Below are 72,089 nucleotides of genomic sequence, written 5' to 3' on the forward strand. Positions count from 1 at the left end.
AGCCACACAGAACTGCCACGAGCCACCTGAGTGCTCAGCAGAGTCCACAGAGGATGCTCAGTACAGCTGTCACACACTTCACTTGTGTTTCTCTGATGAATCCTCTGCCTCTCTTTGAGAACTCATATGAGAGTTACCTTCAGCCACCACAACTTACAATTCCATTATTCTGTACTATTCTCTGATGCTCATATTGCTTTCACTTTCTTTCAGTCTTGTCCACACGTCACCAATTTGATTTCACCTCTGATAAATATTTGCCTTCCTTCTTGACTATGTAATTACACTTTCTCAGAGTCCTCCTCAAAACTTCTTTCTCCTCTCACCCCATCATGGGGTCAACAGCAGCCAATTCAGAACCCTCGACATTTTGGGTGTTCAGACAATTAAAACGAAATCAAATGACTGAAATACACAAATCCAGGATAAAGTGAGGGCACAGTAGCCTTAAATGTTAGGAAGGTGCACATCCCTCTGCAGGAGCCTGTTGGCTACTGAAAACCAAATACAGGAACCATCACCTGAAAAACCAAGTGACCTAACATTCTGCAAAAGGGGAATTTAATATATAGAATTTTAGTGTTCTGGCTATAAGACAGTAAATGATCATTTGAGTTTCTGCCCTTTGAAGCCTATCTGTGTGTTTCCTCCACAATGCTTGTATTTACATCTGGTTGCTCTCTCCAGTCCAAATGGGAACCCAATAAACATTCTCCTCTCTTCTCACATAAGTCTGGGCTGCTTTTCCCCATGATCTGTTGTTAAATATGTCAAATGTTGTAGATTACAAGCCAGGTGAACTCATCATACAGACATTCTTTTCACAGAGGAGTTGCCTGTAGTCTCAATTTCTAAGGCTGTTTTTTGTTTTGTAAACTCACTTCCCATCTCGGATATGAAGGCATTTAGGCACTTACTTTCCTGGCTTTACTTACTGGAGTCCTAAGATGTGCTTTGACACAAAGGAAGTAAAATTGACTGGGTCTAACTTCATGGTTTCCAGATATCACTAGGGTGTGCTGTAGATCATGAAATTTCAGTAAAGCACAGTTAACAGGGAAAAATCTAGCTGCTATACTAAATATTTTAAATTAATTACAAACACGGAAACAACACTGACTCAAATTCCTTTTAAAACAACATACACACTCAGGAGACATAATATAACGTTTTTAAATTGTAAAACATTTTTGTACACGGACTTGGTCAGCACAGTGTGATACACAACAGAAAATTAACTAGAGCCAGGCAGATAATCACACACCTAAACTGTACATAGATAACTAAAATTCAGGCATGCAGTCTGGTGGGAATTGAAAAATTGGGTCTAGAACCAATATCCATAACAAACCAGATAACAAGATAATAAGGAATCCTTTGTGGAAAACTTCCTTTGGAAAAAAAAAATTATGAGACTATATAAGCCACTGAAACACACAGAGGTGAGGCCTGGGGGTGCAGAGTCAGGGGATGAATTGTAATTACCTACAAAAATTGATTTATATAAGCAATGTTGCTGAAATTTCTAGCGAGGAGAACAGTGGGACTGGGCCAAATTCATCCCAGGAGACTGGCACCTCTCAGGTATCAGCTCTTAGTACAAGGGTGCCCAGACAGTAGCCTGAGGAGGAAGGAAAGTGCCAGCTCCCATCCTTGGGCTTCCATCCACTTCCAGCCCCTGCAGGAACTGGGAATACACTTGATACAACCTACACCCAACCAGCTGCTCAGCACCTGTGAGAAAGCACCTTCCTCCTCTTGCATCTGTAACCTCCAGCCTAGGGAAGAAACACACACCCTGGCAGCCCATCCTTCAGGCCCATCGGCTCCCAGGATGGTCATGGAATGATGGTGGGATCATGGACCCAGCACATTAAGGGCGCTGAATCACAAGGGGTTTTTAAGCACAGCTAACTTTAAGCACATACTTACACTGACAGCCGCAGACTCAAATGCAAATTTAAAAAGAAGCACCTATTGAAACATGAACAAAAGCTTAACTGGGGCCCCAACTGTCAAGACATATCCAGAATGCCACAGTTAGTGGTAACAGCAAACAGGATTATCAAGTGATGCTTCGGCAATCTCTGTGAACTCAGTTTGGTTGTCTTACACCATGAACCACATATTCATTATTATAACAATTTGTATTACTATTTGTAGCATCCAGGGAACCCCAATCAGGGCTCTATTGTGTGACAGACTGTACAAGCACACAAAAATAGGATGGCTTTTATAATGAGTACATCACAAGCCCCACTACCATAATTAACATTGATTAGCATCGATGCAAACCGCATGGGAAGACAAAGATTGAGCCAGTTTGGAAGCTGAGGTACTCTCTCACCCTTTAAGGTGGCTCCTCTGGTTCCCAACTGCAGAACAGAGGGGAGGCTGTTTCACTGGGGAAGACTGCAGCCTCCAGTGCTCCCAGCTCCCAGGAGCACATTCTAGGACCCAGGATTCAAAGAGGCATCTTTGTCACTTACTAATCCAGTTTCTACCACAGGCAACTACATGGCAACCACCACCATCAATTCTGATCAAAAAGGACAGTTGGCAGCCTCTGATATACTCAGTGTATTAGAAAAGACCCCAGAAAGCCAGATCCACTTGAAACAAAATCTCAAAAGAGTGATCTTAGTGGACATGGGATGTGGAGCTGCATGTAATAAACTTCCTCCCTCCTATAAACAGCCCTTGCTAGGTCTGTAACTCATATGCATCTTCTCATCCCAAGAATACAGGATATTGAATATGTTGTGTTAATGAAATTACCTTCACTAACCAGACTGAGATTTCAGACCCAAAACCTTCCTAGGAACCCTCCTCTCCTCCAAAATGTTTCCAAACTTTTTCTATTGCATAACCTGACAAAATAGAGACACCTGGAAATTTACTGCCAGATTCAGCACCATAGAAAATATATCCACAAAAAATACCTTCACGATAGAAATTCTGTTTAGTTCCCCATGTCATAACCTAACTTGCAGTCTGCTGTCTCTTCAGACTTGCTGCTTGTTTCAAGAATTCTCACATGCTTTAAACTGAACATGTATGTAAATATTTGCAGGATTGAACTGTAGCCACAATTTCAAATGCAATCAGGATACATTTGTCTGCTCAACTGTAGTTGGGGTCCAGTGTTTTGCTATTTTTTTGCTGTTCTGCTAAAGTTTCTTAATTTTTTTTTTCCTAAGATACTTCCTACAATTTCACTCACAGGGAAATGAAACATAATTCTATAAAGCCTAAAAATAAACTTGGATCTGCTAAAAAATTCATCATTTCACTCCCAGGCTTCCACCAGCTGGGCTTGTCTGCTTTAGGTTTGACACCCCTGAGAGCTACAAGAATGACTTACAAAGATGAGCAAGTTTACATGAGAATGATGAAAAGATCCATTTTTTTTTTTTTTAATCTTTACCTTGCCAAAATACTGTCCTGGGCACTTATTACTTGAAGACCTTTATTTTAGGCAATTTCTCACTCTCCTTTAATATGGTACTTCTGTTATTTGCAAATTTGGAGAGGTAATATCCAAATACATATGCTGCTTTACATGTACTTCTTTCAGGTTTGCTCATTACATTCGTTAAACTATTTAATTCTCAAGGATCTACTGGAGATACAGTGAAGACCCCCTGAACACCAGTTAAGAATAAACCAGTAATGAGAATAAATTACACACGCATATCAATTGCTACAAGTCCTGTAAGGAGTGAGACCTTTCTACATCAACATCTGCTGCAGAATTAAAACTGATACATTAATAAAGCTCTCCCCATCCAAACCAAACAATGGTTGCCCAATCAGTTAAAAGAATAAACCTTTTAAATAAATAAATTTGCGCTTCACCAATTTATGTCACTGTGGTACTTAAGGCGAAACCTTTTAAAGGAATAGATTTACTGTGCATACAGATCTCCACTGGGTATGTGTAATTATGCAAAGGAAAGGCATTACTTTTAAAGTGGATGAATGGCTGATACTTTTTGATTTACTGCTAGAAACAGAAAAATGGTAATGGCATGAAATAAGCATTTGCAAAACCGTTCTGGCAGACGGAAAATGTTTGATTTACCTAGGGCATCCATCAGGTTCTATATTTTAGATCAAAGTAGATAAATGGAAAGGCAAATGGATATTTGGAAAAAAAAATCTACTGCTTTTCTGTCAGCCCTGCAAGTAAGTTAAATGTTTGGATGAGGAAAAAGCCCAGGGCTCTTCGGATGGAAGGAAGTAATGATTCATCACTGCTCTGGCAACTACAGCTTTCTGTATTTACCTGAAAAGGTGACATGGAAGTCATTGTCACTGTCTCATTCTGGGCTTGGTTCTTAGAGGTGGTTTGAAGGCAGCTGGCAGAGTTCAGCCTTTCCACCTGACACTGGAAACAGACAATGAGTATCCTGGGTCATGTTTTCCTCTCAAGTTCTAATTGTTCACTTTCTTTTTCTCTCCTCTTCTGTTTGAATTTACATTAGTGAGGAAAATCTGTTCCAGTTAAGAAACACACCCCCAAAATTGAAACCCAGTGCCTTCTCAGATCCTGCTGAAGTCTGTGCCATAGGAAAGCACACTGAAGGTGGGGTAAGGCTCATGCACAATTACCTGTGACAAGTCAGAAGATAAAAAAAAAAATCAGCTTCTTCCTATGGCAGAATTCTTCCTAGAGGTTCCCAGTGAAAAGCATGATGTCTGATTGTGCCACGATCCTGTTCTGAACTCCTGCTATACCACAAGGAATCACCAGGAGCTGTGCAGTGTATGCATTGTGTCCAACCCTTAAAGCATCACCAGCCCGGTGGTACATGTGTTGCACAGATGGTCTGAAACATGCAGAGTTAATCCAAAATGTTTGGGACACATCCAATTTGTTGTGCTTGTGCAAATCCACAGGAGGGCACATGCACAGGAGCCCCAGCCACATGGGATGCACTGTGAGTGTGCACACCACGTGCAGTGGCCATTTCCAGTTAGTGTCAGATTTGCTGTTCATGCACAGTAGAAAGGATTTGCTCATGTGCTGAGAAAAGGCTGGGAATACTAGACATCTGGAAATCTTGACAAACATACATAATCCTTGAACATAACCCTCTTGACAAAATGTCTGGTGTGGGAAGGACACATCTGGAGAAATTAAACATATGTCCCTCTGCCTGCTCCATCAGGAAATAATGGAGAATAGGGTGAAACCTCTCCAGCTCTCTCCACAGTATTTGGAACACAAACAGCAAATCCATCAGCTACTTTTGCATCAGTTTATTCTTTGGAAGGGTCCCCCAGCTCTTAAAAAGGCCAAAGACTAATCAAGACTCGCATATTTTGCCTAGACAGGTAAAAAGCCAGCAGGACTTGTAATTACACAATAACAGGGAGCTGCCCTCTAGGATGCTCATTTCATACAATTATCATAACAAAATAAGCAGACTTCTGGTCCCTGGTGACTTACATGGCCTATTTTTTTTATCTCAGTAGCTTATCCTTGACCACTGAAATACTGGAACAGGTTACCCAGAGAGGTTGTGGAAACACCATCCTTGAAGATATTCATAACCTGTCTGGACAAGATCCCGAGCAACTTGTTCTCATCTGAAAGTTGTGCACTTTGTCTGCAGAAAAAGCCATTGAAAGCTTCCATGCAAGGAACAAAATAAGCATTAAAATACTGAGCTGGAAATAAGGCCAGACCATATTTCTCCTCTTGTAATAAATCAGCACTATATGTATTATTAAATCCAATCCCTTGATGTGTCCAGTTTCAGTGATAAAAACTTAGTGAGCAGGGCAAAAGTTATTGGGTGGAGATCAATATTCTTGCTTGTTGTCCTTGATTGGCAATAATGTGACGCTTTCTCCTTGACTGTAAGAGGCGCTTTTGTGATTTGGGAGCGTAAAGAAATTCTGTACTTGACAGATTTATATAGTAGGAATACGCTAATGTCCTTTGACCCGCTTAAGAATAAATACGACCTACCAAATTGTCATTTTTATGGGTATTTACAACTGAGGCACTTTGTAAACCTTAGAACTAATATTTCCCAAAGGAAATCTGTGCTCTCGAATCTTGATAAATTATTGAAAAAATACAAGCCACTACCAGCCCTACAAATTTCCTCTTCTATTTCTCCTATTTTTAGTTACACAAGAGTTGTCAAGGCAGATTGGACCACTGAATTATTTCACCAGGTATGTTGCTGCAGCCGTGGTTAGTCAGAGGAATCCTGTAATATTTTTGGCCATTCGATCAAGGCAGTGTAAAAAACAAACCTATTTCCTGAAACTTGAAGGTTTTTTGGTGCATGACTGAAATACTAGTTGTATAATTCTTTAAATTCTCAAATTACTGTTAGAACAGTATTACAGACTCTAATTTCCACAGCTCAAATGCCACCAGCTGCATTTGCTGTCATGAATGTCTCAGCTGATAAACAGGAGTAAGAATAAGCAAGGAATAGAATAAGTCATCCCGGTTCACCCAAACTCCAGTGCTGTCTCATGGGTGTTGGGCAGATATTCCATAAATTTAATAACTTGTTGCTGACCAACTACATCCTTAGTTTGCAGGGTGTAAACTTAATAAAAGTTAAGTAAATTACTTAACTCTGCAGGTCAAGTGACCCAGAAGCCTTCACTTGCTTGGTGTATCTCAGCTCCATTTCACCCCACCTATCCACCCACTTGCCTCACAAATTTGTCCCACCACCTTTATGCTGTCTCTGCCCACAAATGCTTTCAGAAAGGACAAACTAACTCCCCACAGAAGAGAGATGGAAACTAATGAGATGAAGACCTCTGCCCTTCATAAGCCTCCTCTGGAAGATGACAGCACATGACTATACCTCTATTGCTTGGTCTTAAGGAAACAGAAGTTTTTGACACAAAACTGGTTATTAACATTGTCATCCATGACAGAACAGTTGAAAGCTATTTCCTTTTATCCTTATTTTGTCATCTGAAAGTTGACAAAAAGTCAACACTACTCCGGGCAGCGTCTAAGACACGAGACTTACAGAAGCTTATTGTTTCACCTCTTGGTTACATCCCTGTACAACAGTACAGAAGTTCTCAAAGCTTTTCAATACATCAGATTTTGACTAAAGCATCATGACGTGGCACTCAGCTCTACTTTTACTCCATTTCTAAGGGCAGCTGCTTTTCTATTTTTCTTTGCGCATCTGTGGACAACAAAATCTTTTCTCTCTCACAAGAATGTCTTCATTAAGTCAGTTTCTGCCTTCAGCTTATTCTTAGTCTTCTGCATACTATAATCTATGTATATGCACAAGAAAGGCTTGAGAAGCAGACTGAATAAGCAGGAAGTTGGAATAAACAATGAGGCAGGAACTGCAGGAAACTTAAGCATCTTTTCTTGCCTTTACTGCGCTGCCTTCCTTTTCATCCTTGTTTACTGCTGAATTTGGGATTCCTCCCACATTTGTATGAAATATGATTTCAGTGTCCTCTGTTCTGTGACCTCTTTCTGACAGCAGCATGACATGGCACATCTAATAGAGTGACTGTGGCACAACATCAAACAATTCGGAGTTTACTATCTTGAACACTTGTTTTCATATCAGATTTGGCAAATTTAGATACGTAAAATTTCTTGCACACTTAACTTACACTTTTACACTTTATGTTGTTCACTAAGTAATAAAAAGGTCCTAAATGCCCACTGATTCATCAGCTCCTACTCCCTTACACTGGATATTCCATTTCCCTTTGCACAGGTAGTAGGACAGAAGCAAAAATTGCATTTTAATAAACAAAACACTCAATAACCCAGTAATCCATGCACCTAGCAGCATCTCTGTCCCATTCATTTCAAGAAGAGTGACGTCCTTTGAAAAAAGAAACTATGAAATACTAACATTTGCTAACACTGAAATTAATTTGTGAAACAGTGAAAATTTGAAACACTGAAATTAATTTGTGAAAAATTTGACAGTGGCAGGAAGGAGAGGAGTTAAACATAGATAAGGAATAGTAATTTTAGCCCAAATCAGCAAATCCCTTCTTGACACCTTGAAAAATACCTGATATAAGATGAACAAATTTTTTAATCAAGATAATTACCCTCACATGTCTTTTCCTACCCTTAAGTGCTTAACAAGGAACACCTTAGCTCTACTACTTCTAAAGATCCAAACTGTAAGCAGAGAAACAGATTATGTTGTGAATTGCAACCCTTCTGCCTCATGAGAAAGGCTTCCCTGTTTGCATTGCAGAAAGACTTTTTTCTCCTGAAAATTATCTGTGCATTTAAAGATTAGGGTGAAAAAGCATCTACTACTCTTGAGATTTCACTAGAAACCATCTGGCCTTACTTTTAGTTCAGCTGCACTAGGAGTGCACCAAAAAGGTGGTCAATTCTACTACACACCATGGCATTTCAGCCCAGAACAAGAATATCTCAGCCAAATTCTCCATCCTTTCTGAAAAATACATCCTTTAGGTCACAGAGACAAGCACTGTCAATGCACAACAAAAAAGCCACGGCCAGTTCTGCTCCTAAACTCAACTTCCAAGTTCCTCAGCACAGCAAACACTGTCAGGGCGAAGGCACAGGTAGTGAGTGATCTTTAAAGGTTTATTTTTAAAGATATATACATCTAAATCTGCTCTTGATCCATGGAGCTAAGAATTCCAAGCCTAGATTTTTCTACAGGTCTCACCTCCCATACTGCCATAATTATCCTGCAAAACATCAGCTTTCACTCAGGAAAAAGTGTCTCCCAAGCACACAACAGCAGTGATGATCTTGGAAACACAACCCAGGTGCAAACTCACAAAGTCTTAGCTGAAGAGGCTGCAAAAGCAACCTGAAAACTACAGCAAACATCCCCATCCACTTCTCTCAGGAGAGCCCTGCAATGCAGCAACTTGTCATGGACTTCAAGATTTTGCTAAAGCCAAATATTTTGGTTTCCTTTGCCCTTCCTGCTCTGCCAGGACTTGCCCTCAAGTTCTTTACATTCCTCAGTCTCCCCATAGTGAGGAGTGCATTGGAATAGGTGCAGCAAACAAGAATTGGACTCTGAGTTGTCATTAGGGAGTCTGCAGAGTCAAAATAATGGGATGAAAGAACACCTTAGAAGCTGGGTAAGTTGCCAAAACAGCACTTAAGAAAATCTCTGAAAATAATCCATAAATCACACAAGTTTATATATTTTCAGCACCAAAACAGGTAAAAATCCATTTGTCATATTAAGTACAGATAAAAACATTCAAGTTTTATGGATAGAATGAGAGTTTATGAAGATTTATACATTGATTTAGACCACAAAGTCTATTATTACCAGTGAGTTTTATTTACCTATAATTTCATTAAAGAGACCCCATTGTACTAGGCATCTTTCCTGTTCTAAAGGTGATACTGAATCTTCATGCAAAGTCATTTTGCTACACAAATGGACACTTATCTTCTCTCTGTTGGGATTATAAGTTAACAGCAGGAACCACACCTGAAGTTTGGGTGGACAACTACTGTTATATTTTCACAATCTATTGCTGTTTTCCTTTCTGCTCAGCACAGGACAGAAGTAAGAACAGAAACCATGCAAGAGCAAACTGAGAGAAAGAAGAGATCCAACAAGAAATGGAGGCTACTGACATTTTAAAAGGGCAAATTGAAAGCAATCAACACCCAACAGAACTCAATGTAAGATGAGGTGATAGCTTAGGCTATACTTAGGGTAGTGTAATGAGGCTAACAAGTGCTGTGTGTTTTAATGTAAATTAACACAAGATAATCTCTTCACATATTTAAGTGATGCACTTCAAGTTAATTAATACATATTTAATAGAAGTCTTCTTGAACAGTTGTTATTTACTTCTGGAGTTTCTACACATTAGCACTGCCTGCTTTGTTCTGCTCTGAAGTTGTTCATGCTCCAAAGTACTTTAACAACTTGGGCTGTATAAAAATTGAACAGTCTTCCCAAAAGAGACACCCTTTCTGATAACTTAATATTTTCAAGTTAAATATTCAAACACTTTCTGAACAAAAGGTCAAATTCTACTTACAGCATCTGTGTGAAGCAGGCAAGCAGATGCTTTATGCTGCTAGACAAATACTTTTGGCACAAAGAATGATATAGAGCTGGCGATCAGTCACATTTTCAGGCTTTAAAATCAGCTTTCCTTTACTTCTGTTCCCTAAATTCTGCACTTGCCATTCATATGTAACAATACAGACTCAAACTAAGGCCTCTTTCCACAAGTATTACACAGTGGTGTGTTAAATGAAATCCTGACAGTGAAAGTGCTGTCTACAGCACTGGTTGCATGTTATGAGTATTACACCAACTCATTGGGGCCCCTGCCTTAAACAACTGCTGCACATGACATTACTGCCTTTACACCTTGCATACAGCACTGAGGAAGTTCTCACCCCCTTATTCAGGTGAAAATCCATTTGAGTTTCAAGCACTTCCAAGTTTTTTAGGAATAAGTAGAAACCGGTTCAAAAAACATGCTGGTAACACATTTTCCCCACTCACAGTGATGAGTGTGACTTTTGACAACAGTCACCAGTTTCTTTGAAAACAACTATCATCACTGAACAACTATCAGTACACTGAACAAGCAGTGTATCAGTTGTTTTCAGCTGACTACTTGAAGATTTTTACTCTTCTCACGGATGGCAAGTGCTCATTGCTTGCATGTCAGCCTTTCCAGCTTACAGGTTTACTGAAAATAACTTTCAAAATTGGCAACAATTGTATTAGTACATACCTGCTGGGACAACCTTCATTAAATCTTCTGTGCAATGATGTATGGAAACCTATACAAATTGTGAAAGGCCTAAAAACAGTCCTAAATGCACAAAGATCAAACACATTTACTCACTTAAGCACACTGATATTACTGGTATCTAAATTGATTTTTTAATTTGATGTGGTGTTTTTTACAAGAGGGCATAAAATGGCACTCATTACTCAGGCTAAGGATTTAAAGACTAAACCAAATCAATGTTTTACCTGGTAAATAAGCTGTGGCTGAATGAATGTGTGCAAGACAGATTCAGAAGGCATCTTCATGATCCTTAAATAATTTTGCACCAGTAGCCTGGAGTTAAGAGTTGCAGATGCAAGGAATGAGGAAGATGACCTAAATTCTCCACCCACCACTCCCATGAGTGGGGCAGGTACAAGACTGGGTCAGGTGTCAGCTAGAATGAGATTCCTGACCCCCATAAGGTCACAGGAGTGCTCCTGCTGGCTCTAGAGGGACCAGATTAAAATGCCTGTCAACAAAACAGCATCAGCCACAATAACCAGGCACCTGAAAGGATTTCTAGGCATTGAAACTGTCAGTGTATTTAGGAGGAAAAGGGAGAAAAGCCATGGTTGTCACAAGGTCTAAAGAATCTCTTTTCCAGCAGGTCAAGACACAAAAGACATTTCATTGCTTTTGATAGGAGTCGTGTGGGAGACTGACTGGCCCAGAAAACAGAAACCTGAGAAGACAATCTCGAACTTTGGTGCTCTAGAATCACCATTATGTAAACAAAACTAAATTTCTTGAAAATCTTCTTGCCTTTGGAAGGAGGGGATGTATCTCTTGTTCAGAGTAGCATGGGCTCTCCGCCAGCTGACACAAAAACCTGTTTGTATACTTGCTTTGATATTTACAATATAACTTCCATCAGCATCAGCAGAAACTTGATGCATAGACAAAGGAAAGAGAGAATTCCCAGAGGACAAACTTCGCTCCCTGTCCCAAGGAATGAAAACACTTGCCCACATTTTATACAGCCATGACATAACAGGTATTCTTTGGGTTCTTTGACTCTTCCTTAGAGCTGAAAGATCAAATTCATGAGGAATCTCTTACAACATACCCAGTGACAGTGAGACTAATATTTTTCCTCTACATTTTACAGGAAAAATTAAAATCTGTGCTTGCCTGTCAGCTTTGGTAGAAAGGTTTCTATCATACTTATATCTCACGTATTGGAAGGAAGCTGGCAGTTTTTAACATCACTAATACTAGTCTGGAAAGGCACAAAGCTGGAGGCACTTGCTGAAAAATAATAAACTTTTATTAAAATTTCCAATTTTTCCAAAAACATTTTGACTAAATTCCAACTCCACTTAAAATATAATTAAATATTTACATTTATTCTCTAATAAGTATTGTAAGTAAATCAATATCCCAATTATCTTAAACTTCTGTGTTTCATACAATTACTTCACTTTTGTAATAAACGCACAATTTTAATGAAAAAATAATGATCTTGAACTTTAAAAGAGCCCTTCATTTGAAGAGATGAAAGTGCTGTACATCCATTCATTCATTATGTCTTACAGCCCCTGTGTGATGCAGGTACTATTATCGTTTTACAGATGGGGAAAACTGAAAGGCTAATTAACTTGTCCAATTTACAATACTTTTAGCTGTAAACTTAGTGCATCCTATTGTACTTAAAGGCAAAACAGAACTCAGCTCTCCTGTGATGAATATTTACTGTAAATTCTTAAACTCCACAGGCATTTCAGTTATAGGAGAGGACATATCACACAAGCCTTCAGGATTGGGTTTGCATTGGTGATGGCTTTGAGCACCACAGAAATGTGCTGCCTAGAAACAAACATCAGAGCACCAGTTCACTGCAAAGTGTCACCACGTTTCCCAGCTAGTTATGTTGATTATGTGCATTTTTATTTGATGTTATTCACCATTCAGCCACACATTTGTGCTTTAATTCTGTACAATGTACCGTACTGCATTTATACACACACACAAGCAAATACTGTTTACTGACAAGCTCATTCCCTCAGTGGACTTATGTGCTCCATAAATTTCTTTACTCGGTCAGGATCAACAGCATTTGCCCAATAACCTTCTTTCTTGAAATACGAACCAATTATTAGAGCATCTGCATCCAAGTAATTCCCCACATTCTCCAGAGTCACTCCAGACCCAATCAGCACAGGAATCTTCACAGCATGCTTAACCTCTGAAGAGAAGAAAACCAAAATTAGGGTTAAACCCTGTCTTCGAAACTCTGTCGATAAAGACTTTAATTTGCCTAGTTTTTCAACAAAAAAAAGGGATCAGCAAATTCATGATCACAGCATTTATTACTTTGCTACAGAATGAAACAAGTTCTCTGGAAAAAACACCTTTAGCTCTAAACAGGTGTTAAGAAAAAAAAAAATCTCACTTTTTACATTATGTTCTACGAAACACTTCATATATTTGCCTGTATGAAAAACAGCTGTGATCATACAGACACCAGTGACAGCTCCAACCAGTGTTCCAGAAATCAAAAGCCAGAAAGACAAGTGGTCTTTATCACTACTAGGAATGTCATGGAACAAAAAAGCCACTTATTTTTCCTTTATGCAGTGTTATTTAATTATCTGACCTTTTACCTAGCTCCAAAAGGAGAAACAGGAAAAAAAGAGGCTCAAAATATTATAGATTCACTTCATCTGTCAGGCAGAGGGGTGGATCTCAGCCCATGGTCCTGGTGAGCACGTTCACTGTGAAATGTGTGTGTTCTCACAGACCTGACTGAGCAGAAACTGCTCCATGGCTCAGTTACCAGAGTTCACATCTTTTGGAATAAAACCAAAAAGGGATGGTTGTTTTGAGCATGGAAAGGTTCCCCACAGATAAATGAAATGTTGTTACAGTATTTGCTGCAGAACTTGGGTCAGTACTAGCTTGAGGGGAGGGAAGCCCAGTTTAAGCATCCTTCTCATCCTCTCATTTCAAACTGACCATCCTAAGAGTCACTCATAGGGCTGGATGCTTCATGCCTTAGAGAAACGCTGTGAGGCATTATTTCTGACCGTTAAAAACATATAAATTGGCTTAATTGGTGATTATCTGATGGAAGGTGGTTATAGCTTGAGGTGACTAGAGGAAAGTACATATGCAATAAATAAAAGTCTGCTTCAAAACACTGCTTAAATGAAGTTTCATCAGAAGCCTAACTTATTAATTATGTTTCAGGAAAGACTAATTATTTATCACCTTCCTACTTCACTGAAGAAAGAGGATCAATTAAAATGCTCTTGAATCTCTTTTTAGGTAATATGCCCTACCATTTTTCCATCTAGGAACAATAACCCCTTCTTAAAAACATTTTTACACAAAAATGAAACCATTCCACACAGCCCTTCCTGAAAATGTAAAACAGATCAGATGGATCATGCTAATATGATTGAAACTTTAGTTATTTCTATGCATATTTGATATTCTTAGTCATTCTGCTTACAGCAACAAAACAATTCATTTTTAGTTATTTATAGCATGATTACTGATATCCCGTTCTAGAAAAATCAGATTTTTCTTTTGTATAATATCTTTATGCTCTTAGAAATATCCTATCTGCTTTATACTGACACCAATGCAAAATTAAGGTGCTACAACTGACCACAGATTTGTGCAGCAGTACTTCAGCCTATCCCCAGAGGAACTGGGCTTCAAGTCAATATTTGTTTTCGTGACAAGTGCGTAGGGCACATTAGCAGGTAGTGGATTCATAATTATTTCACATCAGCAGGAAAAACGAAGAGCCAAATAATTAAACAGAGCATGTTCACGTGGGTCTGAGGCAAAGACTCAGCCCCACTAGGCAAAGGGGAAAACCCAGTGAAACCTGAGACTGATCTGAAACTCTGAAACACCCCAAAGCTTTCCAAAGTAGCAAGGTATCCAACTGCTGCTGTGATCCACACGTGACACATGGAGTCCACACACATCTCCTGTGCTGGAGATTTATTCAGACTGACAACGTGAAGAACGGCAAAGGGAGCGCTCAGTGTGCAGCGAGACTGTGCTACCTCATTAGGAATGCTACAGATGCTACTTTTAAGTCCTTTCCAAGCACATCAAGCCTAAAGTTGATTAGTAGAAGGTGATTTGTCTATTGGCTGTGTTAATACAAACTCTAACCTGTAAAAGAAAATAAAGCAACAGCAGTGAGATGTGCCTTCGTATGGCAATGTTCAGTCACTGTCAAAATGTCTCTAAACACAGAGCTTTGCTTTAAATCTCTCAGCTTTCTTGGCGTTCTTTTTCTGTTGTTGTTTTTTTTTTTTTTGACACAGTGAGAAAAAGGAGACAATTTTGTGATGTTACAGTAACAAGACTGAAGTTTACACAACTCGCACGTTTCTCTGTTTCAATGGGCTGTAACTAGAGGGCACTGTGCTCTTTCTTGTGGCAGCACAGCTGCAGATAGGTCTTTAATAAAATCCAATGAAATAGTGCTTGGATGCAAAGCACAATGAAAGCATTTGAACTACGGTATGCACAAGTTTCATGAAATAAAGGCCAAATGCTTCTAGCTTGAAAACAATGACGAAGAGTGGCGTAAAAATAAGCACCACGGTGCCAATAACTTGCTCGACTACTCTTCTTTAACAGCTTTTTCATTGCAGTGATCACTGTACCATACACAACACTATGTTTATGGTAATGCTCCACTGTAACACATTTTTGGTTTTTAATTCAAAGGACTTGTTCTCTGCCATTAAATCTAGGGCTTAGAAAAAGTACTGATCACTCACGTCTCCTGTTTATCTCTGAGGGCACCACAAAGGCAGCAGCCTCTATTTTGACCATCAAAAGGTGAGAGGGTGAATCAGTCTTGATGCCCCTTTTATGAACAATAATTAAGGAGGTGACAGTCATAGCCAGCTGTTGGATTTCATTATGTACCTGTCTTCCACTGGTTACTCAGCTGAGGCACTTTGCTTTGTGCAAAGAGATAACTGAGCAGTCATTACACAAAGCTTTGGTCACTTAAAATACAGACTGAATGCAAAGCAGGTATTGCAGCAGTTATATCCAAAGGAAAAAAATCTGGTAGATTCACACACTCCAACCAAAGAACATTCCACAAGGCAGCAAACTGCAACAAACTTCTACAACCTCTTAAATGAAAAGATGGTTTGTTAATGAATTACAATTGAAAACGCTCAGCTATAATTCTTGCTCCTTAACAACATGAAGTCTGGTTTACAGACCTCATACTCCATGGACCACTGGTGCCCTGGAGCAAAGCCTGCCAGCCTCTGCAAGGAGAGGTGCTGGAAACTGCCAGCGAGAAAGCAGCGGCACAAAGTATGAGCAGAGTTCTCTGGCTTGACAGGGAAACACTCACTTCCCACAGCCCATCACAAGTCAGTCAACTCCACACAAAGACAAAACCACTTCTGTATTACTGCACAACAAAGCTGAAAAAAAAAAGACATGACAAAAATCTCATCTGTCTCTCGGTTCTGCTTTCAAGAGATGCTTTGCAGTGTGATGAAAGGTGCCCAATTGTGTATCACTGTAACACAGCACTTCCAGGGCTGCATAAATTCGTGAAATGCAAAATTTCACTCACATCAACACCAACTTTGTAGCGTGTAGATCTGATCCCTTTTAAGAATCTCCTGACATAGATATGCCTAATTTGTCATTTCCTTATACTGTGGAATATTGATTTTTAAGTTATTCTCTTAACTGTTTTAAGAAAACATCCTTCTCATGAGAGGGCCTGCTAACATCCAAAAGGCTGTGATCTAAATAAAATAAACCCACGATCTGCAGACTCTTGCTTTCATAACACAAATCCAAACACAAAATTAATGTGTACTTCATTACAGCTGCCAACTCTGATTCATTTTGTTCTTTGGATCCAGAAGGAGAACAAGACAGAGACTGACATGTTTGTTCACATGAAAGAAAAGCAGAAGCCATGGTACTGTCTGGTTGAAAGTTCTGTGACAAAAAACCTCTGGGCCTACAGGTCAGGTTTTGCTCTGTGATGCAGGAAATCAGTGGAGGTTGCACATACACATGTGAAAGCAGAATTTAACCTAGGATTTTGCCCAAAGACTTATCAAATCCTTTTTAAAAATTATTTAATCTGCATTAATACATTAACTGCAGGCAGGTCTGGAGTTCTAGATTAAGGAAATTTTGCAGTCTCTAAAGGATGCTTAGCTTTCATCATCACCTGTTCAATGTATCAACATTCATTTTAAATGCTCTTAAGCATGTATGATAGATATTAAACCCTGAAAACACTGAATGATTTCATGCTTGAGGTCCAGGTTATCTATGGCAAATAAAGTAAGTTTTTCATGCTGATCTGTTAACAAAAATTGAATACAATACACGGCACTGGAACTTCAAAAGTTTCTGTGTTAAAGCATGTCAGAAAGAGTAAAACCTTAAAAATAGACATTCTATTTTATGTAGTGAGACATTCAAATTCAAGCCATTAATCTAAATTAAAATTAGTGATGAAAATTAAATGTCCCCATGATGGAACTTTAATTCTAGCATGGGAGCGATACAGTTTCATAAAGACAGCCCAAACTTATGCCAATATAAAAATATGAAGAATCATAGCACTTCTGCAAAGGTCAGAACTCATAGGTCAAATGAGTCTCCCTTGATAAGAAGTCCACACCACTTAAAAATTATTTTGATGTTAATATCCTCTATCTACCAATGAACTTGTCTTCTTTCTGAAAATCTTCCAAGCAGTACTTTCCCTGGTATTACTGTTTGGAATGCTGCCTTATCAAAATGCCCCTTTCCTTGCAGGACTTTCATTTTCACTGTGAAAGGTTAAAATGCTCACCTCTTCAATGGAAAGATTCATAGTTAGTTAGATTCCTAACAAAGCTATAAAGTAGCTTTTTCTTCTATTAAGACCTTTTAGGAATTAAATAGCGATTTTTATTTTGTTCATTTAAGCTTCAGCATCACACAAAAGCTTGAAATAACTGTCATTTTTGTCCTGCCAAACCACTGTTTAGAAAGATACCACAGCCAATCTGAATTGAACAGCAGCTCAAACTGTGTAAAACCAAACCCCATGGTGAAGAGTTTCTTCTCGTTCCCCTTTTTCAACTCCCCTCTTAAGGAACGTGCAGGTTTCCCCTTAGGTGAATATCTGGATTTCTACATGAATTCAGAGTTCAGTGCCTGCTGGGCAGGCTTTGTGTGCCATCCCTCACCTCGCAGCTCCCGGGGATCCGCAGGCAGGGCCGTGGCTGTGCCGGTCAGCACCACCCCATCGGCCAGGAAGAGCTGGGCAGCCTCGGCCGTCTGGGCCACGCCAACATCGGCCGTCAGGGCGTGGGCACTGCAAGAGCAGGACCTGGTTACTGTCAGCACACTCCTGTTACACACACCCTGCAGCATGGACTGTGATCCCAACAGAACAACCAAAGGCAGGCTTTGCGAGCGAGGGCAAGTGTCCTGGTTTAAACTGGGAAGAAACATCACAATCCAAGCAAGAGTTAAAAAAACCAACCTCAACAACCATTTCCATCAGGGAAGCAGAACTGATGGGCCTGTTGCTCCGGGTCTCCTGCCTCTAAAGAGTGATTGCTGAGTGTGAGCCACCAAGTGTCAATTGAGACGGCTGCTTACACTTCGAGCACCTGTGTTTCAGAAATGTTGAGCACACAGAGCTCTCTGACTTCAAGTGGGAGCTGTGGTTGTTCATTCATAAATCAGATCCTGCTGCCTAGAACAGAATCAACAGCCTCCACGTCATTGCACAAGTCCAACTAACTGAAAGTATAGTTATTACCTATGATATAATCACAGGAATCATCTTACACAGCAATTACAAGCATCAATTACCTGCAACCCAGCTGTTCAACAGCAGGCTTTGATGTATGGGTGACACACTTTGAAACCTATAGCAATAGCAGCTATTAATTTAAACCGTCCTAAACTTGGAAAGAATTCCAGCCATTGCTGGTTCAACATCTGACTGTTGTTTCTGTATTTCCATCTAAATAGAAAACAACAGCTATGGCCAACATGTTGCACTGCTGAGTGGTGAAGGCACCAACCTCCTCATGGATCAGTCTGTATGGACAACACTTGGGAGAGGGCATGGTCTGGCCATATTCAAAGGTAGCACATGTGCCAGTGTATGGAAAAGGAAGTAATTCCCTTTCTGCAGCTGGAGAAAGGCAGGCCTAAGTACCTAACACATACAGTGCCACTGAAAAAGGGCTGAAGAGTAGTTGGCATCCTAAAACTCACACATGGAAAGTGGCTGCAACACAGCAAACAGACTACAAAAATAGTCTGTCCTCATTTAAAGAACAGGAGCATAGCAGCTCTCAGTGGCAGGTGTATTTTTCTACATTAAAAACCTCAACCAACAACATTTTCTTCTGAGCTTATGAATCTGCCAGAAACAGGAACCTCTTCCTTCCTTAAAAAGCACACCCTTTGAACAGTGGGAAGTATAATCCAAATATCAATTCACCAGTTGTCAAGACTAAAAAAAAAAAAAGTGATATGATGAAATCAATTTCTTTTACAGAAAAGTCTAATGAAATGTATTTTATTTATATATATCAAAAATCATTAGAAAGAAAACACCCCAAAAGTACCTGAAAAGCTTAATTTGACCACACTGCTTGTTTACTTTCTATTTTGAAATTTATTACTTGCTTATTATATATTTAAGATCTTCCAGACTTGGCTATTCTCATGATTACTCACATAATACACACAAACATTTTAATTAGGTTATTTAGCATGTATAATACATAGCACTTGAGCAGTTCTTCTGGGAAAAAAACACAAAGAGTGACATCTAAATTGCTGAAAGTACCATGTGACAGGTAAGATAAAGTAGCAGTAGAAAAGAAACTGGATTCGTTTGTCATAAGTTCCTTCTGTTTGATAACCACAGAACATAACCTGTACATAGACAGCACTGATTTAAGTAGAAGAAATCAGTATTATTGGCAGGAAAGAAAAGAAAGATTTTTAAAATGCCAAAATATTATGATTTGGATGCTTTTATATGGCACCTGCTTACATGACTAGAAAATAACCTTAGATACATAACCTCCAGAAACAAAATTTCTTTACACATAATAGGCATATACACAAGTGTATAAAATCTCACTCAATACCAGATGCAAGACTTTTACAGTCTGCATTTTTAAATCCTAGAGGTTAAACAACTATGAACTTCACAGATAGACCAACCAGCAACTTACAGGTAAAAAATTTATTTTTAAATGTATCCCTTAACAGCACTGCAAGACCTTGCTTAAATAATAAACTCCCTATATCATTAATGGCCCTGACACTAAATTTGCACTAATAATCAGAAAACGGGGAAAAATATCACAATTATATTCATATTTATGAAAAATATTGCTTATATTTACCTATGTTTCTTTTTAATATCGGCAAAAATCTGAATGTTCTCTGCTCCAACTTGTTTTCTGTATCGTAGCAGGTCACCTGCACAGGCATTTATAATCCCTTCATCAGCCACATGAGAAAACACAAACCCTTCAGCCCGGATAAAATCAAGACCTGAAAACAATCAGAAGCAGTATTTTAAAGACTGGAAAACAGAAATACTAAATCCTCCACCTTACTGCCCTTCTTATTTGATCCCAGCACAAGCTCCTCCATATGTCCTAGGACTAACCAATGTCGCTTTTCCACAAATTTAAGTTTTACGTGCTTTATTTTCACCCATATTCTGACCTCTTTCCATCTTACTACTTTTAGCTCCGATCTCTCCAATAGAGCCTACCAATTTTCTGTCTATCCCCATGGTTCCCTTCTTTCTCAGCCCCTCAGTTTGTTCCTGTGTGGCTCAGAAAAGGCAGCTGCACACCCTGCCCTGCCTCTTGCCCTGACGTGGGCACACGCTGACAGAGGAGCAGGTAGGTCAAAACACGGCTCCTTTGTCCTTTTCTCTCCAAAAAGGGTCATTAACTTGCATCTCTTCCCTCTTTCAAGAAACTCTTTCATTGTATTACGTCTTTCCCAACATTTACCCCCCTGTTAAATGTGCCTCAAGTTGGCCATCAGGTGAAAAACCATCAAGGACACGGACACAGAGGAATAGCACTGTCATCTTTCTTTACAAAATCAGGCATGGAAACACAGCCTGAAACACAACCCATCTGACTCCATCTCGGTGTAGCATGTTTTCTACACAGCACCACATCAATAAATTACTTGTAGAGCTGTGCCAAAGGTACGAAAAAAGGTAAGGTTTGGGAAGAGCAAAACGTTTTCCACTGTACTCCAAACTTACCCTGATCACCAATTCCACCATGTCTCAGCAGCACAGCTTCCACCATATTCATTAATGTTTTGCACTAGGAAGGTTTTGTGGGGTAGATATTTAAGAGGAAGATTACAAATAATAATTATTTCACCCAGGCCATTCATTGACTATCAGGGACCCCTCCCACAGCCTTGAAATATCCATGTTGTAATACTGAAGCCTTGGACCACAATGTAATAAGCCTGCAGTTGTAAGGCACAAGATTGAATCCTGATTCCCTTATTCCACTTCCCTCTTCTCCCAAGTCTTTCATAGCACTGAAGTTTATTTCACCTGTCACTTAACATCTGCACAGAAGCTCTGCACTCATCTTGTGCAGTTTTGCTGTTATTCCAGTTTGCTTTAGAGGGCTCTTCCAAGCCCTTCTGAAGCTCTGCTGCTGCTCCAGCTTTGGAATCAGCTGCACGTTTAATTAGAGCTGACATCATACCAAGGAAAGCAATGCATGTGGAAGCAGCTATCGAGAATGCAGTCCCACCCACCAGAGAACTGCTTAGGCAACAGAGGCATCACCCTAGCATATTTCACATACAAACAGAAATGATCTCGAAAATGTATTTACCAAATGACAAGGTGCCTGTTTATTTTAAAATTTCAGTTTCACTCCCAAAGCCCTGAAGTTGCAGAAACAGAAGCTTATGCCTGATAGAGAAGAGCCTGTATTGCTTAGCAACACAGACTCCAGCTAACAAGAAACATCACAGATGGATGCCAAATGAAATGCAAGCTGTCCTGTGCCTTGAGATTAGTGGCTGAAAAGCGTGGAATAGTCTCAGGATCCAAAGTCAAGAGTGTGCCACAAGTACAGCTACAGGTGTTTGTAGACACTGGGTAATAAACACACTGCAAACAGCCTTATTGAGACTTCTGCATCTGGGAACAAAACCTACAGATTCTACTACAACACCCAAGCTTACAGAACAATTCAGAGTTAAGTAAGAAAAAATATTTCTCTAATCATAAGACTATTGAAGGGTCTAGAGACATGTTACACTTTCACAGCAATCAATGTTTAACTCAAGACAGGAGCTATTCACTAAGTAATTTCATTTATTAAGGTCACTGCTTACATGTTTGTTGACACTTGGTTTGTGTTTCCTTAATGTAGTAATTTAAGACTTTTTGCTGAACATTAGTATGGTACTTAGTTTAACAAGGCTGCACTCTTGATCTGGGTTTTTAGAGGCCATGAAAATACAAATTTTAACCAAGTGTAATAGGTGCAGGCACCATATCATTATCCTTCTGTTTTATGAAGCCATAATCAGATTCCACTAATGAATTCATTTTTACGCTCATAAAGTTGTGAGAATGATACTACTGCTTACTTTCACATTTGGCAAGCTGAAAAGTAATAGCTGCTGAATAGTTACTAGGCAGTCCCATTTCTGACTTATATGGAACAAAACATTTTGTAGTCTCACTGGAAAACAAGAGCAGGAAGTTTCCAATGAAACCTAATAAACAGAATTTTAAGATTATGTTAAGAACATGGAATCAAGTAACCAGCCACAGCAAAGCCTGCTCAAAGAACTTGAGCTTATGTCTTCCTCAAAAGTGAATCCCCCACTATTCTCCTACCATTGCCCCACACCTTTGCTGAAGCACCCAGCACAAACACAATTTTGCTGGCATTCCATTCTTTAATGCCTAATTGAATAAATAAATGTTTCCTAAAGAATCAAATTAAATGAAAAAAAAGAAAATCCCTACCTCCTCAGATGCCTCATCCCCTGATTTATTACTGTTATTTTCAGATCTATCTGCCAAGCTGCTGGGAAAATTCAGTAATTTCATCTGTTACTATTTGGCTACCCACAACACATTTATTAGCACAACCACATGTTGCTGAAGTTGAGCTTCTAGTCACACTGTAAACCTGCTGATTTTCTCCTGCCCTTTACAAAATAAAATCATTACCTTCTCCTAGAGACCATTTATAAATTCCCTGTGTGGTTCTCTTCAGGGTGGTTATTTCTACCAAAGACAGGAATTTCCACAGGGAAAATGAAATGACTGCATAGTAGTCATAGTACAAGATGCTAAATTTTTTAGCTAAAACACCTTTAGCAAGTTATTTTTGTAGTGAAAGCACCCAGGACTTGCTTTATTAATATCCACTTATTAAAATTGTATTGATACTAAAGTCACTACTAGGTTCCTACAGAAAAACTACTCAGAGATTTGCTGCCTACAAAGTAGCACTCACTTTACTATGATTTTGCTTAAAGTGATTTTTTCTTTTTTTTTTGCTTTCCTGTTCAGTGAACTTGAGACAATCATTTTTAGAGAAGTGCAATGAAATGCATTAAACACAGGCCCTTCCTGGCTGGTGTTCTCCAGTTACAGAGCAAATAGTGCAGAACAGTAGTAGAGCTGAGCAAAACTCAAGCCCTCCAGGAATTCTCTCCCTCATTAATAATTGCTGAGAAGAGAAGTGCATTGTTCCTGCACTATATCCCTTATTTAATGATGATTTTTGCTCCTCAAAGGATGCATAACTCGTTAACAATCTGACCATTGCTTTTAAAAATAAGGTGTGTACTATTTTTGCAAACACATATGTCCCTCAAGTATCCTACATGAATGCAATCTCCAAAACAAACTGGATTCTGTTAGCGTTTTTATTTTAGGTTTTCATACAGGTTCTGCTGCAGCAGTAAAAATCAGGTTTTGTCAGTTTGTCAAGTGGCTTTGAAAATGGCAACTTCCGATTTCAGAGCACACAAAACAAATCTGAGACCAAAACACATCTACTAACAAGAATGTAAACCTTTCAGAATATATTCGGCATAATTAAAACTGTCACTGCAGGTAGGTTACCCTATATTATTTTACCTGAAGTGTGGTTTTCAGTTAACACCAGCATCTTCTGCCTGGCTCTATAAAATTTTTACATTCAAAAATGTGCATCCTTACTGCAATCACATAAGCAATTTGGGCAAAAAACATGCATTAACCCTCAATTTATGAATTTAGGAAGTACAAGCTTTCCACATTAAGCCAACCCCCATCTTTACATCACGGAATGTTACATATGAAAACCTAAAATTACTTCAGTAAGCAGTAGGAGCAGAAAGGTTAGCAAGTCTAGGATTCATGCAATAAAGACAGATTAATTTATATTTAATTCCCCCAAACGCAATTTAAGTAGTTTGGTTATCTGTACATTCATTATTTGTTATTATATAAAAAGCTTAATTCCATCCATTCATTAAAGGAGACAATGAAAACTTAGTTTTAATGGATAACAGTAGTAGCAACAACATATTAGATGATGAAACAGGATGCTTAACCACAGTGGGTTAAACTGATCCTCAAATACAATTTGAGTGAAGTAAATAGAGTTACACCAAAGGTAGCTTTTAGACACGAGTAGGTTTAAACCAATCACTACATTTAGACAGGTTTCACCTAGAAAGCTGCTGCAGCGGCCTTGGGATTTTCAGCTGCCTCCAACTGAAGCGGTGTACAAGTATCATCTATTACAATCAAGCAGGCATCTTCCTCAAAAATCTAATTTCTGCCTTTTCAGGGTACAGTGAGCTTTTCATGTCTCATTTTTCATGGTATCTATGTTAGCACAATGCGCAATTTGCGGAGAGTAAATGCCATGGCAAACAGCAGTAATAACTGATGAGTCATTTCTATTTACCTGCAGCCAGAGCCACTGCCATTGCCTGCTGGTTTGCAGCACTCAGGACCTGGACACCCAGTGGGAGAAGGGGGCAGCTCTGTCTCACTGCAGCACCAACCACTGTCATTGCAGCCGTGACCTCTGGCCCAGGACACACCGTGTACGGGAGGTCGTGCATGTTTTCCACTATCAAGCCATCCTGGGGAGATTGTTATACAAAAGTACGATCACACCGTGCAAAAAGGGACTTCAAACACGTGGCTAGTTTACCCTCACCCTGTTTTGCATGAAGAGACACGCGAGTTTAAGGGTTTCCCTTCAAAGGCAGGACTATCCGCAGTAAATTGTGTTGATGCGTTTGATGCACACGACCACTCACAGAAGTGCTTTCATCGACAGCACGGTATTCACAGGGAAATCATGAGGAGAAATAAATGGGGTTTTAATTATGCATTCATCAATTTGGTTTCCTTTGATCCATCCTAAAATGTGAACTACGGGCAAATGAGTTGAATCTTATACTTCATTAAAAATAGTGTAAAGTCAAATTTCAGTTATCCAAGGGGAATACAGGATATTGAGTATATTTGGATAACGGAGGATTTGGAGATAATCAGGGCAATTTTCAATTCAATTAATGTCAGAAAATAAGTGTTATTTTGGATAAATAAAGGAATTTTTTGTTTATTGTGTGTATTTGTAGTGCATCTAATACCGTAGTATTAACTATTGATATTTCTCCCATTCCATATTCAGAATTACTGGAAAAAAGATATTGCTATTTATTATCTATTAGACCTCTCCTTCCACATGGACATACTCTCAGCAAACACTGGAGTGATGATAAAATACTCTGCTAATACAATTTATGCAATTTATTGAAAATCTTTGTACATTACCTGCTACCATGCACTTTTCCAATCATTGTATTCCAGAAAGTTTGCAACAACAAGTCACATATAATTTTGTCAAGGACTAATAACAAAAGTAAAAATATAGTCTTGAAACATATTCCAGGACTGATATTTTGCACTTGCAGTGAGAATATTAAAAGAAACTAGATATTTGTCATGAGCTTCATTCTAAAAATTCAAAATTTTAAATGACAAACTAACTGCACACATAGAAAATAAATTCTGCTCTCTGGAATCTTATTACACATCTTAATCCTTTAAAATGAGAGTTTTACATTTCAAAGATACTGTAACTGAAACAGAATAGAAAAAAAAAACATTTGAGGGGCGGGGAGGGAATACAACTAGAGATTAAACATAGTATCTTGGTTAATAATAACACAGAATGAGGAAGAGGAAACAAAATAAAAATATTTCCTTTTTGGTAAACTTTCATATGTAATGCTTCTCTAATCTTTGTTGTAGTGTAGAAGCCCTTTTGGCAGGTAAGACAGTATATAAAATACAGTCAGCATTTAATGGCTGAATTACAGGCTGAGCCACAGACATCATAAATGAACACCTAACACAGAGGATGAGGAGAACTGAGAATGGACATAATCTGATGAAACAACATGGTCAGCCCAAGCACATGACACACATATGTTCAGTGCACCAGGGCACAGCTGCCTTTACCAAATTACTTACAGCTGAATATTTAAACACACAAAACACATGCTACCTAAAAAACAAAGGGACACAACCTATTAATGGGCAAGGTGACCTGCTATGATGAGCACTTCACATTAGACCTATGCACTATTTGGTGCTTCATCAACATATTTAATTACATAATTCCAGTCCAAAAAAACCCCTGAATTAGGAAAAGCAGATATGACAACCAACCAAAATATCTGTCCTTGACTTTTTCCTATGTCCAATTCAATATGTAACACCCACACTTCTGTACCTGTGATGGGAGGTAGCCATGTGACAGAGATGACAACCTGCCCTAAGAAAACCCACAAAAATTGGAAGAAAATTGGAAGAAAAAAAAAAAAGGACCAATTTTTATTCAGTTTGTCTAGGCTGAAGTCAGGGCTGTTCCAACCAAACTGAACTGACCAAATGGTCGTACCTCAGGAACAACTACAGAATCCTTTGTGTACTAACAGAAAGAGAAATCCCATGGTCTTTTGCCCTCTCTACATATAAATAATCAGGTCAGGCTGAGCAAGAATAGAAAGTTGGTCAGTAGTTGAATGTGGCAAAAGGCTTAATGCAGAACTATAATATTTTAACAAAACAAATTCAAAAAATGCAATGAACCATCAAACACAGGTAATTCCTTGAGACCACAAAATCTGGAAGCCTTCGGCTTAAGAATGATCTACTTGGCAGACTTCACCAAAATCTGGTTATCTGGGAAACTCCAAGCTTATCATGAGGGCCAGGAGCTAGGATCTGCCAAACAGAAGCCTCAGGCTTTCAGGCAGCCAAGAATCCACCTCAACAGGACATATAAGAAGAAAGGTGACTGGGAATGGGACTTCAAATGTTCAGCTCCCAAAGAGCCACATAGCAGCCAAAAAAGCAAGAGAATGGGCTGGCAGAATTCCATAGCAATTCCACAGTGAAACTGAGCTTTCTGGGAGTTGCTACTGCTTTGATAGTTCAGGATTTGCACAAAGCAAATTATTCCATTAGATACGTTAACAAATTAATTCATTTAATAAATTATAAAAAACCTAGCCATAGCACTATGCATAACAAGTATCTGATTGAATTCCAGCTCAAAATGCAGGCATATGGGAGGATTCCAAAATTTCTCTCTTCTGCCTCAAACTTACTATCTTCACTTTTCAGCAACTGTCTCTTCCTATGGCTTGAAGGTCTACTATTACAGTGAATATTTTTGGTAGTACTTTAGTAATGTATTATTCTTTTAGTACCATCCAATAGACTACATTCTTTTGCATAGTCTGTTTTGTTTAATAAAAAAAAGAACAACATATGTTCTGCAATACAGAAAGCTGAATTACAGAGGCATTAAGTCAAAGCTTTCTTTTACATTTTATATAAAAATATAACACCACAGATTTCTGTGTTTACTGAATTGATATGTATATAAGACAGACTTCTGTACTATCAGACAGTTAATTAAAATGGGGAGAAAAAAACAGTTATGCTAAATTAAAGTTCTTGGAACTTAAGCTTATAGTTTAGAAGTCTGTGGAAACAGCTACTGCATTATAACCTCCAAAGTAGAATTTATTTAGATAGTATGAGACAAAACTCTAGCAAATACCTTTTGTGCTCCTTTTCCATTCAATATTAAGATAACTTAAGTGTTGCTTATATGTAATAACATTATTATAAGTAATTCTCAAACAATATGTTTTCTTTTTAGGTTGAATTACTTCTGAAGTGCTACATATGTGTGAAGAGCCCTTTGCATCACAGTCAGCGACTGAAAAATAGGTCATCTAAATAGCTCTCTGATTATATAGAGAAATAATTTCCTTAGCTTTATTCCACTTACAGAAACAACCTCTTAAAACACTTCAGCCCCACAGGCACCACAGAAGAAAAGCCTCAAAAATAGCCACAACATTATAAACCACAACAGATGCAATAGTTGTACAAGTTTTAACTCAGCATAGACTTAACATAACTTTTCCCCAGGGAAACTTTAACCCCAGTGTTTCCCCCCAAAATAAGGGTTTTACCTGCAAACGTGCACACCAACACACACCTTCACAAGCTCAGCAGTCCTACTCCATCCCTACTCCGTCCTGCAGGAAGGAGAGGGGGAGTTTGCACCACACCTCTTATTCTACAGGCTCAGGTGTGTAATAAGGCTGTTACAACTTTTCCCCCACCACACACACGTGCCCCTTATAAAGGCAATCAAGTGCCTTTGCAGAGCATTTAATTGCTGTATCTAAGCACAGCTTCCCAACAATTCCTTTAAAAACTCACCTCCAGAGCAGATCACTGCCTTAACAGAGGTAACTATCTTATGTTCTCCTACACATACCATAGGAGGCAGCTGTGAGGAGGTTTGTCTGCTGTTTTATTTTACTGTAATATAGTTAAGATTTGAAATGTTCACCTCTGTAATCCAAGTGATAACTACCTATATTCTTCCATACAGGAATACTAGTTTATTCTGTCTCGACTGTTATTAAATTCTAAGCATTTTGAATTCCACTTATCACTGTAGTTATAAGAGTAACAGGCTTAAAACTCTTCATTTTTAAAAAAAAATATCAATGTAAAACATATACTGGTAACTGTTTTTAATGTCAGCTACTCAAGTAGCTACAGTTAGGAAACAGCAACCTGTAGTCAAATAATCTTTATCACTGAAATCAGAGGCAACTTGTGCTCTATTTTCTGGCTAGAAAGCAAGTGCCAGGCAGGCTGAATGGAATTAATAAAAGTTAACTTGAATATATACTGTGCATCTTTCTTAAACAAAAGCATGTACAAATTGGAGGGATTATAATGCCCCATACTCTGCTGCTTACAAAATTTTGTCTAGGGAATTTCATTGTTTAGCAACACAGAAGTACAAAGCATATACATTTTGAGCACAGATGGCTTCCTAACTGAGCACTCACTTGTTTTCATTACTGTGCTCTAATATCACAAATCTTCCATATTTATTATGTTAAGCTGCTAATGTGTCAGACAAGTCACCTTCCTCTGAATATACCAGGATTTACTTCCAAGTGCAATGCATATGGAGTGAGCAAGACCACATACTTCCTTTTTCCATGTTAACAGCAATTCAAGCAACTTAAGACAATATGTAAATATCTAATAGCAGCAAATGGTTATGTATCTTCTTAAAGGCTACTGTAGGCAGCATTTGGAAACACTGTCAGTAGAAACATCCATGGAAAAAAAACCCTTTAAGTTTTTCTAGCTCTTCTTCCACAAGAAAAACAGACAGCTTAAGAGTTCATTTGGAATACTGAGCAAGAAACACAAATATATTCTCACTAGGAAAGCAGGACAGTTTGGAAGAGTGGTGATCTCTGTGCAAAAGCTGGGAAGGTCCTGAAATATTTATCATGAAAACTCGCATTTCTCTTAAAGTACCAGAAAAACTAAAGAAGTGAATTGCAGAAAGCATTAGGCAACCATACTGAACTTACAGAAGCTCCCCTGATTATCTCTGACATTTATAGCATTAATAAAGGATTTGTTTGTTATGTTGCCGTAACACTATTCTGTATAGACCTTTAGAATGAAGATTGCTGTGGAATGCATAGTGCCTTTTACAGGAAATAAACTTAAGCATAACTCTAAGCCCTGAGTTTGTCCAAATGTGTAGAGAAATGACTGCATTCACCTCATCTGACAGGTAGGTTTAAAAATATATTTAAGTTCAAAGGATTGCCCAATTTATTACAACTGTTGAAAAGACGAAGTTTAAAAGCCAAAGTAAAGTTTTGTGTTAGTACTGTTTTTAAAGCTTGTCTTAAAGCTGCTCCAGCTTTGTGCAGGCCAACAGTGTAAGTGACTGCTTCTGTACCCTCCCTCACCTTCGGGTACACGTGGTGTCTTCCCCTTGCTGCTCCAGGATTCAATGTGTAATTATTACATAAGGGAAATGGGTAAACAGGCAGTGGAATGTGGGGCAATGGCTTTATGAGCTATAGATTACTTGTGCAACCACTTCTTCTGACACAGGAAGACAGAGACTAGTATTCGCCACTCTTCTGACGTAGATCAAATCACATTGTACCTCATGGTGATACTGTAACAACAAAATATGAAGTGACAGTACAGAAAACGGAGCTATTTCACACCTGTTCTTTCAGCTGGCATGAAAAGGAAGAAAACTTACTCACTCTGTTCAACTTGCAGTTAAAGACTATTCTAACTGGGTGGACATCTTGCATGTGCTCATCTGGTTCACAGGCACTGAAGCCCACCTATGTAAAACATCATTCTACCGGAAAGCTGCTTGTCCTTTCAAAACAATTCTATTCTCAGCATTCTTGCCTAATTTAGCCTTACTAAGTGCTCTGCCCATAACCTACTTTGTGTGACTTGTCTTGCATTTTGACCTGGGTCTTTTATAATTTAGACTAAGCTCTTGCCTTCAATTTTGTTCCCTCTGTAAAGTATCACTCTAGTGATACATTAAACTGTTTCAACTTGCCTGTTATTGAAGTTTTGCTGAAAACAGCAGCGACTGCTTGTTCACTTAAGACATTTTCAATCTTGTACACCACCATAAAATGTTCACAATGCTGTGAGCAGGTCAAAGAAAAAGCACATCAACACCCCTAGACAAGGTGTAATGAAATGTTTAAAACATATCTGACCTTTCAAAAGGACACACACCCTGTTAAAATCTACTGACCTATGAAGATTACTATAGCACTTAAAGGTCCAACAGCAATTCTGCCTCTTCTTGCCTCTAGCTGAGACTGGCCTTTCAGGCCTTCTCCTCTGGATGTGCAAAACAGAGGTATATTTGCTGCTGGGGGCCTGAAGAGTTAAAGAGGGCTGAGAAGGGCCTAAGCTTTACCTTTTTAGTCCCTGAATTATCTGTGCTGTTTTGGTACAGACACAAAGGTGGGGTGATCCTGCACCCTGCAGGTGCCTGAGCTATGGATGCAGTGTATCACCTGTGCACATGGCAATCCTCCAGGACTCCCTGAAACCAGAGTGCTGTACAGACCCAAAAATACAGTTGCTTGTCAGACTGGATGGATGAAGCATTCTACAGCCTAGAATGCCACCAACAATCCATGCTGCAGCCCACTTTCCTTTTTTTTCTTCTTACCCCTTCAATGGACTTGACTCTTAGAAGTTGACAGTCATCCAACTTGAATTGTACAATTTGAATCTAAACTTTTTAAATTATTTTGGGTGCAAGTGATGCTTATGTTACAGTTTTCTTTGTAATCTGGAAGGCCTACTTACTGTGTTGAAATAAAAGATGTGTATTTAAACATCTCCCTAAACTGTGTGGTTTAGGATGCTTTTGATGAAGTACAGGACCAATTAAAAATATTGGCTATGCAGAAGTGGTTTTGTTCAATGGCTGCCACAGGAAGAAAGAAACAAAACTTACAATTCCAGCATCCCTGTAAGCTTCTGCTTCTTGACAAGCTTGATCAATGATCTGGGTCAGTGGAAGAGAACTTCTTGGTGTCCCTGCAAGAATAACACTGCATACTCAAGGGCACAAATCAAACACATGGGCAGGGACAGCTCTTGGGTAGGACAGCTACAGGGACTGGCAGGCTGAAATAGGGAGATACAGAGTAAACTTGCTAAAAGGCTGCTCTGTCTCCTTGTGACACACCTTAGTGACTTCTCTTTCCTTAGCTGAACTTGGCACATCTGCTGTAACCATTTAGCTCCTAAATCTAATTCATAAACTTGAGGAACGTCTGCTATAATCCCTTACTGCACCAGCTCTGCTCTTAGCTTGCTATTCCTGCACTTATTATAATTTATCCTGCATTAATGATGTTCTGGACAGTACAACCTATGGGCAAGACCAACCCCTAGGTCTGCAGAATACCTGTGCTAAACACCAGTGAGTTTAAAATCAGTTAAAGCTATCTTGAATCTGCAAGGCAGATCGTATCTGACCTTCAGCATTAACTGTTCCATAGCAGAAATGAACACACATGGATTTTGTTGGAGTTCCATGAGTTTCCGTTAAGATCAACTCCAAAGTAGCTTCTGATATTTAGGCTCCTAAATCAGGCAGTGAGAGTCTGAAATGGGGGCTGTGCTGAGCCCTCTGACAGCTTTGTTAGATTTCACAGCACGGGGAAAGCTGGACAGTGCCTGGGGGCTGCTGCTGGGAAAACGTGGAGCAGGGTGAGCTCTGGGCACCAGCCCGTCAAGGTTGCTGTGATCAGCTCCGCTCCCCCTGAGTCCTTGGAAAGGGGGACGAGAAGGCCAGGCTGGCAAAGACCTGCCTGCTGTCCGAGCTTCCCACTGTGGCAGCTCTATCCAACCTGTACCCTGTCCTAATGCTTATTCGTGCAATTCTCTAACCACTGCTTCTTAAAACACTGAGCTCATCAACACCAAACCTTTGTTTTCTCAGCCTGGCTCCTTACGGGGAACCGTCTCCTGCCTTCTTTTGCCTCTGAAACGGGGAGGTGCCCAAACTTAGGGCACTTCACGAGCGGCCCGTGGCGGCGGCTGAAGGGACTGAAGAGGCTCCCAGCGGCGCGGGCTTTACTCGGGGAGGCCGCAGCCGGGCCAAGGGGCGACATCGGCGAGTGGGGACCCGGTCCTGGTCCCGCTTTCGGCGTCCGGGTGCGGATCCCGCCGGCCGTTGCGCCCGCCACGCGCTTACCTGGCAGCGCTCCACGTGCACCATCCCAATGACCGCCGCCTTCAGCCGCCCGAAACAGCGCGGGCCGCCGCACGATCTGCGGGGAGGGGAAGGAGGGCGTGAGCGGAGCGGGGCGGGGCCGGGACCGGGGTCGGGATTGGGATCAGGATCGGGACTGGGATCCCGGTCTTCCGTCCCGCTACGCCTACCCACGGACATGTCCCCCACCGTGCCGCGCTCTCCGCTCCGGGTGCGGCGGTCGTGGCCCCGCCCCCTTGCCCGCCCCTTTCCGACACAGCCCCGCCCCCTCGTTCCTTATCCCCGCTCCTTTCTCCCCGGCCTCGCCCCTCTCGTTCTTGGCCCCGCCCCTTTGGGCCGCGGCCCCGCCCCTCAGCCCCGCAGCGCGGGCCCGCGCCCGCTCCCGGCGCGCAGAGCGGCCCCGCCCCGCTCGTCCCCGCGCGCGGGGCCACTGTGCGCGGGGGGGGGGCGGACCCCGCCGCCGCCGCCCGCGCGTTTAAATGTCCCGCCGGGCGCGGCGGGCGCGCGCTGCGCGCACGGGAGCGGAGCGGCCGCGCCGTGAAGGAGGCAGGAGGCGCCCGGCGGAGCCGCCCGCCCCGCGCTCCGCCTCGCCTGCCCCGCCGGCTCCCCCCCGCAACACCGCGCCCACCCGCCGGACGCACCCGCTTCCTCCGCCGCGATAAGGTGGCGACGCGGGCGGATGAGGGGGCGCAGCGCGGGCGGGCGGGGGGAGCCGGCGGGGCCGGCCCGATCCGCGCCTCCGCCGCCCTTTGTGGGCGCCGCGTCTCACTCGGCCGGGCCGGAGGGCACCATTGCTGCCTTTGCAGAGGTGAGTGTGCGCGGCCGGGCCTGCCGGGCCGAGCGCCCCGCGGGCACCCCGCGCGGATTCCGCGGGCCGCTTCAGCTCCCCCTCTCTCGGCAGTGACCGCGCGGACGAGGAAGGGCCCCGCCAGGGGCGGACCGGCGCCCCCCCCCCCCCCCCCCCCCCCCCCCCCCCCCCCCCCCCCCCCCCCCCCCCCCCCTCCCGTGCGCGGGGGACGGGGCCATGCGAGCCATGCGAGCCCGCAAGAGGAAAGCTGATGTGGCCACGGTGAGTGCGGGCCCGGCCCGCTGCCCATGGCTGCGCCCGGGCCCTCGCCGCCTTTTGTTGGGGTGCGGGGCCATTCGCCGCACTGGGGGTGCGGGGATGTGCCCCTGGGGGACCAACAGCTGCTGGTCCCGCAGTTTGTGCTCCGGAAATTATATACTGCTCTTTGTAGTTCTTACAGGATCCCGATGAAGAAATTGCCAAGATGGAGCTGACTAGAAAAAAGCAGTGTGCAAACCAGGTAATTGATTTGGCTTCTGGTAATCTTATTTAGCCCTGTTATTGTTTTGCAGTGCCTCGTTATTATTGCAGACGTGGTGAAACATGTACGCAGCTGCCACATGGTGCATAGCAGTGGGCAAGGGGGACTGTAGGCCCTGGTGATGGAGCCTGCAAAACACTTCAGCTCATGCACGTTGCTTTGGAGTCTTTGCAAGAGACAAGGCCTGGTGTGTTGGTCTGAAACATGATAATACTTAGGTATGTTTAAATGTCCTGGGATTGCAAGGGTGCACTTGAGAGAAGTCTTTTTATGCGTTTAGGCCTACTCTGCCCTGACTTCTCTAGAGAACTGGAAAAGTACAGTCGTTCTCATATAGCTTGCTGACCTAAGCATGTAAACAGAATCATCTCTCGAGATGGTTCTCTTTGCAGTCACTTTGTCACCTGGCAGAGTGAAGATTCCCATTGATTCCCATTGACAGGGGTCATTATACTGACAAAGTTCCTGATTAGAACTTTGAAGTGTATTCTAGGTGCTAATGACATGGTAAAATAAACTTCATTTCCCTGTAGAATGAAGGGATAATTCCTGTAAAGTCAGGGGTGAAAATCAATCCTGCAGTGGAGGTTGATAATGACCATTGCCAGTTCTCTCAGTAAAACACTTGGAATGATCTGAGTTATGAAGTGAAAACCACCTTTAAGGGTGTCCTCTAGTTCCCTTTATGTTCTTTCTGTACTCTTCAAAACAGATGCTTTTGGTATCTGTCTTGCATGCCACGTTGGTGTGTGGTATTGAAAGCATGTATGTTGAGATGCCCGCTCTAAATAAAACAGAGTAGCCTGTGTTCTGGAAGAGGTTTATTCGTTTATTCCCCTCCTTTTTTTTGTCTGCATGCACACACAGGCTCGCTCAGTCACTGTCACTGAGACTTCAGCCCATCACTGCACACACAGGGTGATACTTAAGTTGCAAAAGTCAGGACCGGGGTGTGCAGGCTGCACTCATTTGGTAGTGAGGCTGTGCATAATGTGGCACATCTAAACAGAAGTGGCAGCTGGAAGTTCTAAGACTGAAGTGGTACCATAACAGATGGGCATCATTGTTTGGAATGGCCTCTGCTTGTTGCAACTGCGTACACTAGTTATCAGTCAACATATTAAGCAGGGCTCAAATGGTGAGCATTTAATGAGGGGATCTCTCCTTCCCTTCTGTCTTTCTTTTGCACAGTATATTAAACTAATTTCTCACTTCTGACAAGGAAGAGCTGCCTGTCCTTCACCACGACTTTCTCCTTCACCAAAAGATTCATTCTGTTTGAGCTGAGCAAGGCCTTCTAGTGCATATTTATTGCATAATAATAAGGTAGCATTGAAAAAATCTCAAGAGGGACTCAATTTTACCTTTTTCCTGGAAGACAGTGAAAAGCAACTTGAAATATGTTTTGCATACATTGACCTTCCACTTTGAAAGTAGATAAAGATTTCCAATTTTGTCTTCTTGTTTGTGTCCTTGGCTTGGTAGCCATTTAGTGATACTTCAGGAGTGATAGGTAAGCTAAAATTTATATAATTTAGGTGGTAGGCATTAAAAATGTTTACTTGGGAATTTTTTGAGTTAACCATAGGATGCTGGTGGGATTTGACCCCTTGAGTCTGTAAACCATAAATAATACCGGTATCTGTGTATCTTTCTCTTCATAGAGAAGGGGTTTTTTTTGTTGTGACAAAGTAGCCAGATTGTTACAGATCTGGTTAAAAAAGCTAACATTTGGCTGCACAGCAGCAGCTCTTCAGTCTATGGTGTGACACAAGCTATTCTCTGATATAAATTGCCATGGACCACTAATGAGAATATGTTTACGGTTCCAGCAGCAGTATAGCAGGCTTGTATGATAGCCAGGGTGATAGTTATTCTGTTGAGACATGACAATTCTAAAATGCAAGCAGCTATAAATCCACTGCAGCCCATACCACATGACTTGTACATTAAATAAATTGTTTACTGACACTAGTTTATCCACAAAGCAAAATATCATGGTCACATCCCACTTTATGACATCTTCATAGTCAATTCATTAGTTTGCTTCTGTGGAACATAAGGCCTGAGTTCTTAATTAGGATGCTGTTACCCTTTATGTGATGAAGGGTGGCTATATCATCAGGTCTGTGACAGCAGAATATTGCATAAATTCTGTGTTTGATTTTAGAGAACTAGCACTGCTGTAATTCTGCTAGCAATTCTCATATTAATTCTGGCTGCTTTCTGTGGATGAATACACTTCCAAGGCTCCGTGTAAAACAAAATTCATCTAACTAGATTAGTCTGTGCACTTGTGATACAACTTACATGGCCACCTCCATCTAAAGTAGAGAATTGAATCTGGAAGTTAGTTTGTTTAGATGAAACCAACTAATGTTGTCATGTGTAAAGGTGGAGTAATAGGAAATAGTGTTGATCAGTTTCTCACTAAATATTTTTCGGAATCTGATCTCAGTGTTGTCAAAATACTCCATCTAACTGGTTTGAAAGTATCTTTGACTAATGCATATTTACTTTGGAAGATCCAATTTAAAAAAACAAAACTTGCAAACAGACAGCTTACAAGTCTTCAGACAAACAAATAAAGAATGTAAATACCCAGGCTGAGAGCTTGACTTGAGCCTAATCTGAGTCAGGACAATATTGTAGTAGAAGCTCCTGTGCCATTGAGAAAGAATTAGAACAACTTAATAATGTCAGTTGCTCTTCTCTCTCCTGTTTATTAATTCTGGAATCCCTTTTGATGGCAGAGAAAAACCCAGTACTTCAAACTAATGCATCCTGTGAGTGAAAAATGACTGGAATTGTAGGTCTTACTATTTCTGATGGGCAAACTAGGGCTGTGGTCTAGTGATCGATACAGATGTCTCTGTTACAAGGTGCTGCTTTTAGGGTGAGATAAACAGGCCTGTCCATCTCCTGTTCCCCTGCCTTTGATTTTCATGCTCAAAATCCTCTGACTTAGCTGTTTGAATTCAGTTCTGAGTCATCCTCATCCTCTTCTGCTGCCCTCCTTGACCTGGATCTGTGGAAGCTGCTTCTGGTGGCTCCTGGCTCACATTGAGACACACGAGTGTCTCAGCAGCTTGTGTTCTTACAGTGGTTTCTTCACTGAAGGCTCTGCCTGGCCTGTAAACAATGACCCCAGTAGTCATGACCTGCTCTGTTTTGTGTCTGTCCTATATCCTGAAGATTGCTCCTAAGATGTGTTTCTATGAATGTTTGATGTATCAGTGAATGGTGACATGCTGCAGAAAACTGAGGCCTGGTAATGTTTGAGCTTTAAAAAAACCTACTACTGAACTCTCAGGTCTTTGTTGTTTAGAGCTGTATGGGCTTTACTGCTCTGATGGACTTCATGTCACCTACCTTCTGCCCTTCTTGGTGCTCCTTCTCCTGAGGAGCCTTCTCATGTGCTCAGTTTAATTTCTCCAACCTGTATCTCCGATTAATTATTTCTCTATCTGAAATATTAGTGTAAGTGTTGCCAAGCTTTCCTGCTGGGCTCCATATAGATTTGAAGAGTCACTTTTCCCCACTGATTTTTTTGCTTGCATCTTACTTCAGCTCCTGTTTGCCTCAGAAATAAGCCCAGGACTTTAGTATTTCCTCTGTCAGGCTGCACAGACTCTTGGTAACATCTTTGCTTTCTGACAGGTCCCTGCTTTCAAACTGGCTCTGTGCAAGCCTAGAGGAAGTTCTTCGTGGTTTCCTTACACCCTCCCCATCTTAAATTGTTTCTTTTTTTCAGTGGTGGCTCCTGTTTCCTTACAGTTACAGTGTGATGTAATGCAGTTTCTTGGTATCATGTTTTTCACTTTTGATTGAACGTCTTGCTAAATCTGCTTTGGAGGCTCAAGAATCTGATAAGGCTCATTCCCTCAGCCATAATCTGTGCCAGAGTTATGGTGTTCCTTCACCTACACTAATTCAGACTCCTTTCACCCTCCCCAGTAGCCTCTTTCTTTTGAGGGCCCTGTACATTAGTTTACTTATTGTCTCTAGCTAAGCTATATACTTTTTATGTATATAGCATTTTTTTCTCTGGTTGTCTTGTAAAGTGACATTATGTAGTCAAAAACTTTGTTTTCTCCTTCTTCTCAAAACACCTGAAAGGCTCTTGACCTTTACTTCTATTTCATTACAGAAGATTGAGGGTGGTGAAATCTTTTCAGTAACTGTTGTTGTGTGTGGTATGTGAGGTGTCAGCTTTGAGAACTTTGTGGAGCAGATCTCCGGTCCTTCAGAAGCTGCTGGTGTAGTAGGCACCTTTAAATAGATACTATATAATATACTGCTTTTCTGTTGGTTTGCTGATTAACTGATAAGACAGCACTTCTGCAAAGGCTGTTGGCAGCTGGGCTTGCTGTGCAATTTGGAGAACAAAGTGTGACTAAAGTCTACTTGGGAGGGAGGACAAAAATTAACTTAAAGCAATGCTGATATGACACTTTGATTCAAATTTTCTGTTTGTAAGGAGTCTGTAATTTTTAATATAAAGATTCTATTCCCTCTTCTTGCCTTCCCCCACTCAGATTCAATTGTGGTATGGCTGGGTTTGCATGCAGAACTCTAAGAAGAAAAAGGACTGATCTGTGTGTCAGTAACTCAGAAGCAGCCTTAGCTGTGAGCAAACTGTGAAATGTGGTTTTGGTTTCATAAAGTCATTGGTTTCTGTTTTTGAAGCTGGTGCAGGAGGTGGCCATTTTGCTGGAAAGTGATGTCATTTGTAGGAAGGACAGGGCAAGAATCAAGTGTGGAAGCTTCTTTGTGAGAGGCAAAGTTTCATGTAGCATTTTGCTTGTTAGCACCTAATGATTCTTCTGATTTTTTTTTTTTTAATTTTTTAAAAAGCACATTAGAAATCTTGTTAGGGAGTTCTGTCCTTTTAGTGGTGCAGAACAGATCAGTTTGCAGCAAAATGGCTGACCTCACTGTTTAGCAGAAATGCCAGATTTTAATTTGCTTAGGCATGATGACATGGTGCTGGCTTTGTATTCTACTGCAAATAAAACAAGTAGTATTTTCCCGGGGAACTGCGTGACATGTACAACTGGATCTTGTTTGAGTTAGGCAGGAGAAAAAGCAAACCTAAACTTAAGTTTTAGTCCAAATAAAAGTAAAAGGACATGACAGATGAAGAGTTGGATGTCTGTTTGCAGACCTTAGCAGAATTCTGCATATGAAATTGTCAACTTGATAGTTTAGTGGCAATTGCTTAACATGCACTTTCTTTATTCTGAAAACAGTTGGATCATAAGTGCTTTGGTCTTTTATTTTAACACTGCTAGGTGAATAAGTAAGAAATTCTATAAACTACTATTTTTCTGTGTTCACTGTCTGAGATGGTTTACATGTAACTGTGATTTCAGGCATCCTATCTACATGTTCCTTACCAGAAATCCCAACCTCACATTTGGGTCTTAAAGTTCCATCTGCTTGTTCTTTAACTGAGGGCAAGTATGTTTTTTGTAAAAACAAAATGCAGCATGACAATAGGAGACTCTGACTTGGATATTCTTCCATGAAACAGTTGTGGTCCTTGAAAAGGAGAGCAGGGTAAATGTTCTTCAGCTTTCTCTACTCCAAGCAACACCCAGCTACTCAGCAGTGGAGAGGCCACACCTGTAGTGTTGTGTCCAGTTCTGAGCTCCCCAGTACAAGAGAGACTGGAACATACTGGGAAGAGTCCAGAAAAGGTCCACTAAGATGAGTCAGGAACCAGAGCACCTTTCCTATAAGGAAGGCTGGGAGAGCTAGGACTGTTCATCCTAGAGAAAAAAGGCTTATGGAGGTTGTATCAATTGTATATAAATATTTGAAGGGAGGATGTAAAGAAGATGGAGCCAGGCTCTTTTCCGTGATGGGACAAGAGGAGATGGACACAAACTGAAGCACAGGAGGTTCCCTCTGAACATCACGGAACACTTTTTACTGTGAGGGTGACCAAGCATTGGCACAGATTGCCCAGAGAAGTTGGAGAGTCTCTATCCTTGGAGATGCCCAGGACCCTGTACAGAAGGCTTTTGAGTAACTGGCTCTTGGTGGCCCTGCTTGAGCAGGGGGGTTGGACAAAATGATCTCCAGAGGGACTTAGCAGCCTCTACCATTCTGTGATTCTGTGCAGTTTAAAGAGGTAATCATAGTGCTTGTCATAGTTTTCATGCCAATGTCTTTTCTTCTACTTAGAACTAAAATTAGTATCTAAAAATGCACAGTGTCAAATCTTCTATTTCATTTATTAGATGTCCTGGAATAACATTCACGAGAATATCCATATGCTAATTCCTACTCCGGATAAAGATGATGATCCAGTTAGCCTTGATTACTCTCGCTTTATACATCTGAGTGCTGTTCCAACCAGAGCCACCCCATTACCAGCTCTAGGGTAAGTGTGCTGCTTTCTGCTGCTGCTCTGCCTTCCTCTTGTCTGATGATTCAAGACTAAACCTTGATCTATCTTAGCTGGGCAAACAGGGACGACGTATGGAAAAACATGATAAACAAAGAAGAGACCTATGTGAGAGATAAACTTTATCTGCAAAGGCACCCTCAGCTACAACCTAAAATGAGGACAATCCTTCTAGACTGGCTAATGGAGGTAAGCTTTCCTGTGTTTGTGAGTGTTTCAAGTGTGCTTTTGTTGAAGTGCACTAATAACTGTCACGAGTGCACTTCATGATCTTTGCGTTTAGCTCCAGATACTTGTATTCATCTTAAATTTTGTCAATAAATTGCACCAAACTTAAAGAGTATGTGATGTATTGAGTTGGTTTGCAAACTGACAATATATTCTGTTATTCATTTAGATTGATAGTGGATAATAATCAATTTTTGCCTAACACACTGTAAGCTTTTTAAGGTCATACTGCAGATAAAAGTTGGACAAATGATTGTGAGAGTCACTGTAAGAAGGAAGGTGGGGTAGGTTAGAGATCAGATCCATCTCACAACCTTTTTATCGGTTTTTGGACATGTGGAATGTGCTACACCTCCTCTCTGTGTGAGTCTTTTTTGCTGTCTGGATGACTTGGTGGCATCATCTCTTAATTCTAAAGTACTCGTGAGAATTTTCTCTTTTGAAATGTTAGAAAGATGCATCTTTGCAAAAAATGAGGAAATAATGTTCTGACACTGTTGGAACATGTGCTTGCATTTCCTAAAAGGGTTTTCTCTATGATCTATTTTTTTTTCTTGCAAGTTTCTGTAGTGGCACTCATCTTTATTCAAAGGAAACTGTTTAACTCATGCTCTTAGTTAACATGTTACTTCACAATAGCAGTGAAGCAGAAAGCCAATATGAATTTTATGTCTATCTTGTCCTTTTTTTTTTTTTTTTAATACATCTGTAGCATCTGTTTTTGACTCTTTAACACTGCTCTTGACCTTTGCAATCTCTGTTGTCTCTCCAGGTTTGTGAAGCCTACAAGCTTCATAGAGAAACTTTTTATTTAGCACAAGATTTCTTTGATCGGTTTATGGCAACACAACAGGATGTTGTAAAAACACTATTGCAGCTTATTGGTGTCACTTCTTTATTCATAGCAGCAAAGCTTGAGGTAAGTATCTCCAGCTTTACTCACACATAAAAATGTGGATGCACACACAGCACACTCATTGTACACTAGACATGTTTCGGCAGATTTTATGGAGTTTGTTCCTATGTCTTTTTAAGCTGAGGGATAGAAAAAAAGACCTTTATTTTCTTTTCAACACTCCTGTTTTTTTAGGAGTGGGTAAAATTATATTGTGATGTTAGCTAGTTTTATCTCATTAGAGAATTCAGTGCTAGAATAAATGTAAAGTTTTGACTGCTGTTGCTAAATGAATTTTTAGCTGGCTGCTGTATACAGAGACCACTTGTTGCAGTTCTGTTGTCAGTAGAATACCTACTGCATGGTAGTCTGAGCTATTTTTTAGTTACTGGAACAAATTGAACTATTAAAATACACAGTGCTTTTCAAGTTCTTACTGTTAGTCATTTAGGAGATCTATTCTTCAATCTACTCTTCTCAAGCAAGAGATAAAAGGCCTTTTCTTTAGGATGTTTAAAAAAATCAGGATGTCAGTTATGATACAGTCACAGTGGTGCTGTAGTCAAGCATAATGCAGGTTGTACTGATCCATCCAAAGTGAAAGTTGAAGGCTATGATGAACAAAAAATCTGTGTCTATTAAAGGTAGAAGAGAACCATCAGGATTAGGAAATGGGAGGTGGTTCTTTCCCCTCCCCTGCTCTCTTCTGAAAGGTTGAAGCAGTGGTGGGCTGTTCTTTTTATTTCTTTTTTTTAAATTTTTTTTTTAATTTAAGATGAGACTAGTTACAACCTATGCCACAAGTTAGATACATGATCTCCTGTCTTCCAGGAAATTTATCCACCAAAGTTGCACCAGTTTGCCTATGTTACAGATGGAGCCTGTACAGAAGATGAAATCATCAGTATGGAGTTGATTATTATGAAGGTACTATTTAAAAGTGGAATTAGTTCCACTTCAGTTTTTAAAATGTATAGCATGATCAGACTAAAAGCAGAGCACCTCAGTTAATGTTATGTGGTGCTAAGAGGTACAGTTTCTCTTATTCATTAGAAAAGTGTTTTCTCTAGGTAACAAGTGATCCAAAGTATCCTCTAGTATGTGTGTATTAACAAAATGATTTGATCCCTGACCCTGTCAGCAGGAAGAGGTACAGGAGAGGATTTGATTAGTGTGTTTCAAAGATGCCTTAACCTACTGGGCTTAGAACTTTTTATCTAGAGTATACAAAGTTGCATGGTTTAAGTTAGGAGCTCTTTATTGACACTGAAGTCTTGTGTATGTCTACTCTTTCAGGCTCTTAACTGGAACTTAAATCCACTGACAGTTGTATCGTGGCTAAACGTTTACATGCAAGTTGCATATTTAAACGAGCTTTACGAGGTAATGCTGCCACAATATCCTCAGCAAATATTTGTACAAATAACAGAGGTGAGACTGATTTCCTTCAAATGCTGCTTCACCTGGAAAAAAAGTGTTCTTTTGCTATGCTCATTAAACATCTATTGTCTTGTAGCTCTTGGATCTCTGTGTGCTGGATATTGGCTGCTTGGAATATACATATGGAATACTTGCAGCTTCTGCTTTGTATCACTTCTCTTCATCTGAGCTGATGCAGAAGGTTTCAGGTACTGGCATTTATAAACTATGTCTGATGTACTGACAAACATTATGTCTTCCTTCAGGCAGATAAGCATGTGCCTTGTCTTCCAGGCTATGAATTCTGTGAGATAGAGGAATGTGTGAAATGGATGGTCCCGTTTGCGATGGCTCTGAGGGAAGTAGGAAGCTCCAAACTCAAACACTTTAGCGGAATAGCTCCCGAAGATTTGCACAATATACAGACGCACATAAACAGCTTTGATTTGCTGGTATGGATGATCGTGATGGGGGCAAAATCTGTCTGTGAAATCTCCGAAGTCTTGTTTCTTCTTTGGTTAGAACATACAGTAACCTTAAGTGAAGTATTATCAGATTGATGCTGAGTGTAATTGGATGATAAAAAGCATAAGGTTGTACTCCAGTTCCAGATTTCTTGGGACAGGGACTTGTCTTGGGACTGACCTGTTCAGTATTTAGTTTAAAAAGAGGATTGTGATTTCAGCCTCTCATCTGAAATGTCAGGTAATTACCCTGGAAATCAAAAACATATTTCTACCCTTTAGGATATTTTAAATACCATGTGTTAGACCCTTCTCTATAGGAAATACGGATAATCCAATCTTCTCTGATGATAAAGAGAAAAATAAAGACTGATCACTTGAGACTGATCTTGTGGGAATGTTGTGCGACAGTGGTAGTTGACAAGCAGTTGAGCAAGAGTGGTTTTTCGTGTGAGAAACTTGCAGAGGATCAAAATCTTGTCCAGCAAATTGTGGTTAACCTTAGCTATTGCGGCTGTTTTTCTCATTGGATTCTCTAATTGTAGTAGAAGTTAAAGTTTGTCCTGTTCAGTTTCTGGATTTTACTTCCTTGAAGGTACCAGAGTGTTTGTATCTTATGAATACCTAATGCTAATCATCAGATTCCAAAAGTTAATAATGATCTCTTTGAGTTGTACTACAAGGCAACTACAAGTCACTATTTTGTACTATATGTGATTTATCAGTTACTGTTAGGGGGGTTACAAACAGAAATGCATTTCCAGATGGACAATCTATCAAGTTATGAAACACTGAATTATGTTGATCTGTTGCATAGACATACCAAAGTAAAGATTTCTTTTTCTCTTTTTCCTGTACTTTCAGGACAGAGCTCAAGCAAAACAAGCCATATTGGCTGAGCAAAATAGGACTTCACCTTTCCCTACTGGTGTCCTTACACCACCACAAAGTAGTAAGAAACTGTCTTCTGGACTACCATCAATATGACTTTAGAAACTGTTGACAAACAGTTTTGCTGAAGTGCCTGTTCTGCTGGTTTTCACTCCTGCTCCATTACAGAAATGCTGCCAGTGAAGTTCATAAGCTTTTATGGAATCTGAAAAGGAAACCTTGCTTTCATGTGACAGAAGAGTCTCTCTATTTGAAATAGTTTTATTGAATGTTAAAATATTTTTAAAGAGATGGATCAAGTACACCAGCCACTTGAAAGAACACCGAAGTGTGCTCCAGATGCTGCTACGGAGGGTGATGCTTGATCAACCGTTCAGAAAAAGGGCTTGAAGTTTAAATTAGTTCCTGTCCCAGGCTGTCCTTTGGGTAATCTGTCCCCTGGTGACAAATGGGCAAAAAATGCTGTGGAAGACAACATTTCAAAGCCTCTTTTTTGAATGGCTGGCTTACAACTTGATGCCTTTTAAAAAACTTTTTATTGTAAAAGCTGCTATGTGTCTGTGTATTCATTTTTAATAAAAATGCTGTCTAAGACAGCTGATTTTATGTATACTTTTATTTTTCTTTTAGTTATGATCAGCTTAGGTTTTTTCAGACTGTGACCACTAATAGAGTGAGAGTTGGGGATGAATAGTGTGGTAACTATTGTTTTATTTATTTACTGCTATTGGCTTATCAATTGAAACTTTTGTTTTGGATACTAAGGTAAAATTGTCATGTTGGGCTACTTGGATTTCCACTAGCCAGATGCAGGAGGCTAGGGAGGGGATAATAAACATGACAAGTATAAGGGGAATCCTTCCACAACACACTTGTAATCATCAGCATATTGGGAAATTCTTGAATCATTGTCTGGCTTGTTACCCTTTTGTGATGATTAGTGAGAGGTGATCAGCAGGAAGAGTCTATCTCTTATAACAATCATTTAAACATTGGGATTTTGGGATAGTATCTGTGAAAATAATCATAATCATCTGTGCAAAATGAAATTCTGGAGAGCTGTGTACCTTTTTTACAGGAAGGTCCTTGACCTTTGCGATGTCTGAGAACCTCAGGAGTCCTAGCAGGACATTGTCTGGAAAGCCATGGTTCTGGAGAAGAGGGGAATACAGAAATAAATGGTTGCCTGTTTTTTCTTGTTGTGTTTGCTTTGAAGGACTGTTCAACAACACTTAAAGCTGTTATGAGACTACCAGGATTCATCATGACCTCTGCTGCAGATAACTTAGGTGCTACAACACTTAATACTTCAGGAAGCTCCTACTCTGTTGTGGGTTAGTTTTTCTAAACATTAGTTCCCAGCAAGCCTGCTTTTTATTATATTTTTGTTATTCTCCTTTCTACTCCCTGACCCAATATTCTGATAAATGTTAAAGCTTTAATGTAATAAAAATGCCTATGGTAACTAATGGTAAGCAAATTATTTGGTGCTGCTGGCTTTTTTTTTTTTCCTTGCAATGAATGGTTGTAAGTTCTGTGCTAACAAAGCAAGTGTAAATGTGAGCTGAACAAGTATGCTGGTTAGGGTTTAATTTCTCAGAATTACATGTCCTAGACAAGGAAATGTATTTGTCAATTACTGAAAAAGTTTGTAACACTGAAGGACTTGTCAAGACACATTTTGGTACTTTGTCCTTAAATTTAGAACACAAAATAGGGGTGGGTGGGGGAAACAATGACCCTCCTGAAAGGTAGTCTCTAGGTTTAATTCCTAAATCACCAGGCAAGCTTCAGTACTAGTCCTTTGCTGTCACTTTTCAGTTCTTGGTCCCTTTTATCTGTTTCACCAAAAAAAGTGGAATTGTAACTGGCATCCTAAAAATGAGGATTGCATTTTTAACTTTTAAAAAACCATATCTGTAGTAATGTTACAGATATGGTGAACTCTAACTTCCTGTTTATGCTAAATATTAACTATAGTTAACACCTGTGCAAGAGTGAATGCAGGTGTTCCATGTGTTCTCTGGGCTGTGTGGGAAATCAGGATCTGAGATACACAGATATATCCATAGGAATGAAACTGTTCAGATAACAGGCCTCTCTCTAAATCTGATCTCTGCTTCAGAGATTTGGCTAATTTTATAACTGTTTCTTTTCTGAAGGGTCGACTTGCTTTTATTCCTATGGGAAGCAGTCTGTTCCGAGCATGGAGATCAGGGATTTGCAGCTTCCCAGGTAAGAGTGCAGTCACATGCCAGAGATGCAGCACTTTCCATGTGGGGTGACTTACCTTGAGAGCTATTTTCTTACTTTCTCTATAATCTCATGTTTAAGAATCTCCATTTCTGGTTGTCTTGCAACACACGTGGATACTGTGTCTGTCTGAGAGTGGTTCTGTCTTTCTACAATAGCTTAAAAAAAATTATGCAGGAGTTACCACAGGCTGAGAAACACTTTAGGGAGGAACAGTGCAGCTGATTATAAGGAAGATAGTTGTCCCTATTGGAAAAAAAAAACAAGAAAAAAACCCAAGCAACTCTAAGAAGGAGTTTCCTCCCTATTTGCCTATGGATCCTATTCTCCTAAATTCTCTCTGATCCTGGCCCAGTCTGGCTGGGGGAGGAAAGGGGGCAATTCTGCCTGGCTAGGTAAGGGAAAAGGGTTTGGTATGTTTACAACTGGGCTGAAGTTTGTGCAGCAAAGATGAGCTAATATCAAATAATGTGTTCCTGCAAGCTGTCTCTGACTCCTAAGTGTGTTACCCTGAGAGGTGGGAGGGGGCTTCAAGGGAGGATGGCCCCAGGGTGATGAGGGAGGCTCGATGGCACTGGGCAACCCTGAGAAAGCAATTTAGCTGAGCAGTGCTGCACACTCCAACTGGAAAATGTCTCTCTTTAATAGCTACGGACCAGCATAAAGCATGCTCCAAAGTAAATTGAATTTCCAGTAACCCAGGTGGCATATGATTATCTTCCTCCTCCTGAAAGGTTTGTCATAACGATGTATCAAACCCTCACCTTGGTCTGAAAGCTGGGGACATTGGAGAAACTGAACAAGAGAAATGAACCCTGTGCTAATTTTGTATCACTGCTACTATAGAATTGGAAGCTGGTGGTGGCTGTGTCTGTACTGAAGGAAATGGCCCCAAATGAGCGAGCTGAGGCTGCAGCTGGGGAGGAGGAGTGCTGGTGGGCACAAATGATGGAGGTGTGGCAGTTCCCACTGTGAGTCTGCCAGAGACTGCTGTTTTAAGTGCTGTAGCTACCTAACAGTAGTTCATGGAAATAGTTCTGCATAGCTTGCCTGCTCTAAAGAAAGAAGATGGTCTCTCTCTGGCTGTCTGTCCCTTTCTAGGTCTCAGGTCAGCATCTCCTCTTGGTTGTCAGGAATTACAACACAAGGGGTTTGTAACACCCTTGATTGCACGAGGTGGAGGCAAGCAGCCAGCCCATGGGAGCTGCAGGTCCTGCAGGCTCTCAGGATTTCCCTCTGTTCTTGGGTGCTGTTGTCTTTCCTGTTCAGCACAGCTGCCTTCTCTCCCAGCAGCAGCAGCCTGAATTCAGGCTGGGTGGAACACTCCCTTCGACCAGGCTGTGACATTGGACCCTGGGCAAGTTACAGCAGCATCCCCTCCTGGGGGAGGAGTCAGGGCACCTGAAGGTTAGCTTGGGAGTTGCCAAAGGCTACAATGGGCTTTCTTCCAGGTTGTAATGGAAGGAACACCCAGTCAGGGCACTGCAAGGTAAAAGTCTTAGCAAATAGTTGGGGGGTCAATGTGCAGTGCAGCAGGGGATTGGCAAGTGCACAGGTTGACGTTGGATGGACCTACTTCACCTTGTTTGTTGGCATAAATCTTCTGTTCTGGGAACTGCTTCCTCTAGGTGTTTAACAACAAGCATTTAACGCATCAGATTACTCATCCTTATCTTCCAAAACTTCCTCTCCCCTCACAAAAAGGGAGACACCAGCATATACTGTGAAATAACACAGGTTAGCTCAGACCTTGTCTAGCCTTGAATTTGTTGGGAATTAAGCCCATCTCCTCCTTGCTGGCAAGGCCAAGGTCAGCTTGTATTCTCTCTGGGGAGATTTTTTGCTCAGATTTGGCATGTAAATAGGTGATGCAGCTCCATTGTGTGCTGCCTGTGGCAGGAACCAACACAGCTCTTCCTCCCTCTTCTGGTCCTCCTGCCCTCACATCAGCCACAGGGTGGGCAATCAAGGTGGAGTAACTGAGAGGTTTGGGGGTTTTGTTTTATTTTTTTGTGTGTCTCTGAGATGGCAGGAGATAACTGTACAAATGTGAGAAGACTTTAATATCTATTCTTTGTTACAGCAATTTGTGAAAGTTCTGTGCTTTGAAGTTAAGAGCACAGCACTTGCTTGGCTTAGGATATGTTTGCCTGGAATATAAGAAAAAATTAAGTGCAGAGTTTCTTCTGTCTGGTGCCTGTACAGTGAGATGTGCCCCAGCCCCTGCTCCTGGGGTGGAGGAGAGCAGATGCCTGACAAGATCTGTCTTTGTCTGAGGGAAAGGATTTCCTTTATCAGCATGTGTTCCTGTGATGTCTTATTAGTCTCAAATGTTACATTTCTGCCTTGACTTTGGCTAGAGAAGGAACTCTTAAATTCCCATGAGCACTGGAAAGAGGAGGAGGTACTGTGTTTATGGACAGTGGCTGTGGAGAGGAAATGGTTCTCTAAATGCACTTAATGTCTTTCTGGCAATATTGCAGTTGGTCTACACTTTGTTTAAAAATAAATATTTAGCCACATATACATTTATACTATAAAGGCAAAATCAAAGGATCAAATGTTTGGGTTTCTTACAAACTGTATATGATAACATTCCTTGAAACTGAAATGATAATGGATTTAATCAAGAGCTAAACAATTTTCCTGACAGAGAAAAACAACAAGCTTAAACTTTTCCTGGAAAATCATGCAGCTAATGGCCACCCCACAGGCATAATTTTCCTGGTGCTAAAAGCATAGCTGGTATATCATATTTTCTTCAATTTGAGGCAGATTATTTTATTTTCAGGAGGTTCAGGGGCCCAAACTTGTGTACAGATGTGAGTTTCCAGAAAGAAACTGTTGATGGCGTAAGGATGCTAAATCCACTGAAGTTGAGAGGATGAGACTGTGGTTGATCTGCATGAGCAGGCAGCATACACTGCTCTGGATCTAAGATTGTTTCTTTTTTTCTTAAATTGGGATGGAAGAGGCCTCACGTAGAACTAAAAATAAGTGGCTTGGCTGGAAATTAGGCATTCACCACAAAGAGAGTAAAAATGTAATAAAACTGTAGGAACGGGTTTGGGCTCACCCCTCCCAAGGCAAAAAAAGAAGTAGGGACAGCTGTGATTTGCCAGGTTATCGTGTTCAGACTCCAGTTACACGAACTTACCTATGGCGTGCTCTGTGTGTAACCAGGATAAATGGGCTGAGTGTTCTTGGATTGAATCCCAGAGCAGCAGCATCAGACAGAGAAGAGTAATATGGTGCTTTATTTTGCAGTTCTGTGTAAGGTGTTTGGATTTATTTTCTTTTCTGAGGGGGGTACTCTACCAAGACACCAGCCTCTGCAGCTCAGCGCCTCAGCCCAATTCTTCTGTGTGTTAACAGTTATTGATCATGACAAGAGTTAAAAGATAACCTTTCTCTTTTCACCCCAATATCCATCTTCCAGTACTTACCAGATGCCAGTGTAATATTTGGACCGTACGTCTCACAGTGAGGTTTGGTTGTTACACTTGGGTTTAAGATCAGTCTGAGAATAAACAAGTTGCTTTCTCACCTCAGCCAGACCTGCCAAACACTGCTGTCTGATGAGGGTAAAGCTGATGTTTCTGGGCTTATGGGAGGCATCTCTCTTACCTCTGCCAGAATGATGATGATTTTATTTGAGCACAGTGGAGGGCAAGTGAAAACCTTTCACATGTCAGATTGGGAAGTCTGGTTGTCAGCCACAGGCTTGTGAGAGCAAAGAAAAATGTTTTAGTTTTGCCCAAAATCTTGCAGAATGAAGAATGCTCTGAGGAAAGGTTAGCTGATCCTGCATGGTGTTATTAGTATTCTGGGCTTCAGTCAGGAGATTAATAATAGCCACAGACAGTGTCTCTTCATATTAAAGTGTCTTCACATGAGTAGTTTGGGTGAGTGCAAAAGCACTGCAAGGCACAAGCAAGCTGTCTTGTCTCGCCCCAACTGACAATGAGTCAACACTTTAATATAAAGAAGAGACAGTTGGTAACAGTCATTAACATAACAAAGTGCCCTATAGATCACTCCAAATTCATCTGACTGTTTTTAAGCAAATGTTTTCCCCTGAGAAGTGGCAACGGAACAGTTTGTTGAATGTTTTGCTGCCTGGGCCACCCTGTTCTGCTGGGAGTGGGAGAGGTGCTGCTGTGGGATAGCTGGTCTGGAAACCCCCTAGCAGGGAATGGTATCTGATTGCAGTGACAATGCACTGATTTTTTTTTTTTTTTTAGCCTGATTTCCTACCAAAGCTGGACTCATGGGGTGCTTTTTTCTTTGTGGTTCTTCCCCCCACTTCCCTGTCTGTTGGCTTCCTCCACTGGACAACTTAAAGGAGATCTGACTTCTTTTTATAAGGTAAGAAGAAAAAAGAGTCAGACAGGCTGCTGATCTTCTATGTGAAGGAGAGGCATAGGCTCAGCCACTCTGCTCTATCCTTGGCCAGACCACAGGTGAGTGACAGCAGGGGCTCTGTGCTGGCAGGAGGAAAGGTGGGAAGAGAGGAAGAAGGAATTGGGGCAGTCGTGATGTGCATCTGGCATTGAAGAGGGATCAGTAGAGGCTAAGAGTAGCTCCAAGGAGGGAGGAAGTGCCATGCACAAAAGCAGGTCTGTTATTGGTCCTCATGGAGAAATTTGCTTGACTTCTTTCCCTACCATTGTGCTGGGACGATGCATCGAATTCTACATACCAGGAAGCCATTGTGCATCTGCCCAGAACAACCTGGTTTTGTTGTTGCTGTAACTTCCATGTGCTCCCCAACTATGGTAGGACTCCAGGTTTCTCCTGCCATTTCCGAGGGCTGCCTGCCAGTGGCAAGAGGGCTGAGGTTGCTGGCTGCTGCAGCAGGTTTGGATCCCACTGCTGCCCAGTGGACTTTGCTCCCGAGCTGCCTGCCAAAAGAGAAACCACCTTTCCTGGGGCTGATCTTATGGGAAGGATTGACTCTGGGGAAGGTAAAATACAGGAGTCTGGGATATGTTGCTGGCTGACAGCTGAATGGCACCATGAGTAGAGATGCTGGAGCAACCCAGGTGGGAGTAGCTTTGAGAGGCATCACTTCACCACCATAAATGCTCACATGACTTTGAGTGCCCACAGGATGGGTCGTCACCTCGAGGGCAGCAGCAGGCACGTGGGACGCTGTTTTGGGATGGCTGTGTGTGCTTTGGGACCTGTTGCTCACAAGCAGAAGAGAGAAACCCCTGATTCTCCCCAGCTGTTGTGTCAGAGGGGAAGTGGAGGAACCCCTTCCATGCGGGGTGTCCGTGGGTGCTGGGCGGCCATCTCTGGGGGCGTGTGAATGCGTCCCTTCGTGCGGGGCTGTGCCGGGGCCACGAGCTCCTTCAGGGATGAGGGAGCACTGGAAGATGTCCGTGTGGGACGTGGCTGTGCGAGCGGGCGGCCGTGCAAGACAAAGCTCGGCGGCCCCACGCTCATCGAGTTAATTGGGGCCGCGCTGCGGGGCCCGAGGAACGCAAGATGGCCGGGATTCTCACGGCGTGGGGAGGCCGCGGCCACGGCCGGGACCCCGCCAGATCATTAACGTCAATTAAGTACAGAATGTGTAGATTACTGACATGTTATTGTTAAGGCTCTGAAGGAAATATAATTAATAAACTCCCCCCACCCTCCAAGAGGCAGCCCTTTGTGCTCCCTGCCGGCAACGTCTATCTCCTCCCGCAGCCCCACGCTCCTTTCGGCAGCCCCGGACAGCATTAACATTTGAATTAACATAAAATCACTTTCTGAAATCTGTTAACATTTATAATGTTGCTGTACTTTGCCTGATCATTGCGTTTTTTCTGTCAGTTTGAGCTCAGCGAGTTTTTTTTTCAAGTGATACCAAACATAGACCCATTATGCTGCAAAAATCGCATATTTGTTTAATGATTTCCCATTGGTATCTTTGTTGCTATGAACCAAAGCATTAAATAGAAGCCAGCACGTTAATGCTGTGTTGTTCTACATAATAAATTTGAATATCCCCAAATGAATATTTTTAACAGGGGTTTTCTGAATAAAATGCATATGTGCCAGGGTATTAGTAATTACTTAAAATCAGTTTTTGACATTTAATGTTGACATCTAAAATATTTCCTTTAATTTTTGGTTGCCTCTGCAAACAGAAATGATGGCATTCGTCCTAAGGAAGGCTGGATGGACAAATAACACTTTTACTCACAATGAAATGAAAAGCAATAAAGAAAATGTGCTAAATGTCAACAGTAAAGCATATCTTCTCTCCACGTATTATGAGGAGAATATACCCCAAAATATGCGTACACACACAAAAATCCTTCAAGTGACTTAATATGCTTGGATATTAATGGTTTGAGCATTAATCCATTGCGATGGTTCCATTTTTTGAAAATTGGCTATTTAAATACATTATTACCTCAATAAATTCTCTATGGTCACTGTGGTAGCCATAGTATGAAAAATAATCATCATAAATCTGAATTTACAAAATATCTCCAAAATTGCACAGTTTTGCTGAGAGAAACAGAAGATGAAGTGTATATTATTTAACTCGATATATTTTGTCCTTGCAGGAGCTGCTTGTCTAAAAAAACCAGCAGATGGAGTCTGTTGGAGGACATGAGGGTCTGGCAGCAGCCTGAGAAACCAGCTCGATTTTGTAAGCAAGTGATGACTGAGAGCCTTTACCGTGTGAGATGTGGCTGGAAACCTCTGCTGAAGGAGTCGGTGGATGCTGAAGCCCCTGCCTCTGCAGAAAGCAGCTTTTCTGGACACTCAGGTGAGTCAGTATGGGATCCCCACAGAAGAGATCCCGGTAGCAGGATTTGGCAGGGAGTGGTCAAAGAGGGCTTGTGCTGTTGCTGCGTCTTCCTGCTGCATGGTGGAAAACCCAACGGGCTTTGATGTCAGCCCAGCCAGCTGGTATTTTTCAGTGTTAGCAGCTCTGCATTAAACTGCACAGCAGCACCAGAGCAAGGCCATCTGATGCTCTGGGCGATCACTGCTGGCCCTGTGGGGTGGGAGGGAGGCTGAGGATGTGGGGTGGCTCATCTCCATGGGCCCTCAGGGGCAGGAGAGGCCAGGGCAGAGCCCGTGTGCCAGGCTTGTGAGTGCCATCAGGTGGGCTGGGAAAGCCCTTGTCTCTCCTCTTAGATTTCCCTACTTTTTTGTAAAATAATGATGAAGAAAACCATGAAGCACCTCTGCACTTTTGCATCCCTAAGTGTCTCTCATTATGCACAAACACACATGTTGGTCCCTGAATGTCCTGGGATTTTTAACAGGGAGAGCCTTGTTATTTGTGGTCAGCAGTTGCAGGGATGTTCCTTGGACAGAGCTGGCTGTTCAGACAGCAGTGTGGAAAAGGATAGGGAGAAGAGAGGATGCTGTGGTTCCTGAGTGCTCCCCTGACACTTTGACAGGACAAAAGGAGGCTTGTGATCTGGGACTTTGCAAGCAGTAGTGGTCAGCAGGGCCTGCAGAAGAATCGTGGCATCACTTGTGTCCCAGAATGGTGGCATTTGGGAGCTTACACGGTAACAGCAGTCATTTTTAACAGAATGGGTGAAGACTGCTCCATCTCTGACTTTCTCCATTCCCAAGATACCTATTCCTTATCATCATTTTCAGCTTGTGCCCCTTCAAGACTGCTCTCACCCACACCTTAAGATCCTTGTGCAGGGATGTGGGGATGTCACCTGCTTTTGGATTTCTTTGGCTGTGTTGTCACTCAGCTAATGGTGTTCAACAAGAGTAGACCTTGGTGAGCCAAAGTTTGCAAAGGCTGCTGAAATACTGACCCTGTTAATCAATGGGAAGTTTTGTCATTACTCTTTTCCCTTTCACTCAAACTCTTACAACCGGAGTAAACTGTACATACTGTCTTAGAGGATGTATCCAGGTTGTTCAGCCACACACATGTAAGGACAAGGAAAGAAAACAAGAGACTCTCGAGTCCCTCCTGAGCCCCAAGACACTGCAGCAGAATGTGAAGAGCATGCCCAGGCAGCAAGCACAGCACAGACACCCCCCTTTCACAGGGGGCAGAGTCCAGACCTGTGTATGCAGAGACCAATCATTGCCTAGCTCAGAGCCAGGCATCTCTGTAGGTTTAGGAGTATAGCAATGGGATTAGCTTTGCTGCTAAACCCTCAAAAAGCTGAGCAGCCTATGAATTACAGCCTTTCCTTTCATATCTGCAGCTGAGTTTGACATGTGTAGCTGCAGCTGGCCCTACCTCTACAGTTTTATTTGATAAATCTGATTGATGAGGGTTTTTTAATTCCTCTCAATCTATTTAAATTAAAGAAAAAAAAGAGAGAAGTTGAAAAGTGCTGTAATTGCGAGCAAGCACTATAGAAACCTACAGCCAGCAGGCACACTTCAAAGGGAATGGGGCCAGCCTGGACCCTTTCGTTGCTGGCTAGGGAGGGCTTCAAATGTGCCTGCAAGGTAGCTGTGTTTTAATTTTGATCCGTACCAAAAGAGCTTAATTGGAAGATGCCAGGTGGGTCGATGCACGCGGCCTCTTCAGTGTGATGAGTAGAGCCTGTTGATAGAGCAGATGCCAGAGATGGATCCCTGACATGATGGAATGGGTGTCCTGGCAGCTGGGAGCCCTCTTTCAGGCTCCCTGTGTGCAGGCAGTGTCTCCTCTTCTGCCTGTGGAGCTCTGGTTTGTGTTTGGTCGGTAACAAGGAAAAGTTCCCTCCTCAAGGAGCATGATGCATGTAAACCCTTGATGCTACAGAGCAGCCTGGCTGTGCTTCGTGACACTGGGAGCCCACCTCCCTCAGGTCCTCAGGCACAGGCCGTGTGCTCTGAGCTCCCTGGGCAGCAGGAGGGGCACTGCTCTCCTTGGCACTTGTACCTCACTGCTCTGTGCCCTTGTGTCCACTCACACAGTGATGTGGCCACTGCCTGGGCTTCTGGGCACGCTGAGCCAGCTGCCTGCACACCCCTCTGCTGCCTGGCTGCATTGGCACTGTCCTGTCCAAGCCTTCCATGCCTGAGGAATGGGGCTTGGAGAGCAGCAGCCTTCCCTGGCTTGCCCACCACCTTCCCCAGCATGCTCCCCTGTGTGGCTGGTGAATTAAGCAACTAATTTTCATCAGTGTCAATGCACCTTGCACCTAACTCCAAACTACCAATTAAAGTTATCGATTCTGACCAGCAAAGGTACTAAATTCCCGCTGGAACTGACAAAGCAGGTACTAAAATGTACAGAGACAGTCTGTTCAATGCAGCCACAGATTAAAACAACTGATTCATCATCTTTGTACCTTTACAAACACTAATCCTTGGGATGTGGGTCTGGACACACTCCAGTGTGTTTGGAGTCTTCTCATTTCATCTGACCGGGACAGGTTTGAGCTGCAAACCTCCAGCTGCTGCCCCAACAGCTCTTCAGAAACAGGTTGGATTTTTTTTTTTTGGTTCAGCTGATTCATTCTACAGGATGATTAATTATTGTGTAAAGATAATTTTATGTTTATTGGTTTGGGACATGAGAATTTATCCCTTTATTTCCTGATGCTGCAAACACAGACAGTAGCAAAGGGTTACTATTTTTCACCAGCTTCTGCTGTGGATTCTTGTGTGGCTTTTCTCAGCCTGCTCACCAAGTTTGGTCTTTAGCTTGCATTCTCTCCATAAGGCATCGGTCCATATATCTGTGCTCTGGAGAAGGTATTTAAAATTTGTCCTGGAATATACAGAAAAGTTGTTTCATCCTCTGTTATTCAGTCTGAGTTGATTCAAGATGCAGGAATGTTGGCATTCCTCTGCAGCAGGAGTGACCTATGTCTGCACAATGCATAGCAGTAGTTTAAAAAGCTAATAGTGTGTTTGAACTAAGAGTGAGGAGAATAGGAAAGAATATTGTAATTGTGCATAAGAGAAATTTCTATAATTAAAAGTGGAATTTTCTGGCATTGGAGCAGAAATAGCAATTTTCTACCCAGTGAAGCTCCAAATTATTTTAGAGGGAATTAGATGTATTCTCCTGGACTGTGATCACTCTGAAAGATTTTTTTGATGCTAAACTGTCTCTTAATATTGTAAAGAGCAAACTGTGTTGTCCTCACCTGCTGCCAGCTTGGAAGTGGAAACATCAGTGTCAGAAGTGTCATGGCTTTTGGATTTGTTGTACAGTTCTCTTTGCACATGATTATAACCTGAGAAATATGTTTTATAACCACGATGTATTTCATGCACACACTTTTTCACTGTTTGAGCTGAGATGGCTATTGGCTTTATATGCAGCTGCATCCTGAGGAGCTACTTTTATGGATTAGTAGTTGAAAGATGCAGGAGGTTCTGTGCTCAGGACAAAGAGCTCTGTGTGAGCAGAGACCTTCAAAGCAGGCTGAGATAGCAGAGTATCCAGGAGCTGTGTTGCCCAGGGACTCCCAGATGTGCCATCTCAGTCCCTCCAATGCAGTGCAAAACTGAAGAACAGTTTATTTTTCTGGTTTTTTTCCCCCTCTGATTGTTCAGAATTGGCTTGTGCTGTAATCAACCACTTCAGCACAACACCCAGTACCTTTCTGGCTTTTTTTGGCTTTCCCAAACTTGATCTTTTGCATACCAGAAGGCTGGCTAGATGTGCTCTGGGGATAACGGTGATGAAACATTTGGGATATGCCTGTGTGAGCACTGTCACTAGGTTGCCCTCTAGTTTTATTTCCACTGCAGCTGATTCAAGGCTGTTGCCATCTAGCCCAGGTTTGTCCCAGCAGTGTTCCTGTGTGTCTTCCAGACTGGGAGCCTCGTGTTGTCTCACATCAGGTATCAACCCTAGGGTAAGCTACATTTGTGTGATTTGTTTTACTGAAGGGGGAAAAAATTCAAGTGTTTGCTCACATGAGAAAACACCCTGCAGGCTAGCTCTAGCCTGGTCCCATTGGTATGGAATGCTGGTTTAGCTCCCTGGATACGGCTGAGCATCCTTTGGAAAAGTGGTGGAGGGATGGGCTCCTCTGGCTGAGCTTGGCTATGGTGTGTTTGGTGTAAATCATAAGACAGCGATGAGTGTTTGCCTCCATTAGCTCTGATGTAAATACTACTGCTCTGCCCTGACCATTGACAGCATTTTCTGCTCAGCAGCCCAGTGCCAGGCGCTGAGAAGCTGTTCCAGAGCAGAGGCTGCCTGACCTGGCCTCTGACCTGCTGCTGTGGAAAAGATGGTTGACTTTGTGCTTAATGTAGTGGGTAAGCACCCAAGGCAATTCCTGGTTCTGCCACTAACTTCTACTGTGACCTAGGGTAAATCATTTAATCTCACATCCTCTCTTCCTTAGTCTCTCTAGCTCCCCTTTTGGGGAGAGAGGTGGGAGCAGCAACAATAACCTCCTTTGTCTCATCTTTAGGGCTATATTTCTAATGAAGTTTGGCACCAGACATTTTCTGTTTAAAGGGCTGCCTTCTGAAAACAGGTCTGTTTTTACTTGGTTGTGAAGACTGAAACCCACACTGACCAGGGCTTGTACCTCTGTTGGGTTATTAGGTCTTTGCTGTGATGCAGCAGGTGGTAACACACATTGCTGCAAGAGCCTGGTGGTGTTGCTGGTCCCTCCACCTCTCCCTTCACTGGCTGTGTTCTGCTTTTCCCAAGGAAACTCTCCAGCTGTCCTCTAATGTCTGTGTTAAAGCAAGAGCCAGCTAAAAAGTGCCCTACCTAACAGCATGAGGAGGTCAGGCGAGGGAACATATTTTTTTCTTGCAGAGCTGACATAATTGTTTAAAGCAAACAGACAGCTCAACATTTTTACTAACTTAGAAAATCTGGCATCTTGGGAGAACGTGTTTGGACTCAGCAAGGCCATTTTCACAGGGAAAGCATTGTCATTAATCTGCATGTTTGGCATTGCTGCTGGAGAGCCTCCCTTTTTGCTTTGAACGAGATGTATATTCATGGCCTGAAAGTTGCCTGGTTTTGTTTTCATGCCGGCCAAGTGGTTCTGCTGGGGAGGGATGTCCGTGCACAGGCACTCGGCTCTCCCAGCTGCACCAGCACAAAAGCTCTGGTCACTGCTGCTGGATTGTCGAGCAGAGTGTGAGCTGTGATTGTATCGAGGCCAATGCAATCATATCACCTGCCAGTCTGGGGGAAAATAGGGTCTAAATAAGATGACGAGTGAATGATGTGGTCAGAATTAAAAGGATAAACAGCATCTTTCCCTTAATGAGCTCTGTTTAACATGTGAGAAGCCCACACATGCTTTATCTGTATTCTGACCAGCAAGGAGCCTTGCCCAGACTTCATACAACAATTCATCACGGCTGATTTGTGCAAGGCATATTTGAGATGTGAGATGTGTGACTCAACCTCTTTTATTCCCTCATTAATTTTCTATTCTGCCTGAAATGGGTTCTTAGAGTGCTCATCACCAGGGTGTAAGCTGGTGAAAATGGGGCATTAGGACTTCTGCTCTTACTTTTGTCACTGTGATTGGATAAAGGGGCAGATGTACAAACACCTGGGGTAGGCAGGCTGGGCACGTGTGTCACCAGCACCTGCTTCCACCTGCAACTGCTCCCATGAATGTGCAAGTCTGAGAACAGGGGCTGATCACTGGCGAATTGTTGACAGCCTTCCCAAGAAAACTGGTGGCTGAAAAGTTGGGAGTTTGAAGTTTTTATCTCGTGCTGATATTTTTGAAGACCTCACCTGAAAGTGCTTGAAGATCTGGTTTGTTTGGTGAACTCGTGTGTACATTTGTGTCTCTCACGCAGATTTGCTTTCCTGCTCTGGTCCTTCTCTCCCTTTCAACGCTCCTACACATGCCTCTCACTGTGTCTTTGTGTTGCAACGCTTTATATATCACTCTGCTGTGATGTGTATTAACTACTCAGACTCCCAAGGGCCTCAGAAGATGAATGGCTTTATCTATAGGATTCCAGTAATAATCCATTTGTGTATGAAATGTGCTCCTCAGTATTAGTGCATCGCAGAGGGCTGGCATTATCTGATAGCTGCAGAGGAGGCTACGGGCAGCAACTGTGTTCTGAGCTGTGCCTCGGGCTCTCCCGATAACTCCTGACAAGTCACTTAAATCCTTTGTACTTCACTGTATCCAAAGGCAGATATCTCTCAGCTCCATGGATATGCAGGGTGTTGCAGCTTCCCAAGCTAACACCTGTGAAGCACCTCAGCCTCCGGGGAAGTGCAACCAGTGACTCCAAGGAGTGAATCCAGATGCCTTCCTGGGAGATGTCGTAGTGTAAGAGGGCTCAGTGACACCCAGGGCATGTTAGAGAAGAGCCCACTTCACCCATCCTCCTACAAATGCCCACCTCAGATGGAACTGGGCTTTTCCAGTCACTTCAGGCAATGCCTGTAGCAGCATGGCAGCTCACTCCAGTGTGCAGGGTATTGTCCACTGGCTTCAGATTTAATTTCAGATGATCTTAGTCCACCAGGCAAAAAAATGCAGCCCATGCCAATCAAGAAGTACAGAGCACACAGTAAGCACAGTTCAAAAGCTGCATTACCCTTATCTATTAGTAATGATCAATTAGCATGAAGGTCAGTGGGCAGCCTGGAAATGAGTCAGATAAGAAGGGCAGAAGGAGGACTTGAATGGAAAGGAAATTTTTGATTCATATTCAGCGTTTAAAGTCATAACTCTGTAACGGGGGGGCGGAGGGTAGCGTTAAGTAGTCCTGCTGTCACACTGACTCAAATAGAGTGTAAATCACGCTGGGAGAGTGCTGTGGCTTTTCCCTGGTGCTAGAGCATTATATTGTACCACAGAAGGTATTGCAAGTTGCAAGAAGTCCTCCTTGCCCTCCAGCTCACCCTGAAAATCCCTGGCCAGTTTGACCACGCTGGCATGGCACAGCACCACAGGGCTGGTGGCTGCCATCAGTGCCACCAAAAGCTTTAACTTCTGGTCCCTGACTTGCACCAAAGTGAGAAGGATTGACAGTGAAGGATGGTGCAGGACAGGGGTGGTGCCTCAGCGGTTTCCTGGGCATCATCCAAGCAGAGGGTACCATTCAATGCAATGGTAATGGTTTTGGGGAAGAAGAAAGAACAACTTGTAACTGATTAACTTGCATTTTTTGCACAGATGATCCAAGTGTGCCCCAAGTACAGGAGCCTCCTCCCAAGTCAGGTAAAGGGGATCTTCCTCATAAGATACATCAAAGCTGTTGCTGAGAAAAAGAACTGATGTCTGAAGCAGCTTCTCTGCATTAGAACAGACAAGCGAACTGTGGCACTTGCCACAGCTTTCAGACAGTGTGATACAATCTTTCTTGTTTTCTCATGTTTACGTATCCCAGGTTTTCTCTGTTGCTGCAGGGCAGGTTGGTGGATGGGTGGAAATCAATCTGTCACTTTCCAGTGTGTGAAGTTTGTTTCTACTTCCCCTTCTCCCACGCACACGGACACGTGCCTGCGTGCCAAGGCTGAACGAGACACTGCACCTCCTTCGGTGCTGGGTGTGCACAGGGACACATGTGCACTGTGCTTCCAGCTTCTGTTCCTGAAATACCATATGGTCTGGCCCACGAGCTTAAAATATCCTGGTGAAGTGATGTTTTAAAGCATGAGACGGCTACATGCAGGGTTTCTTCTGTGTTCTGGAGGCTAATTAACCCCTTAAATAGGGAGACAGTAGTGAAATGGGTGATCCTGGTACCAGGCAACTGCACTGCCTGTTGAAGTTGATGAAACATAAGTACAAAAGAGAACAGGTAGGGGTAGGTTAAACCCGGTGTTCCTGCCTCTGACAGTTTACTTTGAATGCGCTCATTCACTCAGCCTCACCATTTGGATCCTGCATAATCAGAGATAACAGGCGGATGGTTTGCATGAATAACTAAGTTTGTCATGTTTAATTTTCTTTAAAAGAAGAAACAGCAGTTGCTTTACCCTCATCCTTCAGGCCCAATACATATTTATAAATTGTCAGGAAATGAAAAGCTTTTTAACAGCACGCAACAAGCATGCAAAGCTACCAGGAGAAATAACTGGGAGAGCAGTGAGTGTGAGGAGCAGTGCAGCCCACCTGCAGCTCCTGTGGGCTCACCTCATGTCACCTGGGAAGGTGGTGTGGGCAGAGGATGCTGAGCAGGCTGTCTGAATTGTTAGGAAGCGTAGCACTGATACTTGTTTTGTGTTCTGCAGATGCTGTCTTCTGACAACTTGACACTGTGCATCAAGTTGAAGCTGAAAAATAGACCTTTGTTTGGCAGTTAGCTAGCTGGCAATTCAGCATCTGACTGTGCTGCTTAATATTTGATAGGGTGCTTGCTTTATTGTGCCTATCCCATCACTGACAAATGCTTAAAACCTATAGAAGGTGCAGCTGGAGTTTGCATGGGGCAAAATGTTGGAGGAATGTCCTCTATGGAGTGCTACTCCCAGCAGCCACATCGTGCCCTCCAGAGCTGCCCTGGGAGCTGTGCACAGAGGAAACATGAAGGTGAAAGGACTGATTCACTGCTGAGATGGCTTTGATCCAGGACCAACCCTTCCCAGCCTGTGCCAGGCATAGGTGTGGGCATTGTGGCTGCTGTTGAACACTGCTAATATTACAATTAAAAAAAATCCAGTCTCTTCATTGAGCAAATGATTTCTGCAGAGAATAGTGTGATATATTAAAATGTCTGTGTAGAAAGCTCCCAAGGGAGAAATTCAGAAGAAGAAAGATTGGATCACTAAAACTGAGAGGGAAAGCAGGACTCGCTAATGTGACGCTGAAAGAAGAAGGCCAAATCTAGTTAGAGGGTCTTCTAACCAGCATGGCTTTTTTCATAATCATCCTATCAAGATGATCTTTGCAATAGGCGACCTCTGACTTCAGTACCAATATATATGTCACCAGACACAAATCCCTCAAGAGCTAACTCAATGATATTTCAAGTAAAAACTACTAGGCAGAAGCACAATCTGATTACTGGCGTGTATGCAGCCTGGGAGGCACGGAAGATCTATGAATGTTGAAGCCAGGGAGAAGCACAGGGGCAGGATCACGTGGGGCCCCTGGCAGTGGTCCTGCTGGCTGCCCACCACTGCCCTTCCACGAGTCCCACTGATGGCACGTGGCATGTTACCACAGATCCCCAAAGAAAAGGATTCTTGAGCTGATTAGGGATCCACCGGCTGGGTTTTAATTTGACTTTAGCATCATTTAAAATTATCTCAGAGTTGCTTTAAGTTACAATCACTTCCTGAAAAGCCCCAGGTTGCTGGCGGGGTGGGTGCTGGGATTGCTTGACATCCTTAGGGAGCCAAAATCCCTTTTGCCCCACCTGTGTGGGCTACAAAACCCCTGCTGAGCAGTCCAGTGTTGAAAGGCATTATGAATGTGTGCTTGAATGCATAGTAGATTTAATGGTAAAAATGATAAATCTTACCAAAAATACCACTGAGGTGAAAAGTATGAAGTGTTTGCCACTAGTGGTTGTCTAGGGAATAGAGAATAATGAAACAGCAAATTCGAAACTGCAAGGGCCTCTAAAATGTTGTTTCCCTGCTACAAATATATTACAGAAAAATCTTTAAAACATCAGTCCCCCTCACTTTTATAGACCATGTTTCACCAGGCACTTGTGCATGTGCTTGGTTTCCAGTGTGTGAGCTGTTCTGGATGCTCTGGGAAGAGCGTGGGCTTAGAGTGCTGGCATGTGGTAATGTTTGGCTGGATCAGCCCGCGGGGAACGCCCGTGGGAATCTGGCAGAGGGTGGTTCTGTGGAGCCTGATTCTCATTTACATTGAGGTACATGGCTCCCTGGGTGAGCAGGGCTCTTGCAGCGAGCATAAGTGTGTGTGAACACTAAACCATGTAATTAATTTAAAATCCCCTCAAGTTAACCCCAGATAGTCCCATATAGACATTGTGGTGCTGGTGGACCACAGGCAACGCCCTTGTCCTTCCCTGCAAAGGTGCCAGCAGGCATCCCACAGCCAGAGTGGGGCTTTCTCTTGGTGCTGCCTTCCCACCCTTGCCACAATCCCGTACATGACCAGAGGAGCCACATCCCACCCCTCCTTTCTGAGCATCTCATCTGCTGTCTAGACTGGAGAGCCTGGTCTCAAACAGAGACGTTAACATTTCTGTTAATAGGGATCTCTGTGTTGCTACATAGTCTGAATTGGCCTCTATTACTTATTAATGAAGATCCAAAAGTGCATGTACTTAAGACCTTGCTTAGCTAAGGGGAGTCTTCTAGGGCCAATTTGAGTCCTATTTAATGACTAATGGCTATTGAGACATAATGTCCACTAAGCAGATATCACATCCTATTTAGTATTTAATGTTTAAATATTTAATTAATTAAACACTGCCAAATATTTAATTAAACGCCATCAGAGCCATCCTGACACTTCCACTATGCATAATGCAAAGGAAATCAGGGCTGTCCTTACCAGCCCCACAAGTGATGCAGATTCAGCCTTACTCAGAAACAGCTGGGGTTTGTGTAGCCAAAATACCTGCAAACGTACACAACACAGAGGGTGGGTTTTTAAAAACCTCTCTTTTTTATTTTTTTTCCCTTTTTTTCCCCCAAATGAGCTGAACTAAATGCTTTGTTAGTAAATCAAGCTCTGAAGTGACATGTAAGGCAGAGCGGTGGTACCGTGTGCCGCACTGCAACAAGAATGCTATGCTTGTATATTGACTTTTAATTATTTAAAAGTAAATGATTGCTACTTAGCATGGCATACCTGCCAGCAGTTTACACTAGTTTTGCTTAAATATTTACTCTGCTATTCAATAAAAAATGAGTCTACTGAAGCAAAAAATGAGAACATACCGTATCACGTGACCCTTCTCCTACCTGTGGCATGCCAGCTTCACAAAGATTTATTCACAAAGAGATGCTAGATTTTGATGGTTTTCCTGGACTGAGCCAAAATACGGGTTGAAATTATCCAGTTTGACTCCCAAGTACAACCGGGTCATAATTATCAGCTTTTGACATTTGATTTCATATTTACCTATGGAAACTTGGCACTTAGAAATATAAAGATATTTAAATCCCAGTTTCCGAATCTGGACACCCAGCAGGTACAGAATCATTTAGGGCTGAATTGCTTATTTGAATATTTTATTACCAAGCTCCATCCTCTGATGCATGCTGAAGCTGCTAGGTCGTGTTTCATCACTCCCAGCCTGTGTGGGGATGTCTCACTTTAATGTTCCCACATGGGATCTCTTGCTAACAAGGAATGTGGCTACCAGTTGGAGAAACCATTAAAGTCACATCGTTTTTATGCTTGGATTCAAGCCATTTATTAGTGAAATGAGAATACATATTTTGGGCTTTCTTTAGGGGATCTTACATGATCTTATTGGCTGCCCCAGACAAATTGTCTTTCACTGTAAAGAGCTGATGCTCCAGTTGCTCAAATTGGGTTTTACTTATATAAACACGAAAAAAAATTGGACTCAATGCTGTAAAAAGCCTCTATTGTTAGGGGACCTTTATCTCTCAAGTTCAGTGATGCTTTGCTTTGTCCATTTGCATTTATTGAACAATCAGTTGCCTGAACAGCCAGGAGTTTGCCTACATCTACAGGCTGCTGGGATGTTTTGAATTTTCATGTTCTCCTGCCCACTCAAGCAATAACCTCAGATTCATTCCTTTCACTTCTCTGCTCCTTACAGTCTTTTAAACGAAGTTATATTGCTACCCAAGGTATGGGGGGAGGAGGTAAAATGCCATTGTGCCCATGCTTTGCCCAAAAATAAATGCTAAAACTGAGCAGGATGCAGGACTTATCCACCTCATTAAATGTGACAGGCACTTGATGGTCTTGCTTGATGTAGGTCATATCTTTTAATTACCTTTTACTTTATTCTCATGCATGTACATGTAACCTCCTCAGCTCATTTAAAGCGGGCAGTGGTCTGTGTATTGGAGACGCAAAGGGGGCAGGGGAAGTGGCTGCTCTGAGCAGGGAGGGGAGGGATGGGAATGCTGGGATGCTTGGGTCTTTGGGCTGGGTGGGAAAGCAAGGTGGGACAGATGAGGGAGAAGGCACTGGCTCTGGTGAGAAAGCCCAGCTCTTCAGAGACCAGCTTCCCTGGCAAAGCCGTGGGCTGGGAGCGCTCTGCCAGCACAGCGTGTGCCTGCTGTGCTCGCCGCAGCTACGCGGGGACTCTGTCCCAGCTGCAGCCGAGGCCTTTCTGTGCTCATTTATTATTCAGCACGTCTTGACTGCTTAATTGAGGAGATGTGTAGCAGTCTCTATCAGCGCGTGAGCTCTTTTGGGGGGAAAACCAGTGTGGACGGTGATTCCACTGTCTGCATTGTCGGTTTATAAAGAGAAACTCCTTCCGCCACCTGCCATCACCCCGCAGGTCCCCGGTTACGGGTACCAGCCGCTGAATTTTGATGGTGCTCTCTCTGGGTTTGCATCGCTGATCGTGCCTTGTGGCTGCAGCCAAAGCCAGCCCCACTTGTCGCAGCCAGGGCCGGGCCCTCCTGCCTGCTCGGGCCGTGTCACAGCCCCGTGTCCCGCTGTCTGTGCCGCCTGAGGACACGGCTCCCAGAGGGGTGGCTAGTGCAGGGCTGGTTGGTCCCTGGACGCACCTCGTGGGAGACGTCTTAGTTTTGCCCCAGCTGGCAAATAAAAGAGGAAAAGAGGAATCTCTTTCTGCCTGTGGCACATGGGGTGGTGAGGGACCATGTAAACCCCAGCGTCCTGCTAACCCGAGAGCCTCTCAGGCTGCCCCCGTCCCCCCTCCTCCGAGGGGAGCAAAGGTATTCCAGGAATATTCTGTTCTCGGGAAGCAAAGGTATTCCAGGTACAATTTTCTCCTGTTGTGACTTTTAAAAGATCTCAACAACGAGAAATTCCTTCTCGTACCGGCAGCCCCGCAGCAGCTGCGCCGAGCGCGGCAGCGGGAAGGGGCATCCCGGGGCGGGTGGCAGAGGGGGCTGGAGAGCGGCAGCGCTGAGCCCCCCGCCGCCTCGCAGCGCCCAGGGACCGCTGGGATGTTCCCGCACCCCGCCCAGGGACCGCCTGGGGATGCTCCGTACCGCCCCACAGTACCGGCTGGGGGTGTTTCCGCACCGCCAGTACCACCCGGGGATGCTCCCCGCCGGCCCCAGGTGCAGCCGGGGTTTGCTCCCGCACCGCCAGCCCTGCCAGAGAACCCGCCGTCCCCTGCACCGCGGAACCCCCCGGGGGGCGGCTCGTCCCGCGGCGGGGCCGGGCTGTCCCGGCAGAGCCCGCGCGCCCGCCGCCGCATTCCAAAGGGTCTGCTGCCACCTCGTGGGCCGCGCCGGGCCCCGCCGAGCCCCGCTTCCTCCCCGCGGCACCCGCATCCCCCCCGCGGCACCCGCAGACTCCCGCCTGCGCCCTCACCGTTCCGTCCCCACCGCCCCAAAATTACAAGTTTCTCGTGCAGGAAATTGCCCGGCCCCGAGAGCCTCGCCCGGGGCCTCCGCACGGACACCCGGGAGCTCTTGGTCTCTTACGTGATTTTGTTCTCCACGTGAATGAAGTTTGGCGTGAAAGCAACTCAATGAGGCACAACGACTGCGTCCATTAGAACAGCTGGTGCAGCTGTGGATTAGGATTCTCCCCATTACAGTGACTAAACCAAACCACTGTGTCCAGTGTCAAAACACAAAGCTCAAAAACACTTGGCTAAATTTGGGTTCATCTTTTCTTTTCCTCCCAGGTATGTGAACTACTACTGGAAACACAACGTTTTTGGACATATTTGTTTATGGTCAGCGATTTTCTGCTTGCACAAGGACTTAAATAAATGTGTAGATGGAAAAGGCCCTTTTTTTCCCTCCACGGTCTCAAAATGTATATATTACATTTCATTGTTTCACATAAGATTTTATCAGGCATGTTGTTTTCACTGCACATCCTGACTTAATGCAATGTGGCCTACAAAAATTAGTCATAACACAGCACATCAGCCAGGAAGAGACAAACATTTCCATAAACTGCATGTTCCATCAGTGCGTCAGTGCAACCTATAGGCAGATGGTTTTGTCCAAATTCAGAGGAATCACATGTTTTCCAGATGGCTCCATGCTCACAAATAATGTATTCCCATACAACTCTGACCCCGACATGGGTCAAATTCAGTCTTGAAGCAAAGGTATATTAGAAACAAATGTGCTGCTCTTCCTCCCTTCCCCATTTCTGGGTGAGCACACTGCAAATTGTTGGGGAGAAATGTCCTTAATCCCAAAAATAGGCTTTAGAGTAGTTGAAGATTCACTGGCTTCCATGCTGACTTGTTGGTTAGTGGCTCCCGTGGTTGTGCACAGCCCTGACCACACTGGGCTGTGCTGCAGGGGCTGTGCTACCCCTGGGCTGCCACAGCCCCAGGTGGCCCCCTGACCTCCAAGGACAGGGTGAGCTCTTGGTGGGATTCAGCCAACATCCCGTCTCTGTGAAGCACATCTGGCCACAGGTTCCTCTTTGCCCTGGGGCAGTGCTTTCCATGCACAGTGCTCATCTCCTGGCAGGTATTCCTGGGCACTCGCCTGCCCTCCGGCTTTGTCCCCCCTTTTCACAGAGGCAAAAAAAGAGCTGGTGAGCTGCTCTGGTCATCACTCACCACTGTGTACCCTGTTTCCCAAGGAAGCTGGGCTGGTGCCCCAGCAGGGCCAGCAGGATGTCCAGGCAATGCTGGGAGGGAACATGGGAGCCAGCAGCTGTGGCCCCCTGTGCCCGGACCCCCCGTGCTGTGTTCTGCGGGTCAGCTCCACTCCTCACCGCGGAAATGATTGTCAGTTGATCCTTCACTACTTCAGTGATGCTGATCAGCTTTTGAACTGCTGCAAATGAGGCCAATCAGCATTACTTTCGTTTCATTACTTCAAGAGCTTACTCATAAATTTCCTCTTATCCTGCTTCCCCTTTGGTCTGGAATTAGCCACAGCACTTGCTACGAGCTGCTGTACCCAGTTCTCCTCCACTGGAGCCGTTTGATCTTTCCTAGGTTTAGTAATCAACTGGCAAACACACCTTATCTTGTTTGACTTAAAGCAATACACCTTCTTGCCCATTTTTCTGTGCACTGCACGTGTGGTGCTGCTGGGGAAGCGGGGAACTAACTGCAGCACTCAACTGACCTCAGTATAACACGGGAGAGAATGAATTGGCAACGAGTCCATAAAATAATTAACAACATCTTTCATTTAGCTGTGTGAATTTTATTACTTGGATGTTAAAAATGGGGAGGATGGATTTCATCACAGATGAAAGGGTAGTTCCCCCTGTTCCTACCAAGCAGCCCATGGCTCAGTGCACAGTGGGGATGGGTTTGACAGAAACACACTTCTGGGGTGAAAGTCAGCATGTTCCTGAAATGGTACAACTGGAAGGTAACATTTTCACACTATTGGTGTTGGGATAAGCTGAAACAAGGTGATGGATGGCTCCAACCACGCTCCAGCCCAAAGTGTCCCTTACTTGGATGGTTGGTCCAGTGAGCTGCAATGGCTCTCCCAGCCTACAGCAGATAATTAAAAACAGTGTGGGTGTAAAGTAGTTGTAGCAAATGCAAAGCCCTTCAAATGTGTTTCCCTGTCAAGAGAGAGCAGAAAAGGGTCATTTTCAGAGATATTTTGCCTCAACTTTCCTGATATGTAGAGTATCAGGAAAGTATCAACCTGCTTTCCACAGAGAGCGAGCGGCAACTCCTCCTTTCTAACAATTAATTTTTCATAAAATGCAAGTTAAAAAATTAGTTGCTTTTATGATGTGAGAGTCTCTTTTAAAGGTTGACGAGTAAAGTGAATATGGATACTACTGAGACACGTAAAAGACAGCAGGGCAGACTATCTGTGCAGCTGGTGCTGAGCCCAAGCCTCCCTGGCTGCTGTGGGCAAGAGGGTGAGGGAGCCCCGAGGAGGCACCCACCCCCTCCATCCACCTGCCTTTTGGGATGGGCCATTTCCTGATGAAACACAAATAGCTCCACCTGTCATAAATTACAGATTTTTCTGAGGATGCTGAAATTCATGGCACCTGGAGGGAACCCAAGGTATAAAAGAGTCCTGTGTGCTTGTGAACCCTTTTGGGGCTTGAGCTCTTGCTCTACACCTCTTTGTTTTCCAGTCCTGGCCTTGGAGTAGACCCAAGGCAAATAATTATTGCTTCATGCTGTGCTGCTGGCTGGAGAGGTAAGGTGAGACCTCATCTTCCCTTTGTGTGTGGATCTGCAGGCCTGCAGGGATCCTCTGGGGCAGGAAAGCAGCAAGTAGCAGCCTGGTGCTTGGCTGTGTGTGAGGGCTGGCTCTGGTGGTATGTTGTAATGGCTGTGAAGTTTCCCACCTTTCTGCTCTTGTAGTGTGATGGTTTTCACCAAAAACCCCCTTTTTCAGAGTAATATGATGCATGGTGCTGGAGCCTAGCCTGAGGGCTCTGGCCATGCTGTTAACAGTGTGCTCGAGGGAAGCACATTCTGGTGACTCCCGTTTATCATATATAAAATGGGGATAATAATAACCTATGTCACAGGGGTGTTGCAAGACTTAATTAATTAGTATTTGCAAAGAGCTTTCAGATAATTGGATTAGAGGTGCTATATTAACACAAACTGTTATTGTTATTATTTATTTATTATGTACTTGTAGAGTTCATCTGTGCAGGATGTTTTTGCTGATCTAGCTTGCAGATGTAAACAGAGGAGATTGCATTGAGTTAAAGGGAGCAAAAGAAGCAAATTTCAGTTCTAGCTCTTGCTTGTGACCTCCTGAAGACTAATCCACACCCAGAGGCTGAGCAACAGTAACGGGGAAGTTTTGAGTGGTGCCTCCTGCACTGGGAGGATCTTCATATTTCTGGAAGATGCCCAGAAAATGAGTGGGGAAAAGTTCCATAGCCTGAGAGGCTGTTGTACAACATGTTCCAGGTTTAGCTCTCCTTCCTAAGCGCCTTTCAGCCCCTGTGTGAGGCATGGGATGATGATGTGAAAGGAGACTCGTGAGGGATACCAAGACGTGTCCCTATCCCTGAGGGAGATTCACAGCCCAGCAGCAGGCTGTGGGAAGTGTGGCACTGTGACATATGCAAGTTATTGAGGTTGGGTACCCTGGATTCCTTTTTTATTTTGGAGTATATTTTTAGGGCTCATCTGAAATGGATAGACATGAGAATAACAGAAATGGTCAGAAGAAGCAGCACTGTGGGGATCTGGTGCTCTGGGAATGGTTCCTGCCACGCTGGGTCATGGCACAATGTGCCCCAAATCTGCACTTGTTTCCACGAAATGAAGTTACTGGTGAATATGTAAAATAAGCTTCCTAAAGCTGCAAATGCTTTTCCATCTGACTCCAGCTTCTCTAGGTAATTCACCCCTGAGGTGAAGACTTGGGTCAGAGTTAAATACAGCTGCTTTGGGATTTTGTGGGTATGAAAACAGACTAATTTGGTGCATAAGTCATTTTTAGTGCACTAATTTCCTGTTTTACATGCAGAAATGGTCCATAAATGGCACAAAAGTCTTGAGGAAACTAAGCCTAAAGCATCTTGTTCAGATAGACTGAATGCTGGAGTCTTTCTTAAGAGCATATTATATGAAAACTCTTGGTGCTTTGCTTCTTACTTGAGACCAGCAAATCTTTATCAGTTTATAGCTCTGCATAGGTTATTAGTTGTCTCAGGCTTGCATAGCTCTGTTTTCCTTCATTAATATTAGGCTTTTAGCCTTTGAATTTTTTCTTTTTGAAGAGCTCCAAGTCCATAGCTGAAGATCTGAAGTCTTCATTAAAAAGAACAACAAATACAGTGTGCAAATGAGATATTTAGGGAAACAGAGCAGAAGCTGCTGTATCTGGATCTGGTGGCTCTGGAGTGGCTTTTCTGCAGTGTCTCCAGCTGCTGCAGCATCTCTCCCTGGGCCCCGAGGCTTGGTGCCCCCAGGCAGGTGCTTGGTCCTGCAGGACAGCAAGATACTGCCCTGCAGTGCACCAAAGCTCCAGGCCTTGGGTGGAAATGCACCAGTCTAGGTTCAAATCTACTGAACTGCCTTAAAACGAGAGCTCAGTCTCAACTTCTGCACCTTTGGCTCAGGATTCCCATAAACTGTGGACACTTCTTGCCTTGAAGAAAAGCCCAGGAGGAAGGGACTGTCCTGGGGGAAGGTGCTGAAGTCTGGTAAACTTGTGATAAGTCTGAAGCGCAGCCAAGCCTGTATGAAAAACTTCAGTATAAGGTTTGCTTCTAATTGCTGGTGAGTCACCAGCACGGGCAAGCCTTTGGCAGAGGC

At 42.7% G+C, this 72,089-nt stretch overlaps 2 protein-coding genes across 2 annotated transcripts; one reads left to right on the forward strand and one right to left on the reverse strand.

The window, feature by feature from the left end:
* Positions 1–12,093: 12,093 nt before the first annotated feature.
* On the reverse strand, positions 12,094–33,176 carry LOC103763839 (uncharacterized protein F13E9.13, mitochondrial). Its single transcript, XM_018085936.3, is given in 7 exon segments — positions 12,094–12,970; positions 17,988–18,115; positions 20,181–20,331; positions 24,756–24,936; positions 31,731–31,813; positions 32,979–32,993; positions 32,996–33,176. Coding segments are annotated over 7 exon segments (930 nt in total). The 3' UTR covers positions 12,094–12,779.
* Positions 33,177–34,029: 853 nt separating this feature from the next.
* Positions 34,030–45,248, forward strand: CCNE1 (cyclin E1). Its single transcript, XM_018086138.3, has 10 exons — positions 34,030–34,065; positions 34,235–34,303; positions 40,573–40,715; positions 40,793–40,928; positions 41,740–41,886; positions 42,694–42,789; positions 43,159–43,293; positions 43,379–43,490; positions 43,576–43,733; positions 44,610–45,248. The coding sequence occupies exons 1-10, from the start codon at positions 34,030–34,032 to the stop codon at positions 44,730–44,732; spliced, it is 1,155 nt and encodes a 384-aa protein (XP_017941627.1). The 3' UTR covers positions 44,733–45,248.
* Positions 45,249–72,089: the final 26,841 nt, after the last annotated feature.

This window comes from Manacus vitellinus, unplaced genomic scaffold, assembly GCF_001715985.3.
Source record: "Manacus vitellinus isolate BGI_N305 unplaced genomic scaffold, ASM171598v3 scaffold_10_pilon, whole genome shotgun sequence".
Lineage (NCBI taxonomy): Eukaryota > Metazoa > Chordata > Aves > Passeriformes > Pipridae > Manacus > Manacus vitellinus.

What these genes read in the sequence shown, in the direction of transcription:
- CCNE1 (XM_018086138.3), top strand. Translation starts at nt 34,030, where the DNA reads ATGCGAGCCCGCAAGAGGAAAGCTGATGTGGCCACG. An exon ending in ACCCCATTACCAGCTCTAGG is followed by an intron (nt 40,716 to 40,792) that starts GTAAGTGTGCTG and finishes GATCTATCTTAG; the next exon opens with CTGGGCAAACAGGGACGACG. An exon ending in TTCTAGACTGGCTAATGGAG is followed by an intron (nt 40,929 to 41,739) that starts GTAAGCTTTCCT and finishes TTGTCTCTCCAG; the next exon opens with GTTTGTGAAGCCTACAAGCT.